The 56,474-nt window shown below is 35.7% G+C and overlaps 4 protein-coding genes across 6 annotated transcripts; 2 read left to right on the top strand and 2 right to left on the bottom strand.

The window, feature by feature from the left end:
* Window positions 1–2,536: 2,536 nt before the first annotated feature.
* On the top strand, window positions 2,537–33,488 carry ano8a (anoctamin 8a). Of its 2 annotated transcripts, XM_056475569.1 has the most exons (17): window positions 2,537–2,925; window positions 8,717–8,827; window positions 10,039–10,171; window positions 12,964–13,102; window positions 14,365–14,461; window positions 15,960–16,076; window positions 16,548–16,675; window positions 16,795–16,956; window positions 20,231–20,383; window positions 20,487–20,613; window positions 21,362–21,417; window positions 22,708–22,782; window positions 22,868–23,521; window positions 26,244–26,435; window positions 26,545–26,676; window positions 27,668–27,778; window positions 31,001–33,488. In XM_056475569.1, exons 1-17 carry the CDS (start codon window positions 2,907–2,909, stop codon window positions 31,631–31,633), a joined length of 3,039 nt encoding a protein of 1,012 aa, XP_056331544.1. In that variant the 5' UTR covers window positions 2,537–2,906; the 3' UTR covers window positions 31,634–33,488. The 2 variants fall into 2 exon arrangements, with proteins under 2 accessions (XP_056331544.1, XP_056331553.1); XM_056475578.1 differs by lacking the exons at window positions 2,537–2,925; window positions 10,039–10,171 and having other exon boundaries at window positions 8,736–8,827.
* Window positions 33,489–33,495: 7 nt separating this feature from the next.
* On the bottom strand, window positions 33,496–36,328 carry mrpl34 (mitochondrial ribosomal protein L34). 2 transcript variants are annotated; one of them, XM_056475587.1, is made up of 2 exons: window positions 36,206–36,328; window positions 33,496–34,047 (listed from the first exon to the last, which is right to left on the bottom strand). In XM_056475587.1, exons 1-2 carry the CDS (start codon window positions 36,259–36,261, stop codon window positions 33,753–33,755), a joined length of 351 nt encoding a protein of 116 aa, XP_056331562.1. In that variant the 5' UTR covers window positions 36,262–36,328; the 3' UTR covers window positions 33,496–33,752. The 2 variants fall into 2 exon arrangements, with proteins under 2 accessions (XP_056331562.1, XP_056331570.1); XM_056475595.1 differs by having other exon boundaries at window positions 33,496–34,044.
* Window positions 36,329–36,566: 238 nt separating this feature from the next.
* trnau1apb (tRNA selenocysteine 1 associated protein 1b) lies at window positions 36,567–45,952 on the top strand. Its single transcript, XM_056475557.1, has 9 exons — window positions 36,567–36,721; window positions 37,257–37,354; window positions 40,251–40,350; window positions 40,792–40,844; window positions 40,923–41,054; window positions 41,490–41,609; window positions 44,706–44,931; window positions 45,009–45,051; window positions 45,166–45,952. The coding sequence occupies exons 1-9, from the start codon at window positions 36,686–36,688 to the stop codon at window positions 45,306–45,308; spliced, it is 951 nt and encodes a 316-aa protein (XP_056331532.1). The 5' UTR covers window positions 36,567–36,685; the 3' UTR covers window positions 45,309–45,952.
* A 1,459-nt stretch (window positions 45,953–47,411) lies between these two features.
* Window positions 47,412–53,053, bottom strand: fitm1l (fat storage inducing transmembrane protein 1, like). Its single transcript, XM_056466509.1, has 2 exons — window positions 52,344–53,053; window positions 47,412–48,900 (listed from the first exon to the last, which is right to left on the bottom strand). Exons 1-2 carry the CDS (start codon window positions 52,520–52,522, stop codon window positions 48,207–48,209), a joined length of 873 nt encoding a protein of 290 aa, XP_056322484.1. The 5' UTR covers window positions 52,523–53,053; the 3' UTR covers window positions 47,412–48,206.
* Between the last annotated feature and the right edge of the window lie 3,421 nt (window positions 53,054–56,474).

Here is a 56,474-nt window from a genome sequence, read left to right as displayed (position 1 = left end):
GGGTTGTGGCTGGAAGGGCGTCCACTGCGTAAAACAAATGCTGGATAAGTTGGCAGTTCATTCAGCTGTGGCAACCCCAGATTAATAAAGGGACTAAGCCGAAAATGAATGAATCAATGAATAAAAGATTGATTTATTTTTAATCATTTCTATTTATTTTTTATTAAATTGTGTATTATTTAATTCGTATTTATTCATATTTTTTAGCATTGTTATAATAATTATATATGATAAATATAATAATATAATATACAATATAATAACTTTATTATTATTATTATGTAAAATAATTATTATAATAAATATAATAACCAATAAACAAAAAATTCCATTAGTATTATTATTATACATTTTTGTTTTATACTATAACATATATATTTATATTTGTTTATATATTTGTTAAAACTAGATATGCTATATCTATTATATTAAATAAATTACTGATTTGGTTACATACACTGGAATAAAATCTACTCAGGTTTATTAATTTTATAGTGCAGATTAAAACTCTTAATCCTGCTGATGTTATTGAAGTCTTATAAAATGAAAAAAATTGATCTATGAAACAAATTAAACATCCTTTTTAACATTAAATCACAGCCTGGTGAAAAAAGTCAAACATATATATATATATATATATATATATATATATATATATATATATATATATATATATGAAAAACAGGTTTATTTGTGTGTGATTTAATGACATTCGCTCAAAGGTTTTCCCAAAAACAACACACAGAGAGATTTACACAGAATACTCCAATAGGATCTTCAGACCTCACATGACCAGGCCTTTACTAATGTTCAAGTCTACACAAACAATGTGTTTCTGAGGATTTGCTGCAAGATTTATCAAACCAGCATAATCAACAAGCTTCACATGGTCCAAATGGTTATTTAGTGCAAACCATAGAATGATGATTTGATGAAGTGCCAAAATGAAGAATGTTTCTTTAATTCTGAGATTACATAAATAAGAAGCTGTGAAATTCAGGTTTTGAATATGAAATTGTGTGTCTAAATTTGCTGTAACTTCTTTATTCTTGTCTTCCTCTTGAAGATGAGTTTTTCAGTAATGTTACATAAACTGGTGGTACATTGTGTGACCCTGGATCACAAAATTGGGCTTATTACAAGATCTTGCTCCATAAATACATTTTAAATATACTGTAAATAAATTGTAAACCTTTTTGTTAGTATTAAGTCTTTCTAAGAAGTAAATGTTTTAATATTTCGATTTTTTCGAACTCTTAGATTTCAGATTTTTCAAATAGTTGTCTCTACCAAAGTCTGTTCTAATAGACATCGATGGAAAGTATTCAGCTTTCAGATAATGTTATTAGGACTGTGATTTTGTCCACAAAATATTACATATTAATTAAGTCACAGGTTATATAGAGAAAAATAGAAATACTTTTTTATTAAAATGTACACACACACACACACACACACACACACACACACACACACACACACACACACACACACACATATATATATATAGTTGAAGTCAGAATTATAAGCCCCCATTCGATTTTTTTTCTTTTTTAAATATTTCGCGAATGGTCTGATAATATTTTTTCTTCTGGAGAAAGTCTTATTTGCTTTATTTTGGCTAGAATAAAAGCAGTTTTTAAGCAAATCAGAACAAACCATCATTATACAATGACTTGCCTAATTACACTAACCTGCCTAGTTAACCTAATTAACATAGTTAAGCCTTTAAATGTCACTTTAAGCTGTATAGAAGTGTCTTGAAAAATATCTAGTCAAATATTATTTACTGTCATCATGGCAAAGATAAAATAAATCAGTCTCCATTAAACAGAAATTGGGGAAAAAAATAAACAGGGGGACTAATAATTCTGACTTCAACTGTGTATATATATATATATATATATACATACATACATACATACATACAGTGCTCAACATAACTGAGTGCACCCCATTTTGAAAATGAATATTTGATATGAATATAATTTTTTTAATAACATATAAATTTGGGTGTACTAGTTTTAGTACCATTATGGTAAGTTATTTTGTTAGATAAGCTTTAGATTTGGCTTCAGTACTGACTAATCTAGTGTATATACACACAAATATAATATTGTATAGCTTTCTAATAAAAATATGAATTTAAAAGATAGATTTGTTTAGGGGTGTACTTGTATATATGCTTAGTCCTACATTGAAAAACAACGTACTTCTATTTTTATAAAAAAATCTTTGTAAATAAATGCCTGCAATATAAACATGTCTCAGATCTATTGCCATATTTATAAATCAATTGTGAAGTTTGTAAGAGATACAAAACAATGAGTAAACTTTAAAGAAGTGATCTGCAGCCTAAAGACCTCAAAGTAAAAGGCAACCCGTAGGCTATATGTTCAGCGTTTATTAGGTTCAGATCCCTTTCAAATCCAGTCTTTTGTCTCACCTGTACTGAATTTCCCTCTTTTTTGTCCGCGAGCTCTTTGCGCATTCGCTCTGATTGGTTCCTTTCAGCACATCTATGAATTATGCACCGCACGTTGCGTAATTTTCCAGTCAGGATGAGACAGATGGCGCATACAACAACTTACTGAGAACAAGTTACTGGCGAAACAAAACAGAATTACGTTGACATAACAGAGCGATGCGGCCAAGTGTAGGGTATGAAGAAATGGAAGCTGGACGCTGCTCTTCTGATGAGGGAAACCTCTGAATGTTGACAACGCCATGGATGATCACTGTCAGCATGTGACTGAAGGTTTATTCAGCGGTCAGCGGACACTCTGCACCTGTTTGCATCGGGGAACGGCTGAAGAAGCTTCGCTGGACGTGGCCGAGCAGTTTCAGCACCAGCATCAACACAGCTGACGTATTCACGGGGCAGAGCACAGCGACGGGCTCACGCGATGTCCTCGGCGGTTTTAGGTGAGTGACACTCCAATATCCGTCATGCAGACGCTTGCGTGCTTTTATCCAGCTGTCGTTGGTGAGTTCAAACCCAAATATGCTTGTTTGTATATCGCTGCGTTTTCGTTATAGTGCACGACAAGATTGAGGCAGAATACAACACTATGGTTGATATCTGAAGGACTAATATTTGTCCAGTAAACATCAGTTCCCTGCTTTTTTATCGTTTGTTTACATTGTATGCAAGTACTGATAAATGGTAGACGCGATTCACATGTATGTGCTAGTCACATAGCACAAATAAAACCAACAAAAGACGTTTCATGAAAATCTCAGGAAAATATTGTGGTCATTCAGAATATTATTACCATTATGTCATTCAAATCCATTTTTTATAGTCAAAGTCATTTTACACCATGCATGTGTGCACTGAGGATTAATAATTGCTCCAAAATTTCTCTCTTGATGTTTACTATGCAGTCAAATGAAGCCAGCTATACAAGTAAAAAAGGCATATTAATTAAATTTAATGCATTTATATGGTATTTACATTAAAATAAAACTATATACTTAAAAATAAATGTTCTTTATTGGCATTAATGGTTAAATAAAAACCTTACACATTTATAAAACCTTATGTTCCGCAAAAATTCTTTACACGGGAATAAAGTTTCTTTAGTTTTTTTTTTAAAGAAAAAATGGCGACCCTAAACTAGTCCTTTTATGATTTCACAGCAAAACCCTTCTTTGGTATCTTTTGTTTTTATTTTAAGTGGTATTTTACATCTTTTGTAATTAGATCAACACCTTAGCATCTTTAGTTTTATAGAATTCAATTTTATATAAGCTGCCAAAGTGAATAATGTTGGAACTTTACTTGTTTTCTTCACACCTCATGTAACTGTCAGTGAAAAGAGCACAGTGTGTGACACAGTGGTCACAAAGTTGACAGCATCTTTTACACCACAACGTTGGTTCCTCTGAACAACTGCTGAAACATATAAAACAAGTGCATCCACAGGACAGCTCTTTTAAACATATTAGCTGTAGAAAGTAATGTAACATATTGGCATGTTATCCCATTATTAAACTAACCCAGCACAACATGATTTTCATATACAACAAAATTCAACGTGAGTCCAACATTAAGGTCTAACGTCAAAGAAATGTTGGATTTTGACGTCATCCTGATTTTCACATACAACCTAAAATCAACGTTCTGACATCAAGGTGACATTGGGTTCTGATGTCAACCCGATTTTCATTTACAACCAAAATTCAACGCGAGTCTCACAATAAGGTTCTGACATTCAAAGAGATGTTGGATTTTGACGTTAACCCAATTTTCACATACAACCTAAAATCAACATTGTTTTTGACTTCATCTCAATTTTCATATACAACCAAAATTCAACGTCAGTTCAGCATTAGGTTCTGACATCAATGTGATATTGGGTTCAGACTTCAGCGTGATTTTCATATTTAACCAAAAGTCAATGTCAACTTGACGCTGGGTTTTGATGTCAAATTAACAATGGTTTCTGACTTAACGTCACTCTGACATTGCATACTGATGTTAATTAGATGTTGCTATCTGACATCAACCTGTTTTTCATATTCAGCCAAAATGTAACATTAGTCTGATGTTGGCATCTGACTTCAAACTGACTTTGGGTTTTGATGTCAAACTGACTTTAAACCAGGTCTGACTTCAAACCTGGGTCTGACTTCAAACACAATTTGAATTTTTAAACAAAATGCATTATTTGCTCAATCCCATTATATTAAAAATATGTATTAATTAGATTATAAACCTCAAATTAAAACCATGTTGATGTCAAAAGTTAACATTGCCTTTCAATCAATCTCCAATGTACATACATATAGTTTTTCTCTGAAATCAAATCATGATCGGCCAGTGGTAGGTCATAACAATAATAATAACTAATGTAAACAAGAAAAAAGCGGTAAAACATCTCAATAAAATGTCTTTTTTTAAACTTTTAATCCTCTTTTGCTATTTTAGGGTCAGGAAAAAGGTTATGCTCATGGCCTAAAAGAGTTGTCCTTTTTCTCTTAATAAGTTGTCAGTGTGTTTTGGGCGTATCATGAACTAGACCACAGTGTCTCATCTCCCATTTTCTTTAAGAGGGAGTTCTGGTCACATCATGGTGCATTTTCTATTTACATGCCAGATTCAGTAAGTGGAAAAAACTAAACACTTCACTAGAGAGAAAACAGATCTGCTGGTGTGGGAGGTTAAAGTACCAGCAGAACATCTACAGAATAAGCCAGATTCAACCAAAGCCCTCTGAGGTGTAGAAGGCGATGGAGGTAGATTTTATATTTATGTAGCCACTAATAATCTTTCACTCTTTAATCCTTTAATTAACTATTATTAGCAATATTTGGTACTGTGCATCCCTGCATCTGTAATAAGCAATGTGCAATTCAGACCAGTCACTAATGGGGTCTTTATATGTCAAAACAATTAATAAAAATGTGCCATTGACTTTAGAGCAGCTTTTAGTTGGTCATTTGTGTGGTCTATTTCAGTTCACTTGAAAATAGCAATGAACTAATCATCCACTTACATTACATCCTTTTCAGACTAGCATGCCCATGGCCACAAAAATAGACACAAATCAGGGCTGTGCAATTAATTGAAAAATCCGGTTTGGATATTGGCTTCTAACGATTATGAAAAACCATTAATCGAGATAAACGATTATTGCATCATATACCGCCCCCTTGCCAGTTGTACACATTTGTTGCTCTGCAAAGCTCAGTTCCACGTGAAAATGACTAAAAGCCTGTACTGTAATGTAACTTTTGCAGCACCGGATGCGCATCATTCGTTTCAAATCATTCATGTTTTTAAAAGCGCGAAAGAGCACATGCTGTTGTGTGTGTGCGCCACGCTTAGCCTCGGAGACAAGCAGAGCACACACAACTAACGCCATCATAATGTGAGCGCTTTAATGGTCAAATATATGCACATTTGTGTCAGAGTGCGGTGTTTAGTGAGTATTCAAATTAACCCTCATTTGTGTAATAAACAAACAAGTTGAGAATCAAAAGACATGTGAAAGTGAAACCATATCAGAGCCGCACTATTCTTAAAGTGACAGCGCAATATTCCTGCTGCCGACTGTTTTTATCATTAATCAAACAACAAAATGAGAAAATCCCTCACTGCTCTTGACTGAAGGACTTTTGTAGCTAACGTTTTTTTCTTATAGTGAAGATGCTTAAAGCACAGTTTTAACATAACAGATTTAATAGCTCATTTCTGATAACTGATTTCCTTTATCTTTGCTATGATGACAGTACAATATGTTTTACTAGATATTTCTCAAGATACTAGTATTCAGCTTGAAGTGACAGTCAAAGGCTTAATTAGTGTAATTAGGCAAGTCATTGTATAACAGTAGTTTCTTCTACAGACAGTCAAAAATATATATTGCTTAAGGGGGGTAATAATATTTACCTTTCAGGTTTCAAAATATTTAAACCTGCTTTTATTCTAGCCAAAATAAAACAAATAAGGAAAAAAATGATATGAAATACTGTGAAAATTCCTCTGTTAAACATAATTTGAGAAATATTTATATTTTAAAAAAAATTCACAGAAGGGCGAATAATTTTGACTTCAAATAATAATCGTTTTGAATAATCGTGATTACAATTATGATCAAAATAATCGTGATTATGATTTTTCCCGTAATTGAGCACAAATGCATTTGTCATTTAAGCAACGTGGTGCAGGATGTGAAAAAATTTCTGCACCTGGCTGTAACTGGTGTTGCACCAGGCATTGCATTGTGCTGATTGTGTATGATAGGACCCCAAAGTGTGCAATTTGTAGTAGCTAATTTGAACAGGGTGTATAAATATGGCATTGAAACACTGCTTGCTTGCAAAACTAGACAGTCATCCATTCAAAGTCAAAAATGTTCCTGATTAAGTGTACACTGAAAAAAAATATTCATTGGATTTACTAATTTTTTTTAAGGTAAGTGGTTGCAAACCCTTCAACAGATGATGCTATCAGTTCCAAATTAGCATCTTCATTGGGTCACTACTGCTGCACTACAGAGCAAAATTAGTGTTAGTTCAGTTTAAACATGGTGACATTACTCTAGCTCAGTTAAACCACAATCATTTAAACAAAAGCTACTGAAAAACATTTCCATCACAAACACATATTCTAGAACAATCCAACAACAAATTAGTGGTTTTGAATTACCTTGGCACTGCATTTCAAAACAATTGATATAATTTACATCTTCGTCTCTTTTCAGAGTATAAACTAATGCTGGGTTCCCACTTAATGCAAAGGGAACACATGCATCAAGTCACTTGCTCTTAATTACTCTCAGGATGTTTCTTGCCTCAAGCAAATGTTCCACTAGAGTTTTATATTTGGAAGGCGAATACCACACATTCACAAATGTATTTTGTGTTTCATTTCACTTGTGATGTTGAGTAGATGTTAAAATTCAATCAAATATCGTCTGCTGATGTTAGACTTTGATGTTGAATGGACTTCACATTATGACGTTAAGATGATGTTGCGTTTTAGTTACTATATCTTATGAGCGCATGTCAGTGTTTGATGTCAAAATGACGTTGAATAAATGTTGAAATTTGGTTAGTTGATAACACAACATGTTCTCCCTGTGTTCGCGTGGGTTTCCTCTGAGTGCTCCGGTTTCCCCCACAAGTCCAAAGACATGCGCTATAGGTGAATTGGGTAGGCTAAATTGTCAGTAGTGTATGTGTGTGAATAAGAGTGTATGGGTGTTTCCCAGTGATGGGTTGTGGCTGGAAGGGCATCCGCTGCGTAAAACATATGCTGGATAAGTTGGCGGTTCATTCTGCTGTGGTGACCCCGGATTAATAAATGGACTAAGCGGAAAAGAAAATTAATGAATAAATTAATAATGACACAATCTAAATTTAACTTAAAATCAACTTCAAGTGATGTTAGATTTTGACGTTGTATAGATGTCACATTATGACGTTAAGCTGATATTGGGTTTGGTTAGTTAATGCCAAATCCTAATACTAACCAAAGATCAACATCTACTGTCATTAGACTTTCACATTGTATGGATGTCACATTATGACATTAATAGGATGTTGAATTATAGTTAGTTAACAACACAACATAAAACCAAGCAAAGATGAATGGCTAATGATGTTAGACTTTGACATTGTATGGACGTCACATTATGACATTAAAGTGACGTTGAATTTTAGTTGGATAAATACACAATATAAAACCAACCAAAGATAAACGTCTACTGATGTTGGACTCAGACGTTGTGTGGATGTCATAACATGACGCTAAAATGATGTTGGATGTTAGTTAGTTAATGCTACAGCCTGAAACCAACCAAATATCAATGCCAGCAGACATCAGTATTAGACATCAAATTGATGTAAAAGTTTGGACACCCAATGTCGGAATCAAAATAGAACTAAAGATTAACGTCTTTTGACGTTGTGTGCCTGCTGGGAACAGTTACAGTGTATTAGCTAAAATTGAAAAATATTTCAGTGCGTAATGTTGACCTTTAGATAGTAGTGTAGGTGTAAAGTTAGGCTAGGTTTTTGTGAATGTGGAATGTGATCTCAGGTTGATGGCTCAAATGGTTTGTGATGGTGTGTATTGAAACATTTCTTTGGTCATGTATTTTAACTATTGAGAGAAGCTTATGGTTGATGCGGTGATGCAATTGAAATATTCTTTTTTTCTGTGTGTAACATTACAGCAATAACTTTTTTTCTCTTACAATTACAGAGAAGTTGCTGAGAGGTCGGCTCTTTCATGCCAGACAGTACCTCATGAGGCACAAGTCGACCATCACAATGGCACCCACTGAAAACTGTGATATCCTTATGACATTCCCAGGTGTGAAGGTTACGCCTTTCAGTTTTGCTTGTTTGCATTTAATAAAGTAATTATGAGTAATTATGAATTATAAGTTGTATTTTCTCAGCTGCACGTCATAAAGGGTATATGCACTAATGTGTGCTTAACATTGAAATATTCGATTTTCCTGCAATATACTGTGCGTTATGAAAACCGCTTACCCAGATTTATTGAAGAGCTCTATTTGGGAATTTAATTTAGGGTTTTGAGTTTGTAGAGTGCATTTGTATCAAATATAGCAATCAAATTGCAAGCATAGATAAATAATCATGGCTGTTTCTATTTAATTTATTGCAGGGAATACAATACAAAACAATTTGAATTATTAAATGTTATAAAACACTGCATTATGAATTAAATACAATTAAATACATGAATTAAATACAGTTAATCCAATTGATGAAGCCAAACATTTTATTGTTCCTTTAACCTGAATGCTCTAAACTCACTTGGATTATTCTAAAAGTAACAGACCTTAAAGGCACAGTATGTATTTTTTGACACTGGTACATACTCAAATAAAGGTGTAGTTTAATGATGAGTGTGGAATTATGGAAGCTGACCATCTTTTTTACAACCTGCGGAACTTCTGGAGAAGTCATGTTCATGAATGCGCTAAAATATTCAAAATATATTATTATGGTATATGAATCAGAGTCAACAAAATTAAATGAGAGCACTGAAACCATGGCTGATGAGAGATGTGACACAAAAGCAGCAGAGCTTTTATTATACCACAGTCCACTGCTTCCAGTTCTTCTGGTTGTGATCAATACTTTGCTCAGCGGTACACCGATGAAGCAAACAATATGACCACCTCCCTGTTTTGTTGGCCAAAACAGTGCAAGAACCCAGAACATTTAGAGACTTCCTGGAATCCGGTAGGTTTTGTAAGTCCACTTCCCAAAACAATTTAGCAGTTAAACCCTTATTCCTATCTATTTCCACTATATCCAACAAATGAATCATCTAATCTCTCCAGATTTTATATATGGTCTTAATTAAGGATGATCAAGAATATTTGTTTCACATGTGACTGGTCATAATGTTTTGAATCATCAGTGTACTTATCACCTTACAATATTAATATAAGTGTATATATCATATTTTTCAATGTATTTAAAACATTAGAAGTGATCATAAAATGTGAATGATGATCTGATGTACATACGGTATCATCTTCTCCACAGACACCACAGATGACCATACACTGTTATGGTTACTAAACCAAATCCGGTTGGGAATTCCACAAATCAGAATCCAGATCCGGCAGCATAAATACACACACACCTATGCATTCTTCATTACCTCATCCTTTGAAAAGTAAGGCACAGCATCATGTTCCCATTGTTATAGTTTGTTTCAGATGGAGGTGGGCTGGAGTTTGTGAACAGGTTTTATTATGATCACCTGATACTCACTGCATTGTTTGTAATTCCTGAGAAGCTGTGAATCGATACACTGAAGAAAACTGAAAACCAAAATGTCTGTTATACTGCTTTGTCCCTTGCTTAAATCAATACATATTTTTTGGATGTTTTGTCTGTCCGCTTTTTTCCTGAGTGGTGTTGTGATGGATTTTAGCTTCTGTTTGTATGTTATTCTGGTGTCTCTAGAAACTCATGTTAAAATGCGGCTAAAAAGAGCTAATTATCAATGCAGAAACCTTTTGACCTAATTAAGAATGAGTCCAAGTTGAAAATTGAAGTAATTCATTAATTCACACTATCGAAGTGCACGAGGAGAACTTGATCTCTGCTCTGAAACACTTAATACTAAAAAAAAAAAAGAAAAAGACATTTATTAACATTAATTTTCATTGATTTTAGTTTGAAACAATACATTCTTTGGGTTGGTCATGAAAACAAAAAGTTGATGAGCTGTCTGTTAGGTATATTATTTCTTATACAATATAATGTTTAAAACAACTACAATAGTCAATAAAAAGTAACTAGTTAAATTGTTGGAGTAAAAATCAATGTGAATCACAAAATACAGGAAACTATAAATTAATGGATACTTAGGAGACTGTGTATCTGCCCACTCAGTAGACAAAATGATCATTGCGACACTGTGCTGAACAACTACACTGTAAAAATATCTGTTAGTTTAAAGTTGTATGCGGCTTGTGATTTGAATTATGGGACCATGATCTCTGCTCCATTAACTTTTGATTTTGAAAATTAAACTCTGCAGATAAATATTGCAGTTAAAAAAAGACTTTTACATTCATTTACATTTTTAGTAGTAAAAAAAGTCTTATAAGAAATGAGATATCAACAGTACGTCAATATGGACTGATATATAGATGACGAACATATGTTCATAAAATATAATAAAATATGATGCATCGATTATTTGCATTTGATATACAGTTAAAGTCAGAATTATTAGTCTTCCTGAATTATTAGCCCCTCTGTTCTTTTTTCACCAATTTCTGTTTAACGGAGAGAAGATTGGTTCAACACATTTCTAAACATAATACTTTTAATAACTCCTTTCTAATAACTGATTTATTTTATCTCTGCCATAATGACAGTAAATAATATTGGACTAGATATTTTTCAAGACACTTCTATACAGCTTAAAGTGACATTTAAAGGCTTAACAAGGTTATTTAGGTTAACTAGGCAGGTTAGGGTAATTAGGCAAGTTGTTATATAATGAGGGTTTGTTCTGTAGACAGTGGAAAAAAAATTGGCTTAAAGGGACAAAATAATTTTGACCTTAAAATGGTTAATAAAAAATAAAAAATTGCTTTTATTCTAGCCGACTTCTGGACTTTCTCCAGAAGAAAAAATATTATCAGACATACTGTGAAAATTGCCTTACTCTGTTTACTATTATTTGGGAAATATTTAAAAAAGAAAAAAAAATTCAAAGGGGGGCTAATAATTCTGACTTCAACTGTACATACCCTTATAATTTTTTTAGAAGCACTTTTATTTTAACACTCTGCATCTTCATGTCCATCTACTCATTTCTGGTTGTGCACATTCTGGTGTTCTTGTTTACTCACTAGATGGTCTGCATGTGTGCCTTATTGCAGTTTAACAACAAAGCAGCAGCTGCAATTAATTTTTTTTGAAGCATTTAAGAATAATATATTGTTTATTTGTTGTGTTGCTTAATTTTTCCCACTATTATTTATTTTTCCATATTATTTTTTAAAAGTAATGTGCATGTTATTGTTGTGGGTTATAAAGAATGTGAATGTGAATTCTCACAGAGTTCAACTTGCTATAAATATCATATGCTCATAATATATGCTTTTTTGGTTGCTTATATGGTTGCATTTATGAGTTAAATAAATGCAACTGGTTCTGTAAATTAGGCAGATAATAACTTTTCATAAAAAAAGATTAATATTCTACTGAATTAAATTGAATCAAAATCATAGTGCCCATTTTATAAGTATCTACAAATATCCTATAACTGGAGAATATATATTATATTGTATTGTGATGAAACATCTGATTTACACCCTTAATAAGACAACATATATAGAATGTAGACAATGCAGTTTCTAATGTCAACGAATGTCACTTTGTTAAACTTTTCAACATCTACAGGTGTTAAAGAATGAGCTCAAGATCCCATAATCTAAAACAAAAGTAAATGAACAAAGCTACAAGAAACATTTCTCAAATAATTTGCTCTTATATCCTTTTCCAGAAACTGGAAATGAAAAGTGTAATATTAGTATATGTCTCAGTGAGTCGGTATAGTAGAAGTCAGTGTTTCTCTACCACGTTCCTGGAGGATCACCAGCTCTGCTTATTTTTCATGTCTTCTTAACCAAACACATCTGATTCAGATCATCAGCTCATTAGCAGAGACTGAAAGACGTGTAATATGTGTGACAGACAAAGGAGACGTCCAAAAAAATTGTGTTGGTGGTCCTTCAGGTACGTGGTTGAGTAACATTGATATTAGTCAGTATTGCAGGTTCATAATAGCACAGTGTGTGCATCGTGTCTCTACATAGACTATAGAGTTTCTCACAGCAACATTGTATTGTGTTTTTTCATATTAAATGTCTGAAAGGCTTGACAGATGGTCACTAGGTCCTAAATAAATACAGCAGCCGAATGATGGTTGTTTTTTGTCTTAAGCTTGTTGCGTGGAGCCGAACAGATGGGGATGCAAAAGGCGGTGAAGCAGCGCTATGGAGGCGGCACTCGCAGGTTTTCATGTGAGGAGGATGACATCTACGAAAACATCGAGAGCGAGCTGTGTTTCTTCACATCACAGGTCTGACTTTAATCTCTCTCCTTTCCAGTCTCACACAATCTTCTATCAGTCATAAACGCAATTCATAGCTATTTCACATTGTGGTGAATGGGTTGCTAATTCTCGTGATTTCATTCAAACTCATTTGTCCAGACTTCTGAAATCTGTTTACACCATACTGATGGTTAGGTTTATGTGTAAACCCTTGATGCTTTTGCTTTTGAATGAATTGCATTGTACTGTATGCATTTTACTTTATTTATAGAACTTTTTAGGAAAACATAACACTCAATAGTGTACATCATGGATATACAGTTGAAGTGAGAATTATTTGCCACCCTTTGATTTTTTTTTTTCTTTTAAAATATTTCACAAATGATGTTTAACAGAGCAAGGATATTTTCATAGTATGTCTGATAATATTTTTTCTTCTGGAGAAAGTCTTATTTGTTTCATTTCGGCTAGAATAAAAGCAGTTTTAAATTTTTAAAAAAACATTATAAGGTCAAAATTATTAGCCCCTTTAAGTTATATATTTTTTCGATAGTCTACAGAACAAACCATCGTTATACAATAACTGGCGTAATAACGCTGACTTACCAAATTAACCTAGTTAAACCTCTAAGTGTCACTTTAAGCTGTATAGAAGTGTCTGGAAAAATATCTAGTCAAATATTACGTACTGTCATAATGGCAAAGATCAAATAAATCAATTATTAGAAATGAGTTATTAAACTATTATGTTTAGAAATGTCTTGACATTTTTTTCTCTCCATTAAACAGAAATTGGGGAAAAAATAAACAGGGGGGCTTATAATTCTGACTTCAACTGTATGTTAACAAAATTATCTTAATGTCATTAACTGATACCAACTGGAACATGCACCAAAACACTAGCAAACAATACAACAATTAAGCAGCACCTTCAAAACAATCTCAGGCAGACTGATGGGATAAGAAACAAAAAAGAATGACAAAGAATGACAATGATTACAGAAAGAAAATATTTACAGAGACATTGTTAAAATCTAAGGAAGGGGCCCCAGATTTTATCCAAATCTAGCCAAATCTAGACAAACATAACCATTTCAGCTAACCATTTTAAAAATACTTAGAGGGGTCGTGGATTTCAACTCCATCAGAATCACTCTCTTGGCCAGCAACTGCATTGTACTTAACTTCAGTGGGCAAGCAGTCTTGACCCATAGGGCAAAATGGTTGTGGCCATATGAAATGACATTTTCTCATGTGTTGATGGGTTGTTTTATCTGTTATTTCTTTAGGAGCGTCAGGGTATTATCAAATATTGGTTGGATAACCTCCGAGCCAAACAGGGCGAGGCTCTTCATAATATCCACTTCCTGGAGGGTCAACCAATCAGTAGATAACTTTTTTTGCTTCTAAAGCAATGGTCTCAAACTCAATATCCTGGAGGGCCACAGCTCTGCAGTTTAGCTCCAACAGCCTCCAACTCACACCTGCCTATGCCTCATTCACACTAGCAGTCACTTTGTTGCTCTGGGTTGCGATCTGCTGCAAATGCAAGGGTGTGTACAGGCCCGGATTAAGAATTCAGAGGCCCCTGGGCACAATGTCTTGAAGGCCCCCTACCAGGCTGCACCCCTATAGTTTGAATTAAAAAATAAGATTAATACAATATTTTTTAAATAAAATTAATCTATAATGTGTTACCCGCATTAAAATAAATGATATACAGTACATATATTTATAGTCTACAAAGATTTAACTTATTTTTAAATCATTTAAAGCATACTTAAAAAAATACTAATTCAACTAGTGAAAATTAGTGGATTTTAATATACTTGTTCAAGTTCACTGAAGCAGTACTAAAAAATTATATTTAAGTGTATTTTTAATCTATAACTTCTACAAACTTATAATGCATATGATTTGGATATAACACCTCTCCAATCCAGTTCTATGAGTCCTCCATAATACACACACTTATTAATGATTCCTACTTGTCTTCCTTGTGATGAAGAGTAGGCAAAATCAGATATGTAGTGGGGGAAAAAAAGAAGAACCTGTCAGATGCTGGATTCGAACTGGGTTTATGATCGATCATGTCAAAACATGTTACCATTCGCTTTATGAGCTACACCACTCACGCTGCTGTCATTTGCGCTCTTTACTTATGTTGTCACTGCCAATCAAACGGTGATGGGTGTGAATCACTCAGCTAGCTTATTCCAACGAGGTGTGCTATTTGCACTTAGCCTAAATAGACACTCTAAAATCCGCATTTTTCCCCCCTTGCAGGGACCCCAAGTGCGCACGGGTCCCTGGGCCTGTGCCCATAATGCTCATTGGTTAATCTGGCCCTGGGTGTGTAGGTCTACAGCACAGAGAATGCAACCAGCCTCTGATTGAGCTGAGAGAGGATCACGTGAGCTCTACTGGTGCGCCTATTGGCTATTGCTCAAGAAAGTCGCTCTTCATTTGCATAAAGTTAAAAGATTCTCGACTTTGTCGCGTTGATAGACACACCCACCTGGTCGCCAATGGCCTGGTCCGTCTACGCTGGACCCACCTGGTCGCCTGCCACCTGGTCCATCTACGCTGTCACTTGCGTAGACGGAGGTCGCCGGAAGTCACTGTACATTGAAATAACCGGTCCCTTATCCTATGCCACAAGTCACTCGTAATGTAAATAAGGCTTTAATCGTCTCTAGTTGTCTTGAACATCTTGATTAGTTGGATCAGCTGATTATTGATTAGGATTGAAGCAGAACTGTGCAGAGCTGCGGTCCTTCAGGAATCGAGTATGAGACCTATGTTCTAAAGTGTTTTGGTTTTAGTTTAAGAATATTTCATTATTTTTGCCCAAAATCAGATCAAATTTTTGTTTTTCTGTTAGTACCAGAGCTTATTGCCAGGCGTGTGATTCTTCAAACATTCCCCCTTCACGAGCAGAGAATCTTGAACCAGTTGATGACGTCCTGGGTTCAGGCTGTCTGCGAGCGGCAACCTCTAGGTGAGAACGACTACGCATTTGCCAATATGCACAAGACTCAACAACTTTTAGTTATTCTAAGGGCTTGTGTAATGAGATTCCTCCTGGCTAAGGCTCTTCCTTTAGCAAACAGACTCATGTGTATCTACCTTCTTTCTACAGCGCAGACTGCTTTGCTGTAAGCAAATATGAGGCGCTACAGTGTGAATTCTGAATAAGACACTACCAGTTGATACATGTCTTGTTATGTGTGATTAGATTTCCTCCCTTATAGGGAAAGTATGATTCATGTTTAAGCTATGAAGGTTTGCTGTACTGCTGTTCAGACATTATTTATTTTACATCTTATGTACAGCCAATGTCACAACAGGCCTTGAACATGTTTTGCTAGATAATAAAATCCACAGATTCTTTCTGTAAAACTAATTTTACATTTAAAAATTGTGCAAATGTGCCCAATTTACTTTCCTACATTGCCTTTTTTTCTGACAGATGATGTTTGTGATTATTTTGGAGTGAAGATCGCCATGTACTTTGCATGGTTGGGTTTTTACACCAACTCTATGCTGTATCCAGCAGTGATTGGCTTTCTGCTCTGGATGTTTGCTGAGTCTGATCAGGCAGGTTGCTTTTTTATCTTGATATCACAGTCCTACACTTCAAGAATGGAAGTATACAAGAGTTATTTTCAGGCATGTTTTTTTTTTTATCACCAACCCTTATTTCTTTTAATATGCAGACAAGTCAGGATATCTGCTGTGTGGTATTTGCCATTTTCAATGTGGTCTGGGCAACACTGTTCCTGGAGAGGTGGAAGCGGCAGGAAGCAGAGCTGGCGTATAAGTGGGGAACGCTGGACACACCAGCAGAATCTCTAGAGGAACCGCGGCCACAGTTTCGGGTATGCTGATATCCTTTTTTATGTAACCTTGTTTTCTTAGACACAAAGGGCCAGATATACAAAACAGGGCAATTAGTGTTGGAGCGCTGCCCTACAAAAGCGCCAGTGGGAGTGTGAAGATCTGTGGATGATCTAATGATAACGCACAAATTAAAACACTCAGACAGAGAACTTAATTTACATAATGACCAACTAATCTACCAAGAGCTGCACAAATTAAATCGCAAACAAGCAGAGTCATGTATGATAATAAGATACGGGTAATCTACTAACAACACAGATGCTGAATTTTAAGACAATAGCATAAGTAGCATCAGTGGTGGTTCCCAAAGTGGGGGTCGTGAGACAATGACAGGGGGTCACTAAATTTTATTAAACTGAATACAATATTTTAACCATAAACCACAGAAGATAAATATAGTAGTTTTTAATAGTAAAAAACAACAACATGCAAACGAAAAGAATCTGTGTGTTTAAGTTAGATTAACAAAACAGTAATAATTTCAGCTGCAACAGATAGATTTTTATAGGACCAGGTTAAACTTTCTGACACCGTTATGGCAACCAAATACATCAAAAGGGCGTCACGGTGGTGCAGTGGGTAGCACAATTGCCTCCCATTTGCTCCCGTTTCCCCCACAGGTCCAAAGATGTGGTATAGGTGAATTGGGTAAGCTAAATTGTCGGTAGTGAATGTGTGTGTATGGATGTTTCTCAGTGATGGGTTGCAGCTGGAAGGGCATCCGTTGCGTAAAACATATGCTGGATAAGTTGGCGGTTCTTTCCGCTGTGGTGACCCCAGATAAATAAAGGGAGTGAGCCGAAAAGAAAATGAATGAATGAATGAATGAAATACATAAAAAATAAATACAGGCCACAACTGAATATTGAGAATGATCTGTGATTAGTGGTCTCCAAAATTAAACCAAGAAAACACTGTGCTGAAAACATTGTGTTTACCAGTATCCAGTTACACATTACTGTCCGAAATGGGAAAAAAAATTGTTTTTACTCTCTGATAGTCAAAACCATTTTTAAAAAATTCTGGAAACAGTGTTTAATGTAAATTTGGACCACGAGTCCACATACATGGACATAATTTTTCTCTAAAAGTACATCATATTAAAAGATGATACTTAGATTTTTATTCTAATTAGGTTCCAATAAGCCCAAATAGCAAAGAGAAATAAAAAATGCATGTAAAAAAACACCTTGGGCCTTAAGAAGCTTACAATTCAGTAGGAAGAATCACCTAACTATGTTCACAACCAGAGAATTGGAGAATTGATATAGGACATAGTGTAAGATTATGTGTTTGAAAGGAGTTTTCTCACATTAATCTGCATTAATCATTGTAAAAACATGTCAAATACAATTTCCTTGTCAACTTAAATGTTTATTTGTAGTGTGAAATGAAAAAAAAAAGACTTGATAAACAAAGAATATGAAGGAGAGAATGGTTGCTTGCTGAAGCCATACTTGCGTATGTTCTGCTGCAGGTCTGTTAGTATATCCAGTCGCATACTATCTGTGCTAAACAGTATGTAAAAAAGAAAAAAGAACTAGTGTGTGCCGAATAGTAGTATGTGGAAATGATTATTGGAAAGTTGCAATACGTATCTTAAGCTCTGAAATTTGAAGAGGGTATATGCAGAAGTTTGCAGAAGCATTTTTTCAGTAACCCTGGTCAAATGCTTGCGGTGAACAGTATGCCAAAATCGGCTTATTAAAGGTCTGTTTTCTTTAAAAATTTACGATCTTCACCGCCTGATTTATATACGATTTAAAGTAGGCCTCAGGATGTACAACAAGCACTGCATTATAGTAAATGTTTTGGGCCATGTCTTTAAAATATGAAAATTTATTTTACCCCAGTATTTTTTTTAATGGGGGGGTAGTAAGGGTGCGCAGTGGGTAGCACTGTCGCCTCACAGCATGAAGGTTGCTGGTTTGTGCCTCGGCTGGATCAGTTGGTATTTCTGTGTGGAGTTTGCGGAGGTTCTCTCTGTGTTTGCGTGGGTTTCCTCTGGGTGCTCTGGCTTCCCCCACAACCCAAAGACATGTGTGGTAGGAGAATTTGTGTAAGCTAAATTCTTCATAGTGTATGTCTGTTTATCCCGGTCCTTCAAATTGGGAGTTGAGCGTTGGGCTAACAACTAACCTCATAAAAAATTTATGTTACAAAAAACCAACATTGTGCAGCTGAATATCAACTTCGATATAAATGGCCATGGGAGTAAGAAAGTTAGTATTTTCAATAGACTTTCTGCTCTAGCCTGCTGATTGAGTGTGTAGTATGTTCCACGTTTGCCTGCTGTTCTGCTGCACACTCAAAAGTATGTAGAAATTATTTTTCTTCACAAAAAGAGTAAGCCATAGACTTACTCTATGTCCTATGTCTATGTCACTCATGTGAACAGGCATCAGTTAGCATCGGATTTCTGGCATGTCTTTTTATATCCATCCATATTTGAAGATTGGGGTTAAAATGATGTACCTGGAATCAGTACTGTAAATCCCATTGGATGATCTATTTCCATACTCTAATATCATTTTTCATTAGACAGGAAAACACCTTTGAACACAAATGTAATAATTTGACCAGACCCAAAAACAACAATATAAATAACACACCTTTTCATTGCTAATTTTTCACTGCATGTCTTTTGTAATTCCTGACTGTAGTTTTTAATGCCAAAAGAAGGTTTGCACTGCTCCATGTTTTTTGTTGTTGTAAATCTGTCCCAAAATGAATTCTTACACTGTAAAACCCAAAAAGTTAAGGTAACTCAAACCATTTGAGGAAACCGATTGGAACAAACCATTTGAGTTCAAAAACTAATCCTAATGAGTACAGTAAAACTTAATCCATTTGAGTAAAAGAAGCAGTTTGAGGACAGTAAAATCCAATAAATAAAGAGAACTCAAATCAACTAAGTACTGTAAAACTCAATAAGTTAAGGTAACTCAAACATTCGAGGAAACCGATAGCTACAAACCATTTGAGTTAAAAAACTAATCTAAATGAGTACTATGAACTTACTCCATTTAAGTTGAAGTAATGAGGTATTTAATTAACTCATTACCTTCAACAACAAGTTCAAAACTCTTTTCAAATGAGTAGAATTAACTTTGTCAATTTTGAGTTAAATACATTTCATTTGATAAAGTTTTACAATGTAGTTATGTCTATAGATTAAATAGCTTTTCACTGTTTAAATAAACCTCTGAACTAAACTGTCATTTCTGCCTGCCTTTTCAACATGTGCATCAGGGAATAAAGCGTCACAGTCCAGTAACAGGCTGTGAGGAGTTTTACTATCCGCCCTGGAAGAGGAGAATGTTCCGCTGGTTTGTCAGCTTTCCCATCTGCATCCTCTGTCTCTGCTTTGTCTGCTTGGCCATGTTCATCTGCCTGGAACTACAGGTAGGAGCTCTCACGTTTCACAACTTGCAGCTACAGGTTCCTTGACATAACTTCAATATAAAACATTTTCCCTTAAATACTCATGATTTCACCTCTCTTGTAGGAATTTGTGATGGAAACAAAAGAGTTTCCAAGCATATGTAGATTCATTCCAAAAATCCTTCTGGCTGTAACTGTTACTGTATGTGATGAAGTGTACAAGAAGATAGCTCTCTGGCTCAATGACATGGGTAAGGCCTAAATGAGTTTATTACTAAAAGAAGCGCATATTAAATATTCTTTATAATATGTGTGTGCCGCTGAATTTAGCGTGAAATATAATTTGGGTCGTTAAATTTTCTGTCCTGTTTTGACCCCCTCATTAAAACACATTATTTGAATAGGTGTGGCTACTGGTAGGTGTTGAATAGGGTGTCAGTAAACACCCACTGGTAAAACTGGCTACCAGTTTTGCATATTTTGTTAGGTCAGCTGTGTGCCCACTGGATTAAACTTCTGCATGTGTGTTTGACAGCTTATGTCCTTCATAGAATGATGCTGTTGAGATTAAGGTCAAAAATGCATACTCAGTATATATCAAATGATCTGCAATGACATGCAAGCATGTAGAAAACCTGCAATAAAACAGTTACTCACACATGTGGTGTGATATGACAATTGTATTCATGTATAATCAGCACAGCATCATCTTAGTTTCACTCCATCTAAAAATATATTCTATTCTTTTCCCCGCTTTTGCACAAAAAGTGCCTCAATATTGGCAGACCAGATTCCAAATTAGCTTGTTTTAAATTTAGACTAATAAGAAAAAGTCTTGAGTTCTGAAATGGAAAGGATGTTTTTTAATAGTACTGTGACTACAATTATAGCACAAAAGATCAATGAAATGTTGATTTCTCAGTTTTATGACCCTTTAATTCTTGGTTATTTCAATGCTTGTCTGTCCCTCAGTGTCATCTGTTTGTTCTTTTTTAACAGAAAACTACAGACTTCAAAGCACGTATGACAACAATCTCATCCTCAAGACTGTTTTTGTAAGTTTAATGAACTGAGGGATACACTCAGTGGCCACTTTATTAGGTACACCTTACTAGTACCGGGTTGGACTCCCTTTTGCATTCAGAACTGCCTTAATCTGTCGTGACCATAAATTCAACAAGGTACTGGAAATATTCCTCAGAGATTTTGGTCCATATTGACATGATAGCATCACGCAGTTGCTGCAGATCTATGATGCGAATCTCCCGGTCCACCACATCCCAAAGGTGCTCTATTGGATTGAGAACTGGGACTGTGGAGGCCATTTGAGTACAGTGAACTCATTGTCATGTTCAAGAAACCAGTCTGAGGTGATTCACGCTTAATGATATGGCGCGTTATCCTGCTGGAAGTAGCCATCAAAAGAAGGGTACACTGTGGTCATAAAGGGATGGACATGGACAGCAACAACACTCAGGTAGGCTGTGGCATTGACACTATGCTCAATTGGTACTAATGGGCCCAAAGTGTGCCAAGAAAACATCCCCCACACCATTACACCACCACCAGCCTGAACTGTTGATACAATACAGGATGAATCCATGCTTTCATGTTGTTGATGCCAAATTCTGACCCTACCATCAGAATGTCGCAGCAGAAATCGAGACTCGTCAGACTAAGCAACATTTTCCCAAACTTCTATTGTCCAATTTTGGTGAGCCTGTGCGAATTGTAGCCTCAGTTTCCTGTTTTTAGCTGACAAGAGTGGCACTCGATGTGGTCTTCTGCTGCTGTAGCCCATCTGCCTCAAGGTTTAACGTGTTGTGTGCGTTCGAAGATGCTCTTCTTCATACCTCGATTGTAACAAGTGGTTATTTGAGTTACTGTTGCCTTTCCATCAGCATTAACGAGGCTATTTTTCTCTGACCTTTGGCATCAACAAGGCAATTACACCCACAGAACTACCGCTCACTGAATATTTTCTCTTTTTCAGACCATTCTTTGTAAACCCTAGAGATGGTTGTGCGTGAAAATCCCAGTAGATCAGCAGTTTCTGAAATATTCAGACCAGCCCGTCTGGCACCAACAACCATGCAATCAAAGTCACTTAAATCACTTTTCTTCCCCATTCTGATGCTTGGTTTGAACCACGTTTGACCATGTCTACATGCCTGAACGTATTGAGTTGCTGCAATATGATTGGCTGATTAGAAATTTGCGTTAACGAGCAGTTGGACAGGTGTACCTAATAAAGTGGCCAGTGAGTGTATATAAAGAATGCATTAGTGCAACGTATAATGTGTGTGTGTCTATAATGGTTAAATAATGTGTTCTGCATTTTAAAGTTTCAGTTCATAAATTCTTACCTCAGCCTTTTCTACATTGGATTTTATCTCAAAGACATGGAACGGTTAAAAGAGGTAATATACAGAAGACAAAGTAATATTAAAGCATCAAAGTGTTAAGCATAAATCAAGCAAAAAAAACACTCTCTTTAATTCACAGATGCTAGCAACGTTATTGATCTTCCGCCAATTTCTACAAAATATAAAAGAAGTGTTACAGCCATATCTCTACGAGCACCATAAATTAGGTGCTCTGAGGACGTTATGGGACTTGATTCAAACCATGTTCCTGAACTATAGTCATTTGATAGTGCAAAGGATACGCCTGACTTGCCAGGCCAGTCTGGACATGAATAAAAATGGCACACCTCCAGAGCAATCAGAGAAGAGAGAGAGGAGGAGTTTAATTGCCAGCTACAGAGTCCCCAAAACAGAGGAAGTGGATGATGATGCTGGTTTGAAGCACAGAAAGGTCAGCTTCACAGAGAAGGTGGAATACAAAGACAAAGCTGTGGAAGAGCCAACACAAGGCAGCCCCCAGGACGATGACAGTCCTACCCTTGTGGAAGAAGGAATGGATCCATCCTTGATATTTGATATACGCGATGATGAAGATGATGATGATGATGATGATGATGATGATGACAGAGGAATAGACGATTCTGCTAGTAAATCCCAAAGAAGAAAGGGTAAGGCTGCTGCTGGGGAGAACAGCAGTATGGAGAAGAAAATGTCCTGGATGGATCCTCCAGAGGAGACAGGATCTACTGTTTTGACTCAACCGGAGATTGAAAGCTGCATGCTAATTTACGAGGTCTGTATTGTTCACCAATCATGTCCATTATATTGTAAATATATACAGCAGGGAAAATAAGTATTGAACACATCATGTTTTTTTTCCTGGGAATAACATTTCTAATGGAGCTGTTGACATGGAATTGAACCAGATTTTGGTAAAAACCCCAAACAATACAAACATAAAAATAAAAATAAAACAAAACAAAATAAATTTGGAAAATGAGTTATGTGTAATAACAATGGAATGACACAAGGATAATGTACTGAAACATATTTAATACTTCATATAAAAGGCTTTTTGATGATGGCAGCTTAAAGGCGCCTCTAAGACTTCAACAGTGTAAAAATCTTGATGGTTCTGTGGGTCTTGTCTATCAAATCTGATCTTTATTTTGTATTTTATATTGAATTCAAGTCAGGTGGTTGGCAGGGCCATTCTACAGCTTGATTTTCTTTCTCTGAAAGCATTTTAGATTTTCCTTGACTGTGTTTTGGATCATTGTCTTGCACCTTGGTTTTATCTTCATATAGATGTTTATCTAATATAGATGTTGGACTGAAGCAGCTAATACTCATTTACAATGAGGAAGGGGAGAGGGTTGCTGAATAACTACTGAGAGATTTCAGAGCTTTCACTACATTTCTACACCTTCCTTTCTTCGTGTGTTCAATACTTTTTCCCAGAATCATTTCATTTTATTAGGTATAACTTAATTTGTAAACTAATAAGATTTGTCTTCTTTTCATATATGGATTTCTTGGTTGTTACCAACATCTGGGGAAAATTTCAAGTCAACGGCACCTTTAAAAAATGGTGACGTGTTCAATGCTTATCCCCCCCCCCCCACCCGCTTTATATATATCAAAATATAGCTCATAAAGCCAGATTTACTAACAGCTTCCATCCATAAATAGAAACCCTGTTTTGTGTAAAAAGAACAAATATAGTCAGGATTTACCAAAGAGTAGCTGCAAACAATTAGCATTAAAAAGGCATGTACAGCAGTGGCAACTGGTGTAATGAAAGTAAGAACAGCAACATAATTACTGCCTTTATTGCCTAATTGTGAACACTTAATTATTTCTGCCATTTAATTATAATGTAGTTCTACGTTTTTTAATATTGGTTACTAAACTTCTCTCCTTAAAATATTAATTGAACTGTTATTTGTTTATTTGGCCCAAAATGGGGCCATATTATTTAACATTTTTAAGTCTATCCACTTTTTGCTGATTTATTTTGTATTCATAAATAAGCAAAAGCAAAACTAGCTGTCCAACCTTGATATATTTGTCTTCCAGCATTTTATTAACTGGCTTTTTATAGTCAGTGTGACAGATGATACAGCTATGGATCACCACTGCTTAGTTAATAACGAAACATTCAAATTAAATGATTTTATAGTTTACCACTCTTAAGGGAATTCGAGTTTAATAAGTGAGTGTGATAAGCTGTTTTTTTTTAAAGCAATAGGATGCCAGGCCCTTGAAATAATAAACAGGAAAAAAAAAATTTGGGTGACATGGTGGCTCAGTTGTTAGCACTGTCGCCCCACAGCAAGATGGTCACCTACTCGAGTCCCGGCTCGGTCAGTTGCATTTCTGTGTGGAGTTTGCATGTTCTCCCCATGTTAGTGTGTATGAATGAGTGTGTATGGATGTTTCTTAGTGCTGGGTTGCAGCTGGAAGGGCATCTGCTGTGAAAAACTTATGCTGGATAAGTTGGCGGTTCATTCCACTGTGGCAACCCCTGATGAATAAAGGGATAAAGCTGAAAGAAAATGGATGAATGAAAAAGAAGATTTTACTTCTTAAAACCATAAAAATCTTGCAATGCTAACAAGCTCATGCACAAGAATATTTGTCGAAAATTTATAATTGTCCAATCACATGAGGCCAAAAATACAAAAAACAAAAGCAAAATTGTAGCATCTAGGGAGACGGCCTCTGTGGAGAATTCAATGTGAGCCAATCAGAAAGCAGCAGACTACTTTCACACTTGTTTTGTGGATATCAAGCACATAGGATATTTAGTCTACAAAATACATGCATAAATACACACCAAAACAAAACAGAAAACGTGCCTACAACATGCATATTATAACTAAAATAAGTTTTCAATATATTATGGAATAACTGGATTTTAAATATAACTGGATAAAAGTGCCCCAGTGCTGTCTATTGGTGGGCTGTTATTTATGTGGCTGATATTATTACATTTGTGGACATTTTTCCTTCTGAAACAAAGAAAAGGGGTGGGGAGGGGGTGATTAAATGAATCATGTTGTGAACTATAAGTTATTAGTTAAGTTATTAAATTAATCACATACATGTTCTCCCCGTGTTCGCATGGGTTTTCTCCGGGTGCTCCGGTTTCCCCCACAAGTTCAAAGACATGTGGTAGATGAATTGGGTAAGCTAAAATTATCCGTATTGTATGTGTCATTGAGTGTGTGTGGATATATCCCAGTGATGGGTTGCAGCTGGAAGGGTGTCCGCTGTGTAAAGCATATGCTTGGTAAGTTGGCGGTTCATTCCACTGTGGCGACCCCAGATTAATAAAGGGACTAAGCTGAAGGAAAAATGAATGAATAAATGAATCACATAATGAACTTAACACTCCTATCTGTGGCTTCATTGGATTGCAAATATATGGATATACCCTTTAGTAAATCTGACATTCTGAACACTGATTTACAAATTAATATCAAAACCTCAATTTTCTGATTCTCTGACAGGATACTCTTCAAGATTACCAGGAGATGTTCATACAGTTTGGCTACGTTGTGCTCTTCTCCTCTGCATTTCCTCTGGCAGCTATGTGTGCCCTCATTAACAATATTGTAGAGATCCGAAGTGATGCCTTAAAACTGTGCTCAGGCCTCCAGAGACCCTTTGGGCAAAGGGTTGAAAACATTGGACAGTGGCAGGTGAGGAGATCTATTCAGATTAACTGCTTAGTAAATTATTCACAGCAGGTTATATTTTTTGTTTCGTTTTGTGATCTTTAACTATTGTTTTTTCTTAAATTTTAAACAGACTGCAATGGAGGCGATGGGTCTGATTGCAATAATTGTGAACTGTTACCTTATTGGTCAGTGCGGTCAGCTGCAGCGACTCTTCCCCTGGTTGAGCCCTGAAATGGCCATTGTTTCTGTTGTAGTACTAGAGGTAAGGAAAAAGAAATCTTTTTAAATGGGGCGGGGGGATGGGGGGGGGGGGGTGTTGGGGTGGTTGGTCATTTTAGAATAAGTTGAATTTCTGGAGTGCACCTGTTGTGAATTTTAAAAAAAAATTACATTTCATGCAGTGTGTAACACAGCTTCAAGAGAATGAAAACATCCTGCAGAGTTTTAAATCTAAAAGCGCACTGTAAATAAAGTTATTGTCTGTCAAAGGAAAGAGTTGGTTCAGAGTCACTTAATTAGTCATTTTCCAAATGGATACCAAGCCATTTCATCATGAGTGAAACATTGACCAATCACTTGGTGCACGTGCAGAAATTTAAAGTGAGCCAATCAGAAATTAACAGACTTTCACCCATGCACAGGACAGTCAGTCTACAAAATACATGTATTTACACACCAATAAATAAATAAATAAATAAATAAATAAATAAATAAATAAATAAAAGCACAATGCCAGTCTCATTGTGTGACTAAATCCATTTATCAACATGCTAAGCAAAGCTGCATTTCTTTGATTTAAAATACAGTAAAACATTAATATTTAATATTGTAAACATTATTAGAATTTTAAATAAACATTTTCATGTATTTTAAAAAGCTGTTTATTACTGTGATGTATCATTACTCTTAGTCTTTAGTGTCACATGATTCTTCAGAAAACATTCTTATTAACCAATTTGCCTCTCATAAAACATTTCTTATTATCAATGCTGCAAACAGTTGTGCTACTGCGTTATATTTTGTGGAAACTGGGGAAAAAAATCACTAAGAAAATACTCAAAGGAATCTTTTGTAACAAATTCAAATTTATTTACCATGTTCTTATTGAAAAGGTATTACTTTCTTTTATAACAAGCTAGAGCATATAAGCTGTGTATAAAAAAACTGAAGCATGACTAAGTTGTGTATGATAAATGACATGTAGTACTGAATTTAATCTAACTCTTTTTATTTTATATATATATGGCTTTCAGCACTTTGCAATTCTGCTCAAATATGTAATTCATGTTGCAATTCCTGATGTTCCAAACTGGGTGGCAGATGAAATGGCCAAACTCGAATACCAACGGAGAGAAGCTCTCAAGGTAGCCCAGCGCACACTTCACATAAACAAACAATATTTCACATTATGTTAATGAGTAGATTCACAATATTAGCTGATAGCAATACATTTCCAATTACTGTCTAATTATGACTCAAATACTGAATGTATTTTTAAATGTGAATTTTATAATATCCATATAGTATTATTGTGTATATTAACGACTTGTTTTGTTGAGTTACAGGAATTGTTCACCCAAAAATGAACATTTGCTGTTAAAGGGATAGTTCTAAAATTACAATTCTGTCATCATTCACTCATCCTTTCAAACCTGTTTGAGTTTCTTTCTTCTGATGAACACAAAACATTGTAAGGATTTTGGAAACCAGTAACCATAGACTTTCCTAGTATTTGTTGCTTCTACACTGGATGTCAATGGTTACAGGTTTCAAACAACATTTTCCAACATATTATGTACATCAACATATTGGCGTGTGTGTTCATATAATGGTTTAGAATCACTTGAAAGTGAGTACATTTTTATTTTTGGGTGAACTATCCTCATCCTCAGGTTAACAGACAAGTGTGATTTGTAAAACGCAAGACAATGGCTAACTGAAAAACAAAACAAAACATGCAGGCAAAACAAAATCAGTACTCCTACTGACAATACACTGAGATCTTATGAAGCAAAACAGTCTTTATAAAAAACTAAGCATTGCTTACAGCATTATTACTCTCAAACTCTTAATTAATTACTCTTAATAATCTTAATTGGCAAACAGTCATGACTGAGTCTATTTATGATAAGTGCAGGCGCAAACAAAATCTGATGCTATTTCTTTACTACAGAAGTGGATCATTCATTATCTGATGCATACTGGATAGAGCTAAAAAATTAAAATAAATCTTCTGTGCAAACAGTTTCCGTGCAAATGTCAATCATGCATTATATTATGGTTTTTATTTCTTTATTTTTTTCACATCAGCAACTTGCAGCTATTTCATGGCAAGATTAAAATAGATAAAAGCATATTACATAATAATAACAATGGGGCATATGCACAGCTAGTGTTTTTAACCAATGATAAGGTTCCTTTTACAGCATTGATATTGTAATGTTATTACAATACATTCAGTTAAATAGATTTCAGCAATCATTTAGTTATTCAAGCGTAAAATAATATGTTACCACTAGCGCCGTCAGAATTAGCAGGCAAGCGCAGAAACTCGATTAAAAATAGTGAAGTAAACTGTCATATTTTAAAGACTGTCTGACTGAAAAATCAAAAGTGTGCATTTACAACATAATACAGTATGCGATGATGCAATAACTAAATACTAATGAAGAATTTTACATTAAAAAATTTGATCAACTTTTCAATCTGATAAATGAAAATAATTTTAAATTCTTCCTTGGAACTTTTTAAATTCTTCCTTGGAAGTTTTTATAAAAATCCATCGATGTGCTTTCAGTTTAGAAATCTTTGATACATGAGGTAAGATGAAGCACATCTTACATTTCTGATTTTTTCCGTTTGAATTCTGATCCCTCAGATCTGCTAATAAAGCTCTTTTATAACCCAGGGTCACAACTTAAGTTTAAAGGAGTTGCTACTCCCCACTTATGAAGTCAGTTTCCACCAGACAGTGAAGATTTGACACAGCTTATCTCTGTAGCCTTTCATAATCATTAACTTTTTCTCTAATCTCTAGTTTTTAAACTGATTTTATTCAAATTGTTGTATTTTCTGTTTTACTGTATTGTATGCTTGTTTTGTACAGCACTTTGATAAGTGTAAGCTGAATTTAAATGTGCTCTATTTACCTTATTCTCCGTGTATGAGCGGGCGCAGCCATTTGAATAATTATGGCTCGAGACTTCCGGTCTCATTCACTTCCATTCATTTTTAGACGTTAAAACAGCTCGTTTTGCTGCTCGATGTTGCAAACTGATATTTTCTCATTATATTATTCTACTTTGTCTGTATTGTCATGCAAACACTTGTTTGTAGAGCGAGTAGTTTGACCGTTTTCTGCCGTTTATTATTCCTAGTCATTTCTCCCGTTGGCAGCTGAATCGGAAGTTCAATCGCAAAAACGAGCGCACTTCCGCATTGAAGAATGAGGTCAATAAATTAAAATTACTTTATGTAGTGATGTAGTTAACATATTTCCATACAGGACTGTCTGCCAATACTGTGTGTTATAATGTTGTAGTTCAAGTTCAAGTTCATTTATTTATAAAGCACATTTAAAAACAGTCACAAGACTGACCAAAGTGCTGTACATAAGTCAAAGTAAAATAAAAAGAATACAAAGCATAAAATAAGCCCAGAGAAACGACTAAATAAATGTAAAAATGAAGCAGTTGAAAGGACTATTAAAATAATATTTAAAAGCCAAGCTAAATGGGTATGTTTTTATGTGTGATTTAAAAATAGATCGTGATGGAGCCATTCTAATAGCAAAGGGGCAAAGTGTTCCATAACTGAGGACCTGCCACAGAGAAAGCCCTGTCCCCTCTACTTTTCAGTCTGGACAGAGGAACTAAAAGAAGATTTGGATCACTTGATCTAAGAGATCTTACAGGAGTGAAAATTGCAACAGCTCTGAGAGATTATGAAGGAATTTATATACCAGTAAAAGAACATTAAAATCAATTCTGAATTGGATGCACAGCCAATGGAGGCCCCTTAGAAGAGGTCATCTTTCCTACTATTACAAATGAATCTAGCAGCAGCATTTTGGACCAACTGAAGGCGAGAAATTTGTGATTTTGAAATGCCACAGTAAAGTGTATTGTAGTAGGGTAACCGTGACATGATAAAACCATGTACAGCCATCTCTAGGGTGGTGGGATTTAAGAAATGTTTGACTTTAGACAGCAAGCAAGTTCATAAAAACTGGAGAAAATAACTGAAGTGACATGTTTGTCTAGTTTGAAATGACTCATCAAGGATAATGTTGTAAATAATGTTCAGTTTCTTGGAGTTTTGCTTCTTAAGACCCTAATATATAGTCATTGGTAGTGTGGTAGTCTTTGGTACAAAAGTTTATTTTGCCTGTTTTTTTTTTACCCTAATAACATCTTTTCCTTGTTGACCTGCATTTTCTGACTCGCATAAAATGGTGATTTCAGCTAAAACATTGTAATTTTTTTCTGAATAAAAAATATGACCTACATGCTGGTTGTCCTGAGAAAGCAAATCAGCAGGGTACATTTTGGTTAATTGTCTTTAATAATATGTTGTTTGTGTGTCAGAAACATGAACGTCTCGCTCAGCAGCACCAGCAGCAGAAACGGCGAAAAACCGAACAAGACGAAGAACATCAAAAATTAGCAGAGGAATTGGCCCGACAACAAAGTGACCAAGACAAATCTGATGTTGGTGGCAGTGAAGAGCAACACCACGAAAAAAGCCCAGGGGCCAAGTTCAGCTCCGCAGGAGATAAACTGAAAAGACCCAGCTCCCTTTTAGGCAACAATAACGTAATGAAACTCAAGCAGATAATCCCACTTCAAGGCAAATTCACTTCCACCACTTCCCCTACAAGTGGCGAGGCCAAACTCCCAGGCTTCCTCAAGTTCCTCAAATCACAAGAGGTAAAAAAGGAAGCCGCTGCAGCAGTTGCGTCAACAGCGACGCACGGGAGCCACGAGAAATCACAGTCTCCCAGCAAGTCCTTCAATCCAGGAAAACTCTTCAACTTTGGAAAAGAAAACCAATGCACGGGTGCTGCTTCTGAACAGCAAACCAAACCAGAAGAAGCCTCAAAGGCCACTAATGCACCGCACACCAACAATGACCACAATACTTCATCAGAAGAGCTTCCATCTGAGACTGACAAGGGCGAGAGATCTGACTATGGTAATAATCCCTCAAAAAAACAGTGAATGATGCAACTGTTAATATATAGCACTGATTGTGATGCTTAACATTTGCTTAAAATGTGATAAAGCGACCATGTAGTGAGCTGAACTGCACGTCAAAGATCATTTGAATACAATATATTAATCTGAGATCTCCATATAGTTTACTCACGGAAGGCGGCATGATAAATCACCTGCATGATAAAACCAGTGTAGGCATGAGCAAGCAAGAAGGGACGTTTGAATGAGCACTGTATAACCATAGAAAAAGAATATGTATAGATTTTCTATTTTTCTACGCATTATTATTTTTCTTATATGAATTAGTACATTTGACAATCTAAAAACACTGTATTGTCCTTGCTGGTTTGGATCGTATAATGAGTGTTAACACATAATGCAATAAAATGGAATTACTGTGAAAATAAATTTGAAACGTGTGTCAGACGCCACATATATAATGGAAGCTAATTTTTAGCAGAGGATAAAAAAATAAATGATATATTAATATAAAGGTAATTGCAACTCTCGATCTCAAGTGTTTATCAGAATCGCCTATAGATAATTTTCTTGCCGTTAAAAGTTGTTTTTCCCCTCACAATTTCAAGATATAAAGTTCTAAGGAAAATATGAATTGTGGAATAAAGAGAAAACTGACATTTTTAAACAATTCAGAATTTATACGTCTCTGTTATGAGTTTATAGAATAAAGGTCTGACTTTTTTCTAAGTATTGTTTTTGAAAATACATGCAAGAAACTGATTAAATTAAGATATAAACTTCAAATTGAAAAAAAAATGTGTACATAAAAGTTGAACATTAAAAGCAATTACATTTATTTGCAGCAGGGAAAATAAGGATTGAACACATCATGTTTTTTTACCTGGGAATAAAATCTCTAATGGAGCTGTTGACATGGAATTGAACCAGACTTTGGTAAAAACCCAAACAATACAAACGTAAAAATAAAACAAAACAATCTGAAAAATTAGTTGTGTAATTACAATGAAATGACACAAGGAGAATGTACTGAAACATATTTAATACTTTATATAAAAGACTTGTTTTGGTGATGGCAGCTTAAAGACGCCTCTCATATAGAGAATGAAGTCACATGAATTGTAAAGGTGTGAGTTTTTCATAGACTTCAACAGAGTGTAAAAATCTTGATGGTTCTGTGGGTCTTGTCTATCAAATCTGATCTTTATTTTGTATTTTATATTGGATTCAAGTCAAGTGATTGGCTGGGCCATTCCACAGCTTGATTTTCTTTTTTTGAAAGCATTTGAGAGTTTCCTTGGCTGTATTTTGGATCATTGTCTTGCTGAAATGTTCACCGTTGTTTCATCTTCATCATCCTGCTAATGTAGATGTTGGACTGAAGCAGCTAATATTAATTTACAATGACAAGGGCAGAGGGTTACTGAATAACTACTGAGAGATTTCATTGGCTGTTTGGGCTTTCACTGCCGTTTATACTTTCTATTCTTCATGTGTTCAAAACCTTTTCCCTGCGTCATTTAATTTTATTACACATAATTTTTAAAAGTAATTAGATTTGTTTTCTTTGCATATATGAATTTCTTTGGTTGTTACCAACATCCAGGAAAAATTTCAAAGCAACGGCACCTTTAGAAATATGTTTTCTGAGAAAAATGGTGACGTGTTGAGTACTTACTTTCCCCACTGTACATGTAATTTTTTTTTTTACTTCTGTGCTGGAAACAAGCTTCCATAGTATACACAATGTTACATCACAGCCCTGTTTTTATTACTTTTGTACTGTTCTCATAATACTTTATCTTATAATAAAGTTAATGCACATCTGTTTGCTTTTAAAATAAACCACATTGCTAAAATAAATTGACGCCATACTTCACGACAGATGTTTTCTATTTATTCATTTTATTTTTGATTGTGTGTACTGAGATCATTCGAGAAACAAACAGAAACTGCTCTGATCCGACATCAAACCCTTTGACATGTTCCTAAATCGGATTAGATCCACTAAACTGAACACTGAAAAAAGTCTTTTGGTGGCATTCATTTCTTAGATCGATGACTATTTTAAACAGAAATCCAAAAGCTCTACTACATAGCTGACATTCAAGAGATTGACTTCAAAGCATCTGTCCAGTCAGTCTCAATGAGTGAGAGATTTTCGTCCTTTGAGCATTCGACGCAGGATTACTTCGATCCCACCTGGAGTGCTAATTCTTTTGATCCAGCCGTGGGTCCTCTTTCGTTTGATGTTGCTGGGCTGATATTCTGTCCCGCGTTTGACTGTGCGGACCTGCTGATGGTTCCAGAGTGGCTGCTGAAACGCTCCCTCAACTTTGGGGTTCAGAGTGTTATGCTCAGGTCTTGACCTCGACAGGACAAAACTGAGAGAGCGTAGCTGACTGCAGCTGAATATCGACGAGGGAGCGCCATTCCTGCTGAAAGTGAATGAGAACATAATGTCTAGTATATTACACTTAAGGAAAAAGAAAACAAAAAAAAAAAGTTATTTAAAATAAATGACTAAAATAAAAATGCTTTATAAAGACAAAGGTAAAAAGACCCCTCCAGAAATAAGAAAATGGTACACGACATGTCAAGATGTCTACATGTTCTCTAACTGTAAAAAGCACATAAATTATAGTGAGGCTGCATGATATTGAAAAAAAAAAAAAAGACATTGCGATATTTTATTTTTCTGCGATAAGTATTGTAATATTGAGTATACTTTCACCAGATGAAATTAACGTCTCTATTTGAAAAAAAGAATCATAATTTTAAATGGATTGGGATGATTTTGTAGTTTAGTGCATCTGCATAAAATCAAATAAACCAAATTACCAGCTCTGATAAATACAGTGCAGCAAAGATGCAAATGAAATGCAAGAATTTTATAGTTTTCTGGGAGTCTAGCAGGCAAAACAACTATAAACTAATGTAAAATATCACTGTATAGTCAACATTGTATAAATACAGTTCATGTCTCTTAAAGTTGAAAGCATTGTAATTTCTTGCCTGAATGTTTTAAACTGGCTTGAAATGCGCACAGACCTTAAAAACAAATGCAAAGGATAAACACGTTGGTTAACTTTAGTAAACTTTTGCAGTGAATCCACAAATCACGCATGTTTTCAACAGCTTAAAATCCCAACTCAACATTGCAGATCCTGCGATGCGACTATTGAGGATGGGAACATTGCGATAACGATGCAGCTCTAAATTATAATAGTAATATTGTTTCAATGATTAAAAAGTTTAACTTTATAACTTTGTAATTCATTTAGCAAAATTAAAGTAAAAAAAATTAAGTGACTTATTTCTATAATGTTAGCATTCTACAGAATATCAATGTTGTAAAAGCAGCTTTAGGGGCCGATCACACCGAACGAGAATTTTGCATTGAGAGGCGCCTTTTTAAAAATTATTTACTAACGGCCGCAAGCCTTGTACGCGCTGCTTATGCGCCTCGTGTTTCAACAAAAAAGGCAGTGTGGTGTGCCTCTCATTTTTGGAACGTAAAAATCGCATTCAGTTTGATCGGCCCCTAAGGTCCCAATGAACCGGAAGCTGCGATTACTTTTTTGTTTTTTCATATTGTGATGAATTTCATAAAGAAACAGAATTTTAAATGAGTAAACAGTGGGTGTGGCTTGTTTTTTCTACCATGGGCTGAATGGATGCATTAAAGTAGGCATTTCATTCACTCAGAAAGATCGGGAAAGATGTTTTAGAAGAGTTATTACAATCTAACAGACACCTCCTGCTCAACATTTCTGTTTGTTGTCGAGAACCATCGTGGGCTAGTATGTTAGCCACCCCCATTACCTCAAAATCACATAATCTGACAATTTAACTGAAAACAAACAGGAAGTGCATTTTCAGATTCCACTAACAGATTAGAAAGGTTGTTGCTAAATCAGATACGCTTGAGGCCGAAAGTTAACGATAATTATTTATTGAACTTCTCATTTATTGTATTTTATTAACATCTACTCCTACCCCAACCATCACAATACTGAAAAAATATTAATTATTGTTATACTGTGTTACAAAAATGATGCTATATTGATGCGTATATCCGCAGCTGTATCCTATCTAGACTTTACCGAGTAGAAGGTCAAACTATTTTTTATAATGACATGCACAGATGAATTGTTCACCACAAAACTAGCAATGTGAGCTAACAAAATCATATGGTTAAATTTTGGAGACTTTAAATGTTTTTTTCCTTTATCTTTATATAAAAAGGCTCAATTTATTAGACAACATGATGAATTCATTCGTTTTTCATCTCAAATAAATGTGACTTGATTTAAGAGCGTTTCGAATAATTAAAAACAGGAAGACATCACCTCTTTTTGAAGTGCATGCAACATTTAACGCAATATCAATATGGAATAAGATGTATCCTTACTGAATAATATTTTGACGTATTTCTCCTGAAAAACAAGACAAATACTAGGAAAATATATAGATTTTGCAACAGATGAGGCGATCTCTAGCGCCTGTGGTTACATGTGCCATCAACGAAGCGTTTTTATCAAATGAATATGAAAACTTATTTTCTAGTAAACAAAAATAAGTGTTGCCACATACCAACACAAACTCTGTGCCCCATTAAAGCGCAAAAAAGCTGTTCGTAATGTGTTCATCTCGGCTCCAGCTTCAGTCCGTCAATATCACACCAAAGTCATCACGTGTCTCCTGTCTCTTCCTCTGCTAGTCGAATGGCAGTTTTCAAAACTCAACACTGCTCCCTTTCAGTCAAATCCAGAATTACATATGCGCAGCCCAGCGTTTTATTTAATTACAAACATATTAGCTTTATTATAGAAACAAAAGCTGTTGTATCCATGCAGTAATATTATTAAGAAATATTTTTTACTGATGAACTCTAGTTTGGTGTACAGAATAATGATTAAGGTTGGATCCGAAAACTGCGTGGCCGGAAGCGGAAGTGTGTGTGTCTGAAGTAAACGTTTTGCTTAGCTTCACGGACCAACCATCACTCTAATTCTGCAGACACCGTCGATAAACTTCACCAAACACTGTGGTGCAGCATTTTCAGCCGCCAAGATGTTTAACAGAATGACAAGTTTGTGGATGGGTGATGTAAGTAGCGTGTTTTTCTTTACTTTTGAATCGATAACGCGGGTGTGTTGAGCAGAAACTAGCAGCATGTGCTTTTAGCTCGATATTACGCAAGCACGATAAAGTAGACGTTTAAAATACTCCCTAAACAGGAAACAACAATAAACGAATGCGTGCCGACTTAAATTATATTGGAATATGTTTGAAAACAAAGCGATATGTAGTCTGAGTGTTATTTTTCTGTTCCTAATGTTTGTTCTCGAAAGGCCTCTTGTATTTGCATAAGTACTTCAGTGTCGTAATGTAAATGATAAGACGAACTACATATGTTTTATGATTTATTAAGATCACCAGCATCTTTCATCCAGCAAAATGCTTTAGTGCACAACTTTAGGTTAAGCCAACTTTATTATTAAGAGTTTTGTGGTATGTGACGCAGGTCTCTGAACTTTCTTGATCTCGGCTTCTTCCTGTAAATCATTGACACGTTACACATTCACAATGTTCTACCATATTAGAAGTATAATATATAAACATTTCCTCATTTGTTTTACAGTTAGACCCATACATGGACGAGAACTTCATTAAGCAAGCTTTCAGCACCATGGGAGAGACTGCATTTGGTGTCAAGATTATTACACATCGAGTTACTGGGTAAGGTTACATCTCTTCTCTAAATAGAGAGCAACAGTCAGCTCCAGATGTAAATTCTCCGTAAAGAATTTAAACTCAATTTTTAAACTCTAAGAACAAGATTTACTTTTAAATTTAAACATCTAAAGTTATGAACAGGGTTGCACTGATTAGGCATGGGCCAGTATAAGATTGTGATAGTATGATAACCTTGGATAAAAAAGATATATATATGTGTATATATATATATATATATATATATATATATATATATATATATATATATCATTGTTTCACTCTATTGTGATCACTGCTCTAAAATATTCTTTTTAAATGTGTGGGTTAAAAAACAACAACCTTTCCTGCCATTGAACACTATGAATTTTATTTTAAGAAACATTTTAAATATTTCGGAACACTAGCTTTTGATATGAAGGGTCCTTTTTGCTGAAGATACTGTTGCCTTAAAAAAACTAAATAAAATAGTCTCAAAAAACATGTTTAATAAAAATTTACATATTCTGTAAGAACGGTATAACAGAACATTTTGGTGTTTTAAAACCTTAACTTTTCCAAACTGTGGTAAACCTTGAAACTGGTTATCGTCCCATGCCTAGCACCGCTATAAATAAAAAATATTTTTGGCTGATAACCAAAAATCTTTCTCCAATACTGATATCGGTCAGTTAGCTAGATTAAATTAATTTGACTAAAATGGGATTGGATCCATTTAACAGTCAACTGTCCAACATTTTGAGAGGGGCACGTGCTATGCTATAAATACAATGACAATCTTCAAAGCTGATTTTTGCCATTCAATTGTTCTTTTAACAACAATACGACATATAATTAGTGTTGCCAGATGTAGCTGAGTGATTCCAGCCCAAAATCTGTCGAAAAAAATCTGAAAATCAAAAAGCGCCACCCAACAATCAGTAGACTATAGACCTATTTCTTAGAACGCAAAATTACCCATTATGCTTTGCGTGTATGCGCAAGGAGAATGCTAAGAACTTCCGGTCGGCAGCCGATGCGTATAAACAGTCACATTTTGACAGCGGTGGTTTTGTGCCAGCAATTATGTCCACACCAGTTGTTTTCCTGATCTGACATGCATCTGACATTTCGTACATATTAGGTGCAGGTCTGATATTTTATAAATATTATATTAATTGTAAGCATTTCATAGTTATGTTCTTCACTTTATTGCAGATATGCCAGTAGGCATGGGACAATAACCCTTTTCAAAGTTTGGAAAAAGCTATGTTTTGTCAGACTTTATTTAGGGCAAAAGCATCTTTACCACAAAGGGACCATCCACATCAAAAACTACTGGTCAACCCATGATTCAGCAAACATTTGAAAACCAAATCACTTTGCTAATATCCAAGCATGCTATGGACCTGAAAAGTTCAGTGGCCTACTTTTATATCCAAAGAAAAGAAAGATATCAAAAGATGACTTTTGAAGTTGTAACTAATGAAGACAGCAGAAGTCAGTGATTCATTTGAATTATTTAGCCTGACTTGTTTACTGTTCCAAAATACTTGAAATATTTCTTAAAATATATTGTGTTCAATGGGTTAAAGTTTTTAGAGCATTAATCGCAATACTGTGATTCTTTTTTTCCCAAGGTTAGCATATATTTTACCAGCCCATGCCTATATGGCAGTAGCTTTAAAGTAATCTAATATATCGTTGCATCCATCATTGTTATTAAAGGTATGGTTTTTGTTAAATCATTACTTCATCTTAATTTTTAAATAATCAATTGGTACAGATTATTGGTATAAACTGTTTCAACAATGTTTTCAACAATTTCTTTTTGTGTTGCACATCAGAAGACTATGCTGCCCTTTTTAATTGACTTTTTGTACAACCTACTGCCATGAAATGCATTGCAGTTTTGAAAAATATGAACATACAAAATGGGAATGATTAAAATAGTTGTTTTAATATAAATATTAGAAATGCAAATTTACTCATTTAAAAAATTGTTTTGGTGACTGAAGTAACACTCAGAGAATGTAAGGCTTAATTTTCAGCACTGAACATTAAGTTAATATTTTCCATTTAAAGAAACAACAAAAATATCACATCAGGGGTCCGATTTTTGTACCAAGCTTAAATGATCCAAGATGATTTTGCAGATCCTGAATCTTTTAATCTTGATAACTGATTTCTGGCTAATTTGGTTCTTCAAACAAGTTTGCGAATCATATTATAATCTATGGATGAACTGATCTGAGATCGCTGTGTGTGTTGTGAAGGACAGATCTATCAATTCTCGAAATCTTGATCAGCAATGCAACGATTAGCTGACTACATCAGCGTAATGACATCATCCGATTAATATTCAATTATAAAATTACGGAAAATTGGTAGTAAACGGTAAAATGATACGCAATAACTTTCCTTGTGAGCTGCATGCCTTACACTTTCATATGTCAAGAGTATTCAGCAATTTTATTTAGTTTTACTTTTAGAGCGGATTTTCTTTATTATAGTAGGCCTATTCAAGTTTCTTAATAAACGGCTGTTTAAATTTTTACATCAAAACAGCATTTTGATATTTTGACATTTTGCGAAGCATCAAATCACCGTCATAATAATTGTCAAAATGTGTGCATGACTGCATAATTTTTTTATACCTTTTCTTAAAAAAAGAAAAAAAATCAAGAATATTGGCCATGTCTATTATCATACACTAATTACACTAAAGATGGCTCGGTGCCTTAAAATAGTACATGTTTGTATCTAAAAAGTCCCTAAAATATTCTCTTTAATTCCCTTGTGGAGAGAACATACCCCTGACAGTTTTATTTACTTTTATTTAGGAGTGTAGATTGCACATACATTTGTAATCCACATACAAAGAACGGACCCCAGGTAATTCTCTGTTGTGTGCTTTTTTTAGGGGCTCGGCTGGATACTGTTTTGTGGAGATGGCAGACGAGGCCAGTGTTGACCGCTGTGTGCAGAGGCTTAATGGGAAGCTGGTTCCAGGATCAAATCCGGTGAGATGCCAAACTTGCTCCCAATAAATTGTATAGTTTTGGCATCTATCTTTAATTTTTTTTCTATATATATTTCAATGCATTCATGTGTATATAGATGATTTTAGGAAGAAATAACCAGCATGGCCCCCACCTGGTTTAAGACATTTCAGTTATTATTCCATATATTACTAGTGATGAGCAAGTCACAGAGCTCAATTTCTTCCCTAAGGAAGGTGGTTGGGGCTGTTTATAAAATGACTTTGTTTGAAGCTGGTGAATAAACTCTGTTAGGAACTAGCTGACGAATGGGATAAAGCAAGTTCTGATTGGTGGAGGTATGTGGAAATCATAGCTTCCTTACTCTAATAATATGACACTTTATTTGTCAGCGAATTGACTCCATACTACAGACAAGGCATCGTCTGGTTTGCTCAATAGTTGTATTTCTTTTGTTTTCAGCCCAGGAAGTTCAAGCTAAACTATGCAACATATGGGAAAAGGCCAGAGCCTGGGTAAGCACGATATCATTCAGTTGCCAACTGCTTGATCTCATTAAGTATTTTTGTAATTTAGTTCGTTTTCTCCCTCAGCCCAGAGTTCTCTGTCTTTGTTGGCGATCTCACATCAGAAGTGGATGACTACCAGCTACATCAGTTCTTTCTGAAAAAATTCCCTTCATGTAAAGGAGCTAAAGTTGTCACAGATCCTTATGGGAACTCCAGGTATGAAAAGCTTCAGCTATCACACGTGTACCGTATAACCTCACTTGGCTTTCTTTGACAGTTTGACCTACTGATGTTGACAACAGATGAGGTAGTTCAACTAGATGTGGTCTCCTTTATCTTTTATTTGATGTCTTATTTTCAGTCGATACTCTTTACCCTCCCTCTTCTAAAAAGGGCCAGACAATACATGGATGTGTTTTGCCGTTGTTGCAAATCTGCTAAAACTATTGTTTTCCCCATATAGGGTAAGCAAGAGCAACTCACAATTGAAGTGATGCTACTTCATGTTAAAAGTAAAAGAGAAGTTTCAGTTCTACCATCAAATCAATTTTTTACTTTCTGAATACATAATGAAATATGCTTATACTGCATGATGAGGCGCACAGAAAGTGAGATGATGGGTGTTGATGATGCAGTTCTTTCACTGTACAGGGGTTATGGCTTCGTCAAGTTTAGCGATGAGAACGAACAGAAGAAAGCCCTTGAGGAGTTTCAGAACGCTTCGGGTCTGGGAGGAAAACCCATCAGGATAAGCATCGCCGTCAACAAAGGGTACATTTCATCTGATTAAATAGATTCATTTGTGTTTAACCTGTTTAAGGTATCTTTTTTTGTGTACTAGCCTTTAATCCCTGGTCAGATCACGTGATTTTTATTGTCTCTTTCTTCTTGATAAACTCGACTTGTAACAAAATGTGTCAGACTACATGTTCCTTCACAATCTGTCATCTTGTGATGTCTACGATGAGCGTTATTTCCCACAGCAGTCATGAGTGTTGCTAGAACGATATTTATTATCTCAATTTTTTAAATCTTATTTGAATCTCAATAAACACTTGCAGACAACTAGTAACTACATTATTTAAGGGCATTCCTTACGACATGGATAGGATCAAACCTATGATTCCTTTTTAATATTAAGATATTTTCATTGAAATCTAAATGTATATTTTCCTGCCAGGGTTGCCTATGAAACACTTTCTCAGCCTGAACTTGCTGCAAGTAAAACAGGGAAAATGAAAGCACATAAGCAGCTGCAAAGAAAAATCAGATGCTCAGGACATAATCTTTAAAATAATTAAATATAAAAAAATTGCAAATATATAACTGAGATTTGTGATGCTTCATACAAATATAATTCACTGAAGTGTTTATTAAATCCTTATTTTCCTCAGAGCGAAACAAATCATCCACCCGTATAGTTGAGTAGTGGAGGGGCACAAATTAAAACATAATTCATATATTTTTCTTGGAAAAAATATCTTTTTGAAACAAATTTCATTTACTATGATTTTTATATATCTTTTGTTGGTCAGTTCTCTATAATTGAGATTCGAATAACATTTGAGGTGATGCGCTTCAAAACAAGTTGACTATATGCGCCAAAACATGAATTGCCATGAGATTGTGTGGGTTTGTTAAAATATAAACTAGCCTAAACAAAATTAAAGTGAAATATTCAGTTTCAGAAAAGCCAATAATAAACTGTTTTCACTATTAGTGACAAATTTGAATAAGCAAGAAATGCTTTTTCAATGTATTCGCAGCACTGAACATGTTCCCAGATTACCTCGGAAGAACAAACTCAGTTGGAAGCCTGAGAGAACTCAGACACTGCATATTTGTGTCGGTCTGTCAGATAAAATAGCTTGAAACACCTCAATGTTTTAGAAAAGGTTGTTAGAGTTTGCATAACCAATGATTGATCTTATCCACTGGTGACCCACCCATAAGTAAATATGTAGCCTAGTTTTTGATTACCTGACAAGCGCATCAACGGCAGCACCTGCTAATATAACCAAGAAATGATGTGCTCCTATCATGCCAAAATCGTGTGATCTGACCGGGGCTTTACGTTGTTTCAGCTTTTGTTCATCTTCAAACACGAAGGTAGATACTTTAATAAAATTGGAGAAATCTAATACACTTCTTAGTAACATTTTGTGATGAACGGATTTAATAGTTTTTTTCAAATTCAAAAAAAGCAATCAGCAAATAAATCGTACTTGAAAAAGTTCAAATTTGTCAGATGACATGCAAACATTAACCCAAAACTGAAAGTTCTGTCATTTAATAGCCCTTAATCCAAATTAGTTTGAGTTATTTTTTTTAACACAACAGATCACATTTTTAAGAAAATGACTTCAGTAGTATTTTATTTTTTTTTTGCTATGGAATTGAATGAGTACAGAATTTGAGCTTTCTTTAACATATCTTCTTTAGTGTTCAGCCAAATAAAGAAACCTTTGTGGGTGAGTAAAAAGTCTAAATTAAATGTTCATATAAAGGTTCTGCCTGTAGCCAAGAAATTTTTAGATTTTTATTTGTTTGGGTAATTGGGCTTTCAGTGGAGGGGAAAAAATTCTCAGATTATGCTAAAAATACAGTAATTTGTGTTCTTATGGGGTTGAAATAATGCTATACATGTAATTTAGATTTTGGAGTTAAGTAACAAAGCTGCAGTAGGTGTCTTCAGAATTTTTTTTGTTGTGCTGGTTGAAAGTCCCTTCACATTCCAATAATAATGATTCAAGTAAATAATCTAAATGTATTTTTAAATTCTGCGTAAGACGTAAGGCAAAAATGTTCATCTAATTAAAATTTGTCAGGCCGATAATTCCCATAATTCTGATATGTAGCCCAAACTAGCTGTCAACAAATGTAGATTTGTACATCTGCGCACCCATTCACGCAGATGCGCCATTTGCGCATACATGGGCCCCATGGTCACCTGCGCATGAGAGAGAGTAAACGGTAAAAACAAATGCTGAATCGACTTTTCAAAATCCTGAATCAATATTGGAGTTACTTTTGCACGCTGGAGGAAGCCATGACAGAAGTATTTCTTTTAGACAGGTAATGTTTTAAAACTATTTGAGTCATGCAAAGCTGATGTAGATTTTGTTGTTTCTATGCACAGTGTTGTTCAGCCACTGAAATCTTACAGCGAAAGATTGATGTGACTATTTTCAGTTTCATAAAGACCTTTTACAGCATCAATAATGTAGATTTTTATTTAGTTTAACCACAAAACAGAAGTTAATAGTGCTATTCCGCCTAGCCTGGTGTACTGAGGTGAAGTTGCTTTTAAATCACATTGGGTCATGTTTGAACAATGACAACTTGTGATGCGCTCCCGATATTGTTTACTATATTGCTACTTTGAATATTCAGTCTGAAATAGCATGCAAGTGTAACTTAGTAAAATGTGTAATTTCTGCATGCCGCCGGCTAACCACTAAGCATACAGTGATCGCTTTAGGACAAAGCGTGTGAAAGATTGAGACCAGCGATCCTCGCATGCATGAAGTATATTGCACATTGACAAGTTTTGCTAACTACATAACTGAACACGTGCTATATATAATACAGTTTTTCATTTAGAATTGTAGTATTATAAAGTACTATAAAGTTTTCTAACTGGCAAATGACATGATTTAGTGGGTTGTCTACTGTCGTTTTTAATGTGCGCGTTCATGATATCAGGAGGTGTGGCTTTTGATGGTAGAAGAGGGCTTGCGTTTCAAAGATATTATACTAACCGATAACTTTTAGGCAGATCACCTACTGCACCTTTAAGTCCTCATTTAAATTTAAACCTGTAAGATCCACATCAAATCTCACCTTATTCTTTCTTTCTTAATTTAGCAACAAAGCAAGCACTTACCACAACCAGAATAACACCTACAACACCAACTATCAGCAGCAGTACTATCAGCAGCCCTACAACAATTACTATCCGCAGTGGGGCTATGATCAGTACAGCGGTTACAACTACGGATATAACCCGTATGCGGCCCCTCCTCCGATGATGGGACCACCTCCACCCATGGGGATGCCCCCCATGCCCCCTGACATGCAGGGATCCACAGAGGTAATTCACAGCACTGTTTATTGTTACAGTGCCAAGTTATTACCCTTCTGGAATTAACCTTTTTATTGCTTTATCAGGCACACGATGGCACAGAGGAAGTTGAGGAGGACCCTTCTGAAGGTAATATTTTTGTATTTCCTTGTAATATTTCCTTTGATCAAGTATTCATATTTGTTGATTTTTATAAAGAGCCGATACACAAGTATATTACTCACCATCTTTTTCCCCCTGCAGACCCAAACCCACAAGTGGATGTGGAGGAATTAAATAGGCAGTACATGGAGCGTAGTGAGGAGCTCTATGATTCGCTCATGGAGTGTCACTGGCTGCCAATGGACACTGTCACATCTGACATTTCTATGATGAATGGTTCGTGACTATCTGAATCAACCACCGTCCAGGATTATTATACTACGTGAAGGAACTTGCCTTTTTTTATCATGCTCTGAGCAAGTTTCAGAGATAATTTCTTCTCCCTTTCAGCCTTTTATTTGGAGCTTCATCTCAGCAGTCAAGATGTTTTTCTTGGTGTGTCCAATATTATTATTCTTTTTTCAAAATGTAGATAGTTCCGGTTGAACTGTTCATTTTCTTTTCTTTTTTTAAAGTCCGATGGAAACAATCTGATTCAGTCCTGTTGTACTTTTTAACTAGGAGCTAGTCCTATACTTGCCTTATTAAACGCTTTCCTTTCAAATTTTGAAGCATGCATTTTGGGTACAAATGTTGTATCATCAAAATAAGCCTTTCTATCTCTTATATACACCCTACACAGTTTTTGTCTTTATGTTCAGGACATGGTCATTTTCATAGGAGATTTGGGACATGGGAGATTTTTACAAGAAAATAATAATACAGCATTGACCAAGATTTCTCTCCTTAAATTGCATATGCTTTGGGGCATAAATCATTACATGTTTCTTATTTAAGGCTGTGCTTTTCCAAACAAAAGTGAGTATTTTTGTAATAAAAACATACTGAGATTGTCAAGGATGAACTTAATAAATCAGTTTGATGTCTCGATTGTCTCAGTGTTTGGAATTATGACTGTCTGTTGCAAAAGGATTCTGATGCCATTAAAAGGGAGGGTTTGCCTTACTGTCACTGTACCTCGCGTTCTTGTTCTCTTCTCCTGCCTTGCATTACAGATGATCTCTTTTTACCTGCTTTTATTTGCAGTCACAGGAGCATCGGTCATTTCAGCTAATTCCACCTGCCTTTTATTCCCTTTTCCCCCCTATTTATAGCACGTCATTTCCTTTCATGTTTGTCAGTATGTTGTCGCTTGTGTGTCTGTGCGAAGCATTCTGTTACTCCCCTTGTATTTGTGTCCAGGACTGCCAGTGAGCGAGCGTCCCGTTGTTCAAGGTTTTTCCTTGATGCTTCCTCAGCGTTCGCCCAACTGGGTTACTTTGGTTTAGTTGCTTTCCCTGAGACCCGCTCCTTAAATAAAGACTTTGTTTTTCTGCATTTGAGTTCACCTCTTCATTGCACGTGACACTTACAAGGTCATTTGATTTCTCATGTTGTTCCAAATGTTTTTGTCTGTAGATATTCTGAAAATCTGGGATTTGAACAACATTGGAAATCGTCATCAAGGTTAGGCACAACACGAGTTATTGATGATTTTCTATTTTGTTAAATTATGAGTTTAAGATCTATTATTGTGTAATTATCAGTGTTCATACGGTTATGGAAAACCTGGAAAAGTTTTGGAAAAACAGGAAAACCCACAACATTTTGGAAAAAATATGGAAATTAGTTTAACAAATATCTGTATACTTGAATTACAGCTGCACGATATTGGAAAACTCTGACATTACCCTGTTTTATATTTCTGTGATAAACATACTGCGATGTGAATACAATTTCACCAGATGATTTAACAGGTTTATTTGGATTGATTAGGGGGGATTTTGTAGTTATTAAATTATATTCTTTCTGTGTTCTATTTAAAAAAAAAAAAAAAGAATGTTTGAAACAAGTGAAGGATGTAATGAAAATGGGAAGTAATTTTTGGGTGAAAGATCTTTTTAAAAATGCATGCAGATGATAAACTTTTACTCCATTATGATTAAACTCTATATTAAACTATAATCCCAACATTGCATATCCTGCGATGTGACTATTGCGGACTATCGTGTTTTATGATATGCAGTAATAAATTTGAACGTACATTGTTTTTTTATTTACCATGTATACGTAGACATTACATGAATCAATAGGTCATGAAAATTTACTTATACTTTATATTTAATTATGTCCAGGAAAAGTCATAGAATTTTAGTAGTAAAAATGTGTATGAACCCTGAATTATGATCTTCTAGACCAAATTTATTTTATTAAACTAGAAGAATTAACCCACAGAAAAAAATATATATAGGTACATGAAGCAAATAAAAAGCCATGAGCCTTTTTAATTTTTTTTTTTTTTGTGACTTCTGGGGTGATAACGTTATATTAAAGACACAGCAATAGCGTAAGATGCAGCAGATTGATTTTACGGCACCATGTTAAACTTTCTGACACCTTTATGGCTTTCACGGATATTTTCAAGAGTTCACAACTTCACACTTAGCTGATGATTGATAATAAAGCATTTGGCATGCTGTCCCGGGAGAGAGCCCTGACCTCGGAATATCCTCGAGGCAGTGGTGTTCTTGCTGTGAGGCAACAGTGCTAACCACTAGGCTGCCATGCCCCCCTATCGGGAGAATCGAGAGCAGTAGGGGTGGAAGGGGGGGTCTTCAAGACGAAGATGACTAGTGAAAAAACTCTGGTTATTTATAGTGAGTTAATATTCATCTGATTAGTGCAATACTGTATGTGTAGCTGATGCAGGACCAGCCGTGCACGTGGTCCTCTCGAAAGTAGTTTGTAAATAAACCGCTCAAAAATAAATTCAGGCCACAACTGAACATGAGTGGCGTTCTTCAAAATTAAACGACGGATAGGTTCATATATTTATAACCACCTCAGGGGATATTGGAGGTCGCGAGTCACTGTTATTTTGAGGGGTCGCCAATTGAAAAGTTTGGGAACCCCTGTCTACATTCAAATTTTGTGCTTAAAATCATGTTATTCTATAATTTCATTATGGTGAATGTCGGAATTTAGTCAGCATGCAATTGAGAATGAAAAGACCAGCTATTTTTTTTCCAATGTAATTGATCAAATATACGTTCATCTGATACTGACAGATTTGGCTAGATGTTCTGCTGTACTGCAGCTTTACATAAGATTCATTTGAGTTCAGCTGAGAATTCAAACACACGTTAGCTGATCTCTTTAGCATTAGTTTGTGTTTCTAATAACTCATCCTGTTTGCAATGGGTCGACAAAAGTCCCACCCCTGGTCTCCCAGGACAGTACCAACTAGGTCCAAGTCGATACCAGCCCTGATACAGGGCTCTCCAGCTCAAACAACCCAAAGCACCTCCTAAAAGCTGAGTAGGAAATTCTGGGAAATAAGCCAGCAAGCAGAGCAGCAGGAACACCCAGAGACTCAACAGCAGGACGCAGAACAGGAAGAGGATGCGCAGCGGGGCTTCTGAGGGTCCACCCAGGTTCAGGTAGGGCCCAAACACTGCCGTCTCCTCAGCCAGAAGCAGGCAGCACAAACACAGCAGGAGGGCATCTTCAGATACTTCGTAGCCTCGCCACAACATGCCAGAGCGGACGCACGTCTCCTTTGTTTCTGCTTCACGTAGGAGCAGTAAAGGTTGACCTTCTCCATTGGTCCCTGAAGCCATTTCAAGAGTGGCGCTGAGGGGCTCGTAGCAGCTCCCGGTGGCATTTTCCAGCAAGCACAGCAGCTTTCGGAAGCCCAGCCACAGTCCACCGGCCACTGCTAACCGAGACAGGTGTCGCAGGGAAAGAGTGAGCGAACGGCGTACTGAGAACGAGAGGACGAAGACAAAAGAGCCAACAAAGATGCAGGTCCAGCCCCAGCCTGAGCGCAGGAAAACCCTACAAACCAAGAGGGATTAACATATTATATTTTCAATATTGAACACAGTCTTTACCTTATATTCTATTTGCAAGCTGATATTTGTAGGCTGCGTATAGGCATCCTCATGAATAAAGTATGCATCCAGTGAACACTTTACTGGCTCAATTCTAAACAGCACACTTCATGTTCACGTGTGGTCTTGAAATGGCTGCCACAGATAGATGTATGTTAAGTCTTGTTTGTTAAATACAAAAGAAGGTATTTTGAAGAATGTTTGAAATGGGTAGCTATTGACTTCCTAAATATTTTACTATGAAGTCGATGACTAATAGTATTATATAGCCTATAGTAATTTTGAAACAACAATTTATGTCACATTATACACACTACCTGACAAAAGTCTTGTCGCCTATCCAAGTTTTAGGAACAACAAATAATAACTTGACTTCTATTTGATCATTTGGTATCATAAGTGCCTTATATGAAAGGCAAAGGCCTCTAGATTACACTTATTTTACTAAAATAAAATATGATCATGCCTTGATTTTTAATTATTTAATTAGGACAGTAAGGTCTGACTGCTTAGACAAAAGTCTTGTCACTTAACAGAAATAACGTACAGTATAGAATATAAAGTCATGGTGCAGTGGAAAAATAATTAATATTGTGTATGACTCCCATGAGCTTGAATGACTGCATTCATACATCTCTGCAGTGACTCAAATAACTTATTAATAAAGTCATCCGGAATGGCAAAGAAAGGGTTCTTGCAGGACTCCCAGAGTTCATCAAGATTCTTTGGATTCATCTTCAATGCCTTCTCCAACTTACCCCAGACATGCTCTCTAATGACTTAGCTGGCCAATCCTGGAGCACCTTGACCTTTGATGTGGAGGCTGAAGTATGAGGAGCGCTATCCTGCTGAAGAATTTGCCCTCTCCTGTGTTTTGTAATGCAATGGGCAGCACAAATGTCTTGATACCTCAGGCTGTTGATGTTGCCATCCACTCTCACATGCCTCCATACTGTATGTAACCCCAAACCATGATTTTTTCTTCATCAAACTTGACTGATTTCTGTAAGAATCTTGGGTCCATGTGGGTTCCAATAGGTCTTCTGCAGTATTTGTGATGATTGAGATGCAGTTCAACAGGTGATTCATCTGAAAAATCTACCTTCTGCCACTTTTCCAAACGATCAACTAGAAGTCAAGTTATTATTTGTTGCTCTTACAACTGGGATTGACGACAAGATTTTTGTCAGGGAGTGTACTCACATTTTTTGTCTCAAAATACACCCTTTTCGCATGGGATTTTTATTTGCTGGGGACCTTGTGAAATTAAATTCACCACGTCATCCACTGTGTAAATATACAAAATATAACATAACTTGACTAACAAGTTGCGTTACTTCACTTCCGTTCATACATTCTCTCATGCGGCCTCATGCCATAGTTAGATGTCCATTGGATGCAATCTTCAGAATCTCACTTGTAGTAGTAGGTCATTAGTGTATATTTTGCCCTCTGTTTTCAAATACTTAAGAATTCAGACATACTACTCACATACTCTTTTTCATACACTGTAAAAAGTTAAGGGTTCCATATAATCGATTTGTGTTGAGGCAACATGAAGGAATTAAGTTGACGTATTGTTCATTCATACATTTTCTTTTCAGCTTAGTCCCTTTATTAATCTGGGCAACATCCATACACACTCATACACTACAGACAATTTAGCCTACCCAATTCACCTGTACCATATGTCTTTGGACTGTGGGGGAAACCGGAGGACCCGGAGGAAACCCATGTGCAGGGAGAACATGCAAACTCCACACAGAAACGCCAACTGACCTAGCCGAGGCTCAAACCAGCGACCTTCTTGCTGTGAGGCGACAGCACTACCTACTGCGCCACTGCGTCGCCCAAGTTGACATATTAGTTTTTACAAATTTAAGTGGATTGAACATAAAACAATTAAGTTGTCCCAAGAAAAACCTCAAGAATTGTGTTGTTTCAGCTCAATTTTAATAAGTAGATTGAACAAAGTAAATGTCATTTTTAAGTGTACTTTATAGGGAAATTGAGAGTTTTATGGAGGAGTCATTCAGAAATACTACTATGTTGCATGGAGATGTGATGGTTTGATTCTGCTTTGACTTCATTTTGAATACAAATGGCAAATATTGTGTCTAAAACGCAAGTCATTCAATGCTAACATTTGTTGTGAACAAGCAATCTTGCCGGTGTGGTGTTGCTTAGTTAAAGGGCACCTAGTTTACCCTTTTTCATGATTTAATATCAATATTATGGTTCTTCTGAGTGTGTCAGTTTAGGTTCAGTTTAAAACACAATTCAGATTTTTTTATTATAATGTGTTAAATAGTGTCATGTTGGGGGCGTGTCGACAGTTCGCTGATTTATGGGTGTGTTGCTTCACATGTCGATTAGTTTTGGCTTCCCGCCAACGTGACAAGGGGCGGGGCCATGAACTCACCCGCTCTGCGTTTGCAGGCTGACAGGCAGACAGAGAAGGAGCAGGAGTGAAAGGTTCAGCAATCAGTCATACATGTACGACTCGGACACAGACCAAGCAGAGAGTACAAAATCATACGTGTCTTTGTACAGTTTTACAGCCAACTGTGTGCTAGTTTCAAGTGCCGAGCTTGTACACAGAAACGAATAACCACGCACACTGAATTAACTTTGACTGAGGCGCCGGATGCGCCGCTCGAAGCCGCGACACGGCACACCAGACACTCTATGGCGCGGCAAAAACATGAAGTGTCCCGAATCGTCGCGCCACGCATTTTTGAATTCTAAACATGAGTTTCAGCAGCGGTCCGCGGCGCCCATCCGTCGACTTGAGTGTACCCTGATAGAACCTATGTTTAGAATTCTAAAACGCATGCTAGTTAAGATCACAGGGAGCTTCTGGGATCACGAGAAATGCAAACGGCTGAAGTATAAGGTAGACTCAATGAGAAGTACACATGTTTGCAAACCTACCTAAAGATACAACCAATAATTCCGATTAGAGCGATAATGTGGAGAATATTAATCTTGTGTTGAGCCCATTGAGCCTTGCATCTAAAAATAGAGCTAGGGTGTTCCTTTTGTGATATCGCTTTGACTCATGCTGAAAATGGCGGACGTGAATTAACAAACTGAGGATATGATGACGTGGCTGTCAATCAATATTGGTGGGCGGGGGGACCGCTCTCCTACGTAAAGTTGCGGTCGGTTTGAAAACCGCTCCAATTGGTCCACCGTTTTTTATGTTGTTAAATTAAAAAAAAAGCACTGGGTGTGTTTATATCACCCCAATATGACGGTCTATACACCATACATGCACATATGTCTGTCCAAACAGCTTGAAAAGTAGATTTTTTACCATAGGTGCCCTTTAAACTGAATTTAATAGCATATTTATTCTAACAGATTTGTGTTTGTGCTGCTTACCTGTACAGAAAGTGAGTCCTCTTGGCAAAGACACTATAATGGGAAACCCACAGACTCAGGAGAGGCCCAAACAAAAGCAAGGCCGAAAGCAGCAAGTGGAAATGACGTCGAAATGATGTGTTGCCCAGAAGTCCAGCTGCCAGGTCAGTAATGACCACAAGGATCGAATTTAGAAACATTTGTATCGTTTGAGGTCAACTGCAGATAATATGGATTGTAATAGTATAAATTCCCCTGCAGTAAATACTAAATTAATATGCAATTAATGCATATACATGTGTTTAAAGAGTAAGCATGTACAGTAATCATCAAAACAGATCAGTGCAAATGTTTGCTCCAGTTGACACTGAAATCGGTTGCAGATATGCTTATAGATACAGTCACATATATTTGCATTCAATCCAGGTATAAAAAAGCTTTCCTCTTCTTGCACTCTGTGTCCTTCAGCCTTCAGGAGATTTTCATGGCCTGTGTCTCCTCTGATCTGTCTTTCCAGTAATCTGGGAGCGCTCTGCCTTCACATGCTCGTCACCAATAACTTCTGTTTACTGCTTGATTCCAAATCCTTGACAATCCTGTTTATTCCTGATTTCCATGTTCTTTGAATGTGCGGGTCACTTTCATTTCTCCAGCCGCACAACTGTCCTTACAGAGGGTCTCTGGCAGCTTTCACAGGGCCCACTCTCCACCCCCTCACAACAGAAAAAGAAATGTTGTCGCCTTCTGTGTGCTTGTGTTTGGGGGTGTCATGTTGCAATTACAGCTCTGTGTGAAACTTCTCTAACGGCAAGCTATTTCAACATTTAATCAATATAGGACACTAGTATATATTATCAAGCTACTAATATTTATTTTTTAGATATCAGTATATGTGTGCATTTGTATTAGTAAGTACAACTACTTATTCATTAGCCGCTAGTGCTAATCCTTTAGGAATAAACCTTTTAAAAGATACTAACTCTTGTTCATTATTAACTGTTATTAATATTGGATGCATGTACTTTCTAAATAGATAGTGTTATCTCTTTAATTTACTTATGTGTTAGATTGTAGAACTTATTCAGAAGATATCACTACTTTTAGATACTAGTACATATTAATTAGATATTGAAGCTATTAAATAGATACTATATTCTTTTGGTACTAGTACTATTTGACTAGTGATGTCTATTTTGATTAATGTGTACTCTAACTGGGACTAATACTTATATTGGTACAGATAGCATAGTACTTTTTTAATTACTAGAACCTATTAGATACGTATACTTACCAAATAAGATAATTGGAATTAATTCATTAGGTACTATTTATATACACTCACCGGCCACTTTAATAGGTACACTTTACTAGTACTGGGTTGGACCCCTTTTGGCTTCAGAACTGCCTTAATCCTTCGTGGCATAGATTCAACAAGGTACTGGAAATATCACTCAGAGATTTTGGTCCATATTGACATGATAGCATCACTGCAAATTTGTCAGCTACACATCCATGATGCAAACCACCACATCCCAAAGGTGCTCTATTGGATTGAGAACTGGTGACTGTGGAGCCATTTGTGTACAGTAAACTCATTGTAATGTTCAAGAAACCAGTCTGAGATGATTCACACTTAATGACATAATGCGTTATCCTGCTGGAAGTAGCCATCAGAAGAAGGGTACACTGTGGTCATAAAAGGATGGACATGGTCAGCAATAATACTCAGGTAGGCTGTAGCGTTGACACGATGCTCAATTGGTACTAATAAGCCCAAAGTGTGCCAAGAAAATATCCCCCACACCATTACACCACCACCAGCCTGAACCGTTAAGACAAGACAGGATAGATCCATGCTTTCATGTTGTTGACCCCAAATTTAGACCCTACCATCCAAATGTCGCAGCAGAATTCGAGACACTTTAGACTAGGCAATGTTTTTCCAAATTTCTATTGTCCAATTTTGGTAAGCCTGTGCAAATTGCAGACTCAGTTTACTATTCTTAGCTGACAGAAGTGGCACTCTGTGTGGTCTTCTGCTGCTGTAGCCCATCTGCCTCAAGGTTGGACGTGTTGTGTATTCAGAGATGCTCTTCCGCATACCTCAGTTGTAACAAATGGTTATTTGATTTACTGTTGCCTTTCTATCAGCTCGAATCATTCTGGCCATTCTCCTCTGACCTTTGACATCATCAAGGCATTTGCGCCCACAGAACTGCCACTCGCTGGATAGTTTCTCTTTTTTTGGACCTTTCTCTTTAAACCCTAGCAATGGTTATGCATGAAAATCCCAAAAGCCCATCTGGCACCAACAACCATGCCACATTTAAAGTCACTTAAATCACCTTCCCCATTCTGATGCTTAGTTTGAACTGCAGCAGATCGTCTTGACCATGTCTACATGCCTAAATTCATTGAGTTGCTGCCATGTGATTGGCTGATTTGAAATTTGCGTTAATGAGCAGTTGGGTAGGTGTACCTAAAAAAGTGACCGGTGAGTGTATATATGTCAATAGTATCTTTTGTGAATATTACTGAAAACAAATCTTACTAGCGACATGACACAGTAGAGTTTACCAAAACATTTACTAGCAACAGAACTAGTATCTAATAATTGTGTTTGATATTTGCTGAATAAGTGTTACCATCTAAAAATAAAAACAAGTATCTAATAAAAATACTGTTTGCTAGTATGTACTTCATAAATACAAATATTCGATAATGTTTATCAGTCATAACTGCAATGCAAACTGAACTGAAAAAAATCTCCATGGTATTTCTTTATTAAAGTTCACCCAAAAATGTCTGTAACCGCACTGACTTCCATAGAAGCAAAAACAAATACTACGGAAGTCAATGGTTTCCAGCTTTCTTCAAAATATGTTCTTTAATGTTCAACAGAAGAAAGAAACGCATAAAGGTTTGAAACGGTAGTAAATTACAAAATTTTCATTGTGGGTGAGCTTCTTTTTGAGCCATGGCTAAAATATACTTATTACTAGCAACAATACTACTGGTAACCAAATAATACTTTCTAATATTTATTTAATACGTACTCATAGATAAGAAACATGATTTACTTAGTTTAATTCTATAATTAACAAAAAAGATATATTTTCATGACTTAATGATCATATATTTGGATATTTGTATATATATATATATATGCGTGTGTGTGTGTGTGTGTGTGTATGTGTGTGTGTGTATATATATATATATATATATATATATATATATATATATATATATATATATATATATATATATATATATATATATATATATATATATATATATATATACTGGTATTCAGTCTTTAAATACATATTTGTTGCATAATAGTACTATGTATGAATATTTATATACATACATAGTACTATTATGCAACAAATAAGTATTAAAAGACTGAATACCAGTAAATAATGATTGAAATTAAGTAGTCTAGTATCAAATGAATAATTACCAATTTAGTTAATAGTGTCTAATATAAGTAATAAATAATAAGTATCTATCTATTAGTAATAAAAGAATAAGCACTACTAGGCGTACTTAATGGAAAATAAACTACTATCCAAAAATCAGTAAAACTAAATGCTAAAAAAGGATCATTGTTCAACTTGACAAAATTAAAATTCAATTTATACCTTGATGACACATTTTAGTGCTGTTTTTAGTGAATGAGAGCAGTGCTCTTAAAATGTCAGTGATCACTGCTGTATAAATGTCAGTAAATGCTATGAACAGTTACTGGGGTGCTTTTCAATTCAGCCATATTTAGCTCTAACCTTTGTGCTGTATCTTCATCTCACGCCGCTGCTTTCTCCATTCTTAGCTTCAGCTGTCAGTTCTGCCTGTCTCTGTCAATCACTGAGTCCCTCAATAGCCTCCACTGTCTGCGGCAGCTGCATTCTCTTCTTCTTCTCTCTCTCTAAAAAAATAATGAAAGAAATTATCTCAGCATTACCCTCTGTTATCGGACAAAATTCAGAGGAAAACTATTGCAGTGAACATGGAGAATTATTTTCCAGTGTCAGCAGCACTGGATGCAGAACCAGACTAGAGGAAGGTTCTATATTACATTTTAAAACTCCAGTGCTAGAAAGCTTTGAGTCTCAGTTAAAAAAAATCAAAACACTTCTTAATATTTGTGTA

This window comes from Danio aesculapii, chromosome 2, assembly GCF_903798145.1.
Source record: "Danio aesculapii chromosome 2, fDanAes4.1, whole genome shotgun sequence".
Lineage (NCBI taxonomy): Eukaryota > Metazoa > Chordata > Actinopteri > Cypriniformes > Danionidae > Danio > Danio aesculapii.
This window is presented reverse-complemented; position numbering and strand designations above follow the sequence as displayed.

Excerpts from the sequence above, each read along its gene's own strand:
- ano8a (XM_056475569.1), top strand. Across the intron at positions 10,172-12,963 it reads ATTACCTCATCCTTTGAAAA|CTTGTTGCGTGGAGCCGAAC; the intron begins GTAAGGCACAGC and ends TTTTGTCTTAAG. Across the intron at positions 27,779-31,000 it reads AACGGAGAGAAGCTCTCAAG|AAACATGAACGTCTCGCTCA; the intron begins GTAGCCCAGCGC and ends TTTGTGTGTCAG.
- mrpl34 (XM_056475587.1), bottom strand. The coding sequence starts at position 36,261 with ATGAACACATTACGAACAGCTTTTTTGCGCTTTAATGGGGCACAGAGT. Across the intron at positions 34,048-36,205 it reads GGGGCACAGAGTTTGTGTTG|CAGGAATGGCGCTCCCTCGT; the intron begins GTATGTGGCAAC and ends ATTCACTTTCAG.
- trnau1apb (XM_056475557.1), top strand. The coding sequence starts at position 36,686 with ATGTTTAACAGAATGACAAGTTTGTGGATGGGTGAT. Across the intron at positions 36,722-37,256 it reads CAAGTTTGTGGATGGGTGAT|TTAGACCCATACATGGACGA; the intron begins GTAAGTAGCGTG and ends TTTGTTTTACAG. Across the intron at positions 41,610-44,705 it reads AGCATCGCCGTCAACAAAGG|CAACAAAGCAAGCACTTACC; the intron begins GTACATTTCATC and ends TTCTTAATTTAG.
- fitm1l (XM_056466509.1), bottom strand. The coding sequence starts at position 52,522 with ATGTTTCTAAATTCGATCCTTGTGGTCATTACTGACCTGGCAGCTGGA. Across the intron at positions 48,901-52,343 it reads AGGACTCACTTTCTGTACAG|GGTTTTCCTGCGCTCAGGCT; the intron begins GTAAGCAGCACA and ends CTTGGTTTGTAG.